Raw genomic sequence first — 58712 nt, 5'->3', positions numbered from 1 at the left:
GTGTAGTTAGCTCGAAAATGAGTGTTGAAATCACTATAAATTCAACACCCCTCACCCTTGTAAAATCACTTTCGAAAATTCTCAGGATATGCTAATGAATTGCTTCCAACCCTTTATCTTGAGAGTCACCTCCGCACTTGCTTCTTCCCTTACCCCTCTAGCTTTCTTCCACAGATGGAAGGTTGTCTGAGCTAGATCCCCTCCATTAAGAACTTCACTTCACCATCTAAATCATTGACCTTCATGAAATTTGGCAGTATTTGAAGTTACTTTTGTTTTTGGAGCAATGCTCCCTACACCTCACCAATTTCCTCTTATACCTCCCATTTTACACATTTTCCCTTTATTTATTAAATCATTTATTAAAATCAAATAAAAATTAATGATGAGTTAATGATTTCGTAACCACCACAACTAGGGGTGGGCAAACTGCACTATTTGCACTGCACTATAAATCCATTACAATTAACTATAAAATAGTTTAAAAAAACTGAACTGAACTAAAAAATAGTTCAAAAAAACTGAACTAAACTATTTTTTAGTTCAGTTAACTGAAATACAGTTCAGTAAACTTTTTTGTGAAAACAGTTCAAAATTAAAGCTAAATGATACTGAAAACAATTTTCAATTACAGGTAATTACAGTTCTCAATTAGAAGTATAAAACATTGTCATCCATTTGATTCTGTCATGGAGAATAAAATCACAAAGCCTTCCACCCATTCACTTTTATGTGTAAAAGCAGAGTTTCTATGGTAACAAGAAGACTAGAGACACCAAATTTGTATCCATTAAAGCTTCCATACATATCTACAATAAAGCAGCAAAAGAAGTTTTGGAATAAAGCATAACTCAGCAGAAAAAAAGGCATCATATTGATGTCATAGCTATCTCCTTTTACTGCCATATCAGCAGAAAAATATAAATATATATTTTTCCTTACACACCTTGAGAAATAGCACAGTAGACAGAGTTGCTCAGTGATGTAATCTTGTTGAACCTTCTAGGATGACTATAATCTGGTAAGAGAAACAAAAAATAAGAACACACTCTTGAAATCAAATCACATGCTCCAGAAACCAAAAGGAAAAACAACAAAATTGTTTGATGATTCTTTACACGTTCAAATTGAAGAGATACACAACATGATATATGTTGACTCAAGCCAGAAATCAAATTGAAATGAAATTCCTACTGCAAATACTAACCCTCCATATAGCTTGTTGGTATACCAGGATATAGAGCCATAGCCATTTTCTCCCATCTATTGCATATAATTAAACCAAAGAAAAAGTATTAGAGACACATTTTTAAAATAAATCATAATATTCCTGAAAAATTATCACAATATCTTATAACAATATGGCCATGAAAATGTAGCATACTGACAGTAATAGCAAATCTCTATTGAAGATGGAGTAAAGAATTAAAAACTTCATAAAACCATTGTTAGGGAAAACAACTTGTGATCCATAAATTAACAAACTCTACAAATACTAATTTTCTCTATACACAATAGTCATTAAGTTCAAGCTCAAGAATAACATCTTCAATAGCCTTACATTAAGCTCGAGGACTTACATCAATGCTTCTTTCTTGATTTTCAATCATCCAAATTAATAGCAGCACTTGAAGGTCCCACTTCATCTTGAGATGTTATCTCTACAAAAATAAAATAAAATATTTAATCATTTTTTAACACATAAAATATAAATTAAAAAATATATAAATTTGTCATATAATCTCACCTTGCTCAAATTTATCAAGTTCTTTAGGATCCTCGTCAAAAAGTATAGAGAAAGGTGTTCCTTTTAACCAATCTTGTGTACAAACAAGCACTTCCACTATTTTAGGCGTTAGGCAACTACGATAAGGACTAACCACTCTTCCTCCTGTACTGAATGTACACTCTGATGCTACGGTAGAGATAGGAATGGCTAACACCTCTCGAGCCATGTTCGCAAGGATAGGAAATCTAGTCGAGTTGACTTTCCACCAATGTAAAATATCAAGCTCAACTGACTTCATATAAGGTTCAGGATCCTCTCTCAAATATTTATCAAGCTCTGATATATAATCAAATCTACGTCCTGTAGCTCTTAGGTAGAAACTCATGCCATGAGGATCATCATCATCATCATCATCTAGTTGAGATTCTTGTTGGCTACTTTGAGAACCCTCCTCAATACCTTGATATTGTTCATAAAGTGTTTTTAAAGATGACAATAATTTTGATTTCAATTCATTGGCCATACTAGATTCAAAGAGGTAGTCAATGAAGTAATTAACAAAATTCAACTTACTCCTAGGGTCAAGCACAACAGCAATCAATAATAAGATATTAATTCCATTAGGATTTCCCTAATATTTTTCATACTTGCCCTTCATCCTCATTGCCATCAATTTTATGCTCAAATCACTACTCTCAGAATATTGTTGAATCCTTTTACCAATTCCAAACACCTCCTTCATATACATATGACTGGTGACATAAGAAGAACCAGAAATGCGTAGGGTAGAGTCATAAAACATCTTTAAAAATGGTAGAATAGACCTCGCATATTCCCAATCCTCTTCTAATGGCACACCACCATTACTTTTGGCCATTTCAACACTAAATTTCTTATCTTGCATATCTAGCAAGACAAAGGCATCTTTGTACTTCAAGCTTGCCTCTAACATTAAGTAAGTTGAATTCCACCTTGTTTCAACATCAAGACAAACAATACCTTTATAAGAAATTCCCTCTTGTTCAACACATGCCTTGAATCTAGCAAATCTAGCGGGAGAAGATTTCACATATTTAACTGCACTTCGGATTTTTGAAATTGAATCTTTGATTTCTTTTAAGCCCTCCTTCACAATTAAACTTAATATATGAGCACAACAGCGCATATGAACATATTCTCCCTTTAAGACGAGACAATTCCATGATAACATCCTTCTTTTGAGGTATTGGACCCCAACATCATTTGATGTAGCATTATCCACAGTGATGCTAAGGACTCGCTTCAACTCCCAATTATTCAAACAAGCCTCAACATGTTTAGCAATGAGCTCCCTTGAATGTCCCATTGTTTGAGAAAAATTCAAAATTTTCTTTTGAAGTTTCCAATCATTATCAATAAAGTGAGCTGTTAAACTCATGTAATTTAGGTTTTGGATTGAAGTCCATGTGTCTGTAGTTAAACAAACCCTCTCACACTGCTTTGATAGAAACATTTTCAACTTTGCTTTTTCCTCTTCATAGAGTTCCCACATTTCACGCCTCAATGTAGTGCGGGATGAGACTTCAAATCGTGGTTGAAAGGACCATACAAAGTCACGGAAGTCCTCATTTTCCACAAATCGAAAAGGAAGCTCGGACTTCACAAACATCTTCACCAACTTCATTCGAGATGCATTTTGGTCAAATTTAGAAATAGTTGGTGAAGGGCTAACACTAACTTCTGTAGTTGATGATAAAAGCTTTTGCCTTTTGAATGCTTCTTTATTAAGATTTTCTTTGCATCTCGTCAAATGATTCCTCATCCCGCTTGTTCCAGCCAAATATTTAATCAAATCACCACAATAATTGCATTTAGCCTTCTTCTCAGAATAAGGGTTTTGTTTAGTAAAATGTCCCCACACATCTGATCGACCTTTACTATTCTCAATTGACGATGAATCGATATAAGAAGGTAAATGATCCATTCTAGAAGTATTTAGTGTGAGGGTTTCTACCGTTTCTGACATTCACGTCACTACATTAATTAAGAGTTCAATCAAACAAAAGGTAAATTTATCTAAATGATGATGATGATATAGGGTCTGAAAAAAAATTCAGAAATCACATCACTACATTGATGAAAGTGTTGTGATAAACTCTGAAAACAAATTCAGAGTTTATAAATATTAAAATATATTACTACTTGATAGGTAGCCATCTATATGAAGTTTTGACCACGTGGTTGTAGCCATTGAAGAAACATATGATTTAGAGACTATGAGATTGAGAACTACAACATTCATTGAAACACATTTGAAACACATGAATAATGAATAATGAACGTAGATCATTTGCTACGGACACAATTTCAGTATAAAGACAAGAAAAGGTCTAAGAATGTTAGCAAAAGTAATTTCCAACATAAAGAATTACAAAAACAACAAAGTGATTCTAACAAATACAAGAATTACAAGTCTTGTACCATTATGGAGAAAAGGAATGAAAATTTGATAAAAACATGAGATACAACAACTGTAAAAGATTTGGCATCATTTTGCCAAAATAATGTTAGAAATAATGTTAGAAATAAAAAGAAATAGAGTAGATCAGCAGACTGCACATCAGCAATCATAGGATGATGATAATAGTTTATAAGCTTTGGATATGTTTTTAATTTATAGACTTCTAATGTATTCACTGATGGTTTATTTTGGGTAGGCATCACTTGTTTATGAGGTATACTCAGTAGGTCCTCTCCACTCCACTAAGTTGCGTAAATCATGCTCAATTTACAAAATACTGAAAGAGACAGAATGCTAATGTATACTTATTAATTACTTCCAAAAATGTTTTCTATCTACTGAGAATATCTGCAAACATAGACATCATAGTCGTGGAGTTAAAATGTTTAAGTCAGTTATTGAATCATGTCCAAGATAATCTTTTGAATAAAAATAAATAAATCTGTTGAAACTTATAATTCAAAATCAAAGATACCCTCAAATGAAAGTTAAGCGTACATGATGCAGAACACAGAAAAAGCAACCCTGAGAGGCTCAGGAAATTGTCAAAGGCTACTTGGAATAGCAGTTGTCAGCTACTTAAGCGTGGTCACTACCATTTTGAACCTACCAGCAGATAAGGACAGAAGGTCACGCTTAGTAGTTTGATTATAACAAATACATAATACTGGACTATATATAAAAATACTATATTTTGAAGCTAATTATAACAAATACAAAATACACACATTTCTATTCACCTGAATAAATTCCATTCTCTCTCAAAATTGTTACAGCTGGTTAGACAGATTTAATGCTCAATACCATTTTTCTATTTCCCATCACTGCTTCCTGTACTTTCATTCCAGCCACTACAATTTCCACACTCTGGCCCCTCAATCTATGCTTCAATATAAGGCCACGCACACGAGTGTGCCACCATATGTTAGACAGAATTAAAGTACGTATATGAAATTGATTCATGCATCAGAGTGTTGTTGATAGGAAAAGCTAAATATTTTCCATGAAGTAAAGTCTCCTAAGGCCTATAATTGATGAATATGAATACAGGGTACCTTGAGATGACAAGATCTTCACACGTGCTTCAGTAATGTCTAAATGTCTATATCAACCTATACTTGACCCACATTCCTTGGTTTTGGTTTGAAACCTGGAACTGTGGATAACACTTCTACTCCAATTTGACCTGAGGTACACCTTAGATTTGGAGGGGATATAGGCCACGTGCTGTGGAAGTAATAGCACATGCAAGGCTGAAAAAAACATGTACTTCTTAACACAATGAGTGAAATTTGTTTGAAATTGTAAATTTGTTGGAGGTATAACTTCATTATTAAGTTTCATTCATGTTCTTACAAAATCTAATGTAAGGATTTGGTTTGTTTATCTATCAATTCTTGGTAAATACTGATGAGAAAAGTAACTGTATATAATTTCAAGATTTTATTAAAAAATAAAAACACGTATATTTCGGTACATGTATGATTTATTATATATAGATATGCAATATTGACATATAATTCCTTTTCAACAGGTTAAGGTTTGTTATTTTATCTTTAAAAATAAATGGCCCTCTTTAGAAGATCATGATTAAAAGAATCCTATTTGAATGACAATGAATTTGGTGGGCCATATTAACTGGTAGTTATACTCGTGATAAGGAAACAATAATGAATGGAAGTTGCAGTCTTTATTGAGTTACATATAATTTACTCAATCAAAGTTCTTACTGTGCAGGTTTTTATGAAACCAAAGGTTGAAACAATAGTCTGACTAAACTTCGGAAGAACACAATGAAATGAGTTAAAAATGGTTTATAAAAGAAGTTACATGTTATCAGAACACCATATTCAGTAACATTATACCATTAGATATTCCTACATGGATTATTCCAAGGACCACAACAAGAAGCAAATTTTTACACTTCGTTAGTTAACTTTCTTGGATCTTCAATGAGGACAACTAAGACACACACTTCAGATTTCACAACCGATGAACATTCTTTAGCTGCATTAGAATAATGTTGACTTTTCTGTATGTTTCCTAGCACCACTCAATGTTCAGCTTTGGCTGGCTACTGCCATCACTGTTGCGTCCACCCTCATTGTACACTCCATATACAAATTGACAAAAGGCTGCCCGACTGAAGGAAATTTCTCAAATCCTGGACCCTAACATTTATGCAACCAACCATGTATAATCTCCTTGTCAATTTCCTAATCTCTTTTCACCAACTTGCAATTAATCACATACCTTAAATCTTACCCTATCTCACCTTCAAATTATCACATGCTTTCCGACTACAATACTATCCCACTACCCCACTCACCCACCACACATCCCTGAATTCAAGAACCACTGAACCTAGCAGCAAAGGTTAAAGACACAAAGCCTTTAGCCTATAATTAAAAGAATAAAACACAAGCCCCAAATCAGATAAAAGAATTTTGAATCAAATTGCAGCAACGAGAAATTCACCTTCATCGTCATGGAAAGCCAAATCATGAACTAGAAAACCTCACTCACATCACTGTCATACGCAATCATGTTAAAAAATGGAACACGTCTTTCACTCACGGGTCACGTGGATACCATGTTATTAACGATTTAGATGCTCTCAAGGAAAATGACTAAATTGAACAAAAATTACAAAAATTGTGACAACTTTAAATTCTCGAAAAAGTCAAAGATCACTTTAAACAAAATAGGCGAAAATAGGGACCAAAATAGGTATTAAGCCTTAAATTTTTTTATAAAATATTTATAAAAAAATGTTGAATATATTAAAAAGTCAAACACGACTAACATGACACGTGTAATTTTAAAAAATATTTTTTTATTTTCCTTTTCTTTTACATGTTTTTCTTTTTTTTACTTTCGTTCTTTCATATTCTTCCTAGCTAGCACTAAGGATCACCTCCTTTGTCCAATCAACCCACTACCAATAATGCTAATCGTATTTGGAACACTCATTGGTGTCACCGGTACGAATCTCTCCTTTTTCTTCTTCACCACCTACGAGAGATCCAATCATCCATTGATTTTCCAAACTCCTTCCACAATATTAAAATAAAAACTTAACATATCTCATGTGTATTAAGTTTCAACTTCCTTCAAAAGCATCATTTTTTGTGTTTATTTGCAATACAATGTCTCGACACAACAATTGATGAGTCATAAAATTACCATTTTGCGACATAATGATATCATATGTGAAGGACAAGTTACACATAATAAATTCATAAAGTAATCACATAATTGTTATTCAATGTAAGTTTCCAATTCTTCATAAATGAAAGTAGTCTCAAAGCTAAATAACAATAACTATGATTCTTAGGGGTGGACAAAATTAACTTAATTGTAGTGAATTATCCATTAATTGTACTATATTGAATTAAAAAAATTGAACTATTTACAATACAAATTGAATTACACTATTTTATAGTTCAGTTTTAGAAAATGGAACCTCTAAAGTTATAATTCAATTAATTTCTCAATAAATTAAAACTAATTCATTTTATACTTTTTACTTGTTTGAGAGTCTCTAAATTTACACTTTTGTTTAACTATTGTCGATTAGACCAAACCTTGGTAATTAAAACTGACTTTTTGAATTTAGGTAATTTTAGGTAAGGGTTGACTTAGTCGAATTTCGGTTGGGACTAACTTAACCGAGTTTTAGCTATGCTCGACTTGGCCAAATTCAAACAATTTTTTGTTAAAGCTGACTCAGTTAAATTCGATCGATTTTTGATCAGGATCGTCTCGACCATTCATGACCATCCCAGATGAATTCTGTTGATTTTCACCAACGCCGACTCAGTTAAATTTTGTCAATTTCGATTGGGACCAACTCGACTAAGTTTTACGATACTGTCAACATAATTCGACCAATTAAAATTTCGGTTGAAAATTTAATTTTACAAATTTTAAAAAAATATAAATGACTAAATTTTTATATTTTTATATTGATTCTATACATCTTATATGAAGTTTGAAATACATATAATAAATTTGACTTATTATAATGATTTTTTACATATATGTTGTGACATCCGGGCACTGACGAGGGCGGGGAGTGACGCTGGTGCAAGAGGCATGGTGTAGGGGGCACAGACAAGGAGCGGCTCCTGGCAGCTTCGAGTGGAAGGGGTACATGGACGAATCGAACATACACCGGAATGAGAGGGATCTGGAGATTGTATAGGTATGGGACTATACAGTTGAAGGATAGCTTAAAGGGATTGATTTGACTACTCATATCACCAAATGCATTTGCTTTTCGGTGACCCATAAAAACTCCTTGGTTAGGCGTGCTTAGCCTGCAATTATAAAAAAAATTTATAGAACCGTTATAAAATATCTTATCTACATTAATGCGTCTAAAGTAAATTTTAAATCTATTTTATTTATAGTAATTAATTAGACTAATTTAATTAATAAGTCAATAATTAAATTTAAAAAATTTATCACGAATATATATATATATATATATATATATATATATATATATATATATATATATATATATATATATATATATATGTGTGTGTGTGAAATGGTTAAATCATTTTATTTTATATCTATCTTATTTCCATTTAATTTACATTCCGAAATCTATTAATAACCCACTATTTATTATCTAACTACAATTACCATTTTATTTATTTATTATTTAATCATTGTTATCAATTGTTATTATTTATTTATTTCATTTGAATATACAGTCACACGACATATCTTTTCATACATACGTCGGAGAATTTGGATAGATGTTTAAATAAAGAATTTTTAAAGAATACTTTTGTTTATATATACAAAAAAATTGGAAATTTGTTTTAATAAAGAATAATTTAGTTTATATGCCAGAATTTGGAATTTTCTTTTTTACAAAGAATTTTAAAAGAATAATTTACTCTCTACTACCTTTAAAATGTTAACTTAGAAATTCTTATAATTTAGAAACATTTTGAGTTATAGAATTTAAATTAACATAGCAACAATTTAGATTTAACTGTACTCAGTTTTTAGATTAAAAGTACATATAAGTTGAACTATTTTTTTTTTGAGAAAATAATAATTGAGTTATTTTTTTAAGGGTTAAATATGATTTTAGTCCTCAAGCGAATTTGGTTTTAATTCCTCTTTCAAAGTAAGGTACATTTTAGTCCTCTTCCTTTAGGAAACCATAATTTTCCGTTCTCCAAATCCAACGGCGTTAAAAAAAAAAACTGAGCTGGCTAACGGTGTAATGCCACGTCATTTTTTTTTCTGAGTCAATCTCCCTCCCACACTGGTGCCGTCTCGACTCCGTCTCCAAGCAGTTCCTCCTCTCCAACTTGGCCCTCCACGGCAAGACCCGTCTGGACTCCTTCGCGGTCTTCGCCGCCCCCTACGGCCACTGCCGGCAATTCTTCCAAGAACTCCACGACGCCTCCGATATCTAATTCCTGATCACCTCCCACGCCAACCCTCACTTCACCTCTCTCCCCCTTCCTCTCCCACCGCGTTCTCGTTTTGCTCGATGACTTCGCCGTCAAATCCTCACACTCTCTCTTCTTCAACTCCCTCAAATCTCGAGGCTTTGATCTCCATTTCCACCTTGCCGATGACCCCCAATTTCAGATTTTGTTGATTCGGGTCATGATTTTGTTGATCCAAAACGTAATTAAGAAGAAATTTTCTGAGTTTTTGGGTTTGATTTGGGGTTTTTTGGGCTGTTGTGTTTTGAGGGTTTTGTCTTGCAGGTGAGGAGGAGCTTCGCCGTTTGGATGTTCGACGGTGTTGCTTGGGGCGTAGGGAAAAGTCTCACGGTGTAGGTTTCCTAGAGGATTGGGGGGTTTTTCGATTCTGATGGTTATGCTGTGGAGGCTCGCGACGAGAGTGAATGGTTGCTCATGGTGGTGGTCCGATGCGAGCTTGTAGAGGACGACGAAGGAAGAGTGGTGGCAGAGATATTGAACTCGTAATGGCACTGCTCGCGTTGGGTGGAGGTGCGATGAGGTTGCTCGCGTCTGGGTGTTGATGGTGGAGGTGCGTGATGGAGGATGTCGGAGGGTTTCTGCAGCGGCAATTTCACGGCGACATGATGGTTGGCCGGCACGACATTGTGTTGGCAGTGTGGCATTGACGACGGGAAAGATTGACGTGGCAGAAAAGTTGGGAAGATTTGGTTAGGTCAGAACAAAAAAAATGGCGTGGCACTTCACCGTTAGCCAACTCAGCTTTTTTTTAACGCCGTTAGATTTGGAGGACAAAAAATTATGATTTCCTAAAAAAGAGGACTAAAATGTACCTTACTTTAAAGGACTAAAAACAAATTCGTTTGATAGATTAAAGACTAAAAACATATTTAACCATTTTCTTAATAATACTACCAACAAAGTGAAATTTTAACGGAGAAAAACTGAAAACTTAACTGTTTCCTCAGTTTTAACTACAATCAACATTCCTCATTTATTTATTTTTTCCCAATTATCTGATATTTATGTAAATATAAATTTGAATTTTAAAATCTCAATTTTTTATACATATAATTAATTCATAAGGTTAAGAATTAAATTTTATTCCAAACTTAAAAATATATTATTATTTTTTTATAAACAATATTTAAAATAAACATAATTTTAAATATGAGAACTTTCAGGTAAAATTGTTTTAGATATAAAGAAAACTAAAATCTCATCAGAAAATAATAATTGTTTTCTAAAATAATACTAAATTAAAAGCAAAAAATTAAACTGAAAATTGTTACTTCAATCACACTAAGGAAATAAGAAAATAAAGAAAAAGAAAATTAATACTGAAGTGCATATCTCATATTTATTAAACTAATTAACACTTTATCATTCTAATTTTATAATCTATAATTATAACAATATTAATATTCATATAATTAATCTGAAGTTAAGAACAAAAATCATGATCAGTATTTTTATTTTTTATTTAATGATTTTTTTAATTTTTTAATTTTTGAAATATAGAATAACAGTATATTTTTACTTGACTAGTTACATCAAATGATAGTACGATGATATATTTATAAATCTCCAGAAAATTTAAACTGTTTTACTTCAATTTAAGAAAATACAAGTGAAGAATTTCAACCGAATGAGTGGCTTATCAGAAAATTTAAACTGAATAAGTTGAGGATGAGTTCTGGTAGACTCTTACTCTATAAATACAGCATGGAAGCACCAACACAAGCCATTTGGAACGAAGAATCAGAGAAAAAATGACTATGAAGATCTTTCTTATTTTCTTGAGCTGCTTCACACTATGCTGTTTTGCAAAGCAAAGGTCAACTTTGCACATAAATGTCACGGAAGGAGCTGGGAGAAAAATTCCAGATACCTTCTTCGGAGCATTTTTTGAGGAAATAAACCATGCAGGAGCTGGGGGATTGTGGGCCGAGCTTGTTCGAAACCGAGGTTTCGAAGAAGGAGGCTCAAGTGTTCCCTCAAATATATTTCCATGGGCAATGGTGGGAGATGATTCAACCATACAGATCTCAACCGATCGTAGCTCTTGCTTCGATCGAAACAAAGTTGCATTGCGTATGGATGTTCTCTGTGATGGACCCAAATCTTGCCCACCTGATGGTGTTGGCATCTCCAATCCTGGTTTCTGGGGCATGGTCAGTGCCTTCTCATCTCTCACAACTCTTTTTTTTTTTAAAATGTTTCTCATATCTATAATTAATGTCTCTCATGTTCCATCAGAATATTGAGAAAACACACAAGTATAAAGTAGTGTTCTTTGCCAAAGCAAGTGGTGTGGTTGATCTTCGCGTCTCGTTTGTTGGATCCGATAATACTGAGTTGGCATCAAACAGCATTACGTCTGTAGGTCACAATGTTACAGAGTGGACGAGGATGGAGACCGTACTGGAAGCGAAGGCCACTAACCACAATGCAAGTCTCCAAATAACGACAAGCAAGAAAGGAGTTTTATGGTTAGATCAAGTTTCAGCTATGCCACTAGACACGTTCAAGGTAAGTATGCATCTCATGCTCAGGAATGCAATGCAATGCAATACTTTTGTTGTGAGTTTTTGTTAACATTGTGTTCCCACAGGGTCATGGATTCCGAAAGGACCTTGCTCAGAGGGTGGCCGCTTTGAAGCCCAAATTTTTCAGATTCCCTGGTACGTAGGTTGAGCTCAAAGTTAATGATAAGAAAGTGTTGTATTGAGAAATATGTAATAACAGTATTGGTGGGTTGCATTAGGTGGATGTTACGTTGAAGGAGGTTATATGAGAAACGCATTCAGATGGAAAGACAGCGTGGGAGCATGGGAGGAGAGACCTGGTCACTTCGGAGACGTTTGGAGTTATTGGACCGACGATGGTTTTGGCTATTTTGAGGGCCTCCAAGTACCTTCTTTCTTCTCCTTTTCCTTTTTCTTTTTCCTTTACCTTTTGATAATTCAAAATCTTATCTTTCTCTTTCCTTTCTCCATCAGTTTTCAGAGGATATCGGTGCCTTGCCTGTCTGGGTTTTTAACGATGGTATATATACGTAAAAACATTATTTGTGATAAAAAATATCATTGAATTTTTCATTCTGATCCATTATTTGGTTCATATATATAGGTCTCAGCCTCAATGACGAAGTGGATACCTCTATGATCGGACCTTTTATTCAAGTGAGAGTTTCTTCATTTTGTTAACTTTTTAGAAATTCTAAATTTAGAATTGTAGTTTAAAGAATGTGAATTGTGTAACAGGAAGCTCTGGATGGACTTGAGTTTGCAAAGGGTTCGGCAAAGTCAAAATGGGGATCTCTAAGAGCTTCCATGGGACATCCCGACCCATTCGATCTCAGAATCGTTGCCATTGGAAACGAAGAGTGCGCCATGTCTAAGTATCGAAGAAACTACCTCAAATTTTATGACGCCATCAAGCAAGCTTATCCAGATATTGAGATTATCTCTAACTGCGATGCTTCTCAAAAACCCTTGGATCATCCAGCTGATTTCTACGATTTTCATGTAAAAGCTTTTCTTCGATTTTTATCATGTCATAATAATTATCTATACAACTCTTTCTTAATGTATACATTTTTCAGATTTATACAAATGCCAACGACATGTTTTCGAAGCATACGAAATTCGATGACGCACCACGATACGGTCCAAAGGTTTGAGTTCTTTTTAGGTATATTTATATGATTATGATATGAATGATTATGAAGAGGGAAGATGAAGTTTGATTGTGTTGGCAGGCGTTTGTGAGTGAGTATGCCGTTTGGCAATCGGACGCCGGTAATGGAACTCTTCTTGCTGCCGTGGCTGAAGCTGCATTCCTTATTGGATTGGAAAAGAATAGGTTCTGTCTCCTTTTCTTCATTAATTCTATCTCTCATTCTTTCTTATTTCTAAATTGTTTTTGTTCTTCAAACAGTGACGTCGTCCACATGGTTAGCTATGCACCGCTTTTCGTAAACAAAAACGACAGAAGGTAATTTTGTTATGCTTTTTGATTTGAGCAGTGTTATTTTTGTGGAATGATGGTATTTAATTTGAAATGGTTTGTAGGTGGACACCCGATGCAATTGTATTTGACTCTCACCAGAGCTATGGAACTCCCAGCTATTGGATTCAACATCTTTTTAGCACTTCAAGTGGAGCCACTTTGCTAGATTCAACTCTTGAAAGCACTTCCGATTACATAGTTGCATCAGCAATCGAATACAGAAATCCTTCAGAGAAGAAAATGTATTTGAGAATAAAGGTTGTAAACTTTGACAGTGATCCCCACAGGTTTAGGTTTTCTATCAGTGGAGTCGATTCGAAGGTTAAAGCATATGGAGCAACGAGAACAGTGATCACAGGGCCTAACGTCAAAGAAGAAAATTCTTTTTCTGAACCTAACAGGATTGTCCCACAACACAGTTCTCTGAAGAATGCTTCTTCAGACATGACTCTCATGCTTCCTCCTTACTCCCTTACTTCCTTGGATCTCTTCATATAGACTCTCAACACCACTTCATTCTTTTCTTTTTCTTTTCTTTTCTTTTCTTTTTTTTAATAAATAGGATCCTACCATGTATTTTTTCATTAATTTTATACACATTTTTTCTTCTCATTTATATTAATTTCTTTTTCTTCTCATTTTTTCTTTTTCTTTTTCTCATTTATAAAATATGCACAAATACTAAAACATCAATAAATTTTAATAAGGTTATGAGTCTCATTAAATTTCTTCTAAGATTTCAAATTAAATATTTAAATGTGATACATTCCTTCTTAATTGTCATTTATGCTTCATAAAATTTGTATTAAAAAAATTTTCCCAAGTAATTGCTTACTTACTGTGTCACTAATTTTTGTAAGAATTACATATAGAAATTTTTTGAACAAGATTGAGTCTCACTAAAATTCTTTTAAGGTTTAATAAGTTTTTAGTTTCATAAATTTAAAAACACTAATTAAAAAATGACATATTACATAAGTTATTGACATATTATATTAGTTTCAAAATTAATGTTGTCTCAAACGACATAATAAGTTTGACACATATCACATCGGTTGATCAACCGGTATAAAACAAGATCATATCACATCAGTTGTAACCATAATCAATTTAGAATTGAAATATTAATTAGTGTTGAACAAATCATATTACATCAGTTGCTGATATAATATGCCCTTACTCTTTTGAAAAAAAAAACATATCACATTAGTTAAGTTAAGAATCGATGTAATATACCACACATTTGTAACTTAATTGATGTGATATATACTGTTTTTTTTAAAGAACAAAATGTTGCTAGCTACAACACCATATCATGTTGTAATCAAATTTACATAGATTCCATATTGTTGAGAATGACAATATTTGATGTTTTGATGTAATAAATCCTAAAGTTTTACTTAAACATCAAGACTTCTCATCAACTACAATAACATACTTTAAATGTCCAAATAAAACATTATGCTAAAGAGAATGAGTACTAATATTTATGCCACAAGAAATATCTTGTTCATTCATTGCAAATTTCTTCAAAAATGTTCGTAGCCAATGATTTATTATTGTAAAAAACCTGTAGTAGATATAATACACACACACACACATATATATATATATATATGTGTGTGTGTGTGTGTGTGTTAGGAACAAGAAAAAAAAGGAAAGAAAGAAATAAAGGAGACAAGAATTTAACGTGGTTCAACATACAAATGCCTACGTCCACGACTACATTAGGAAATATATTTATATTTTGGTGTATCTCTTAATTTTTACTGAGGGTCGCTTATATAGCTAAATAGAGAAAAACATCTCATAGTATTAAGAGATGTGTGACTAAATTAAGCTCCACAATACTAACAATTCTCCCACTTGGAGCTTGATTTACATTATCACTTAGTGTAGTTGCTTTCATCATCAATTATTCTTGAAGGCCAGTTGAGGCAATACAAAACCTCAGCTTATTTGTTGTGATAGTCTTGGTCAACATATCAGCAGGATTATTTTCATGTGGAATCTTTGATAAAGACAAGTCTCCATCATTTATCAGATTTCTGATAAAATAATACTTCTATTCAATGTACTTGCATCTAGAATGAAGAACTAGATTTTTAGCAAGATATATAGCACTTTGACTATCAGTGAATAGTGGAGGGTCATATTGATATTTCCCTAATTATATTAAAAGGTTCTTCAACCGTATTACCACCTTCATTGCTTCTGAGCTAGCTACATACTCAACTTTAATGGTTGAGAAGGAGACTCTTCCTTGAAGTTTATACTTCCAACTAATAATTGTACCACCCAACGTAAAATGTAATATGTTGTGCTCTTTCTACCATCCAAATCTCCTTTCAAGTCTGCATCAGAGAACCCTTGTAAAGTTTATAGATGCATGACACTTTAGACATGTAAGATTCTTCTTTTTTTGTATGAGAAGATTGTCTTTTTGAAAACATTAAGTGAGTTCCCAAAGGTGTATTTATGGTTTTATCATTTTCAACATTGAATCTGTTGAGCAATTTCTATACATTTCTCATGAGATTAGTTCAAAATAACTTCAGATCTATCCATGAAGATTCTCATACCAAGAATTTGTTTGTTTGGGCTAAGATCCTTCATTTCAAAATTTTCTAACAATTGTTTCTTCAACTTGTTAATTTCTGCCATATTAGCTCCTACAATCAACATGTCATCAACATATAAAGCAAGAATGATATAACCATCAACATATTTTGCTGTCAGAATTTCTCCCTGGGTGCCCCTCCAGGGGCGCTGAGCCCCATTTGCTTCGGAAATCTCGCGCCCGGGCGCACTTCCAGGGTCGCTGAGCGTGACCTTTGCTGATGTGTCAATTTGAGTCTATTTAAACCTAATTTTTTTTTCTGCTCAATGTTGTCCTAAAGAATGTAATTTATGTTCAATTTAGTTCTTTTTGCAGATAACGTTTAAATCGTTAACGACGTACTGTCTAGCTATGCAATAAATGATACATCACCCTTGACACATTATCATCATCTCCTACCTCCAGAAACCTAATTTCCCCTACACAGAAACCCTAGCCACCACCTAACCCTAACCGCTGCTGCCACGGTCACGACCAACCACCATATTTGCACCTCCATCATCTTCTCCGTCCAGCAACCACCCAAAAACACCACCCATGGCCACCTACCAGTACCTTCATTGGCGCCACCCGTGCATCCAACAACAACCACCATGAAACCCATTATCGCGAATCAAATAAACCCAACATGAAAAAAGAAATTCATGGAAAAACGGAGAAGAACCCTCATCCCCAACAGAGAAGAACCCTCATTTTAAGTTTAGAAACCCTAACATTCCCAATCTGAACCCTCATCCCCCACTTTGCAAAACCTAAAACCCAGACCTACAAGGACGAACAGAATCCCTAACCACTCACAAAACAGAGAAGAACCAAGAATTCCTCAAATCAATTTTGAAACAAAAATCATATATTCCAATTTACAAAAACCAGATAACACAACAAAAACCCCCAAATCGAAACCCTCAATCGCGAGTCCTATTGCTGCGAAACTTCCTGAGAACGGTGGGCTTCTCGCATCGCAACTACATCGGAGATTGAACCTTCGTGGAGGCGATGCCGCTTTAACCCTCACCGTATCGCGAGAAAGGAGTTCGCTCTCGTTTCTGCGAAATTCTGGCAGACCCACTATGGTCAATTGGATCATCGCAAGCTTCAGTTTTCCTCTGGCGACGCGCAGGCGTAAGGAAGCCTTTCCTCCTTGCATTCAAAAGTTCTAATTTTTTGGGTGGGGAAGGGGCTGCCACGTGGCAAGACAGGTCAAGAGTTAAATGACATGACATTCACTTATACTTATTGCAAAACTGGACATTGTACCGTTAACGATTTAAACGTCGTCTGCAAAAAAGACTAAAACATAAGTTACATTCTTTAGGACAACATTGAACAAAAAAAAAATTAGAACTATTTCAAATAAAACTGACAAAAATTGGTATTAAGCCTTTTATTTAACTGTTTTTTAATTTAATATTTTTAAATTAAAATAATTATTTATAATAAATTCTTAAAATTAATTATATTTTCTTTTATAATTGTAATTATAATAATTTTATTATAATAAAAAATAAACATGCACTAGTCTATATATGTAAGGTTTCTTACCTAAAAGATATATAATTACCAATTATCTACTGATCAAGTTTATAAAAAAAAAACAATTTTACTAATTATTATACTTAAATATAATGTTAATTTGTATATCTTTCAAAGATTTGATGATAGTTTTATACTTCAATTTGTTTAATTTTTATTAAAATAAAGCACAAGTCATGCAGTAAAATTTAGTCATTTTTATTAAAATAAAGTACGAATTGTGTAGTAAAATTTAGTCATGAAAGTATATAACTTGTTTATAGATATAAAAGTAAGTTGGAATTATTATAAGAGATTTTCTTTTACACATTGTTTTCTAATTTTATCTTTTAAATATTTTTAAAATAAAAATAACTATTTTATCAATTTAATTTTTTAAATAATTATTTCTTTAAATTTAAATTATTTATTCAAATTCAATCATTTTGTTAATTTGATTGTTTTTTTAAATTTAACTATTGTTTATCATAAAATACCAATAAATTATAAAAATTATTTATATCTAATTTATAATAATAATAATAATTTTATTACTTTTTATTATCCTAAAACGAACGTGTTTCACTAATAAATATAGTAATAATATAATTTAAAATATTGCAGCAATAAAAACTATAAGAACTAATTCAAATCGAATTATAAAATAACAATTTGGTTGAATTTAAATTTTATATTAAATTTATCAAAGTTAAATCCAACAACATTTAATTTTCATATCCAATTACAATAACTAATTATTAAAAAATAAAACTAAATCCTAATTTAAATAATGTGGAATGGGGTAAAATTGTACTGCAATAAATTTATATGCAAAAATCAGCTTATTAATATAAGATTATTGTAGTTCCTTGCTACCAACAATCTATTTTTACTCCCTAAATTATCCTTAAGTTATATAATTTTTTTAATTTGGTAGTAAAGTACATATTTAAATAAGTATAGCAGGTCTCAGTATTGTTTAGATATTTATCTATAAAATTATTTAAGTTAAAAAAAAAAGAGATGATAAGATTTTAAAAAACACAGGAAACCGAACCTTGTATCCAATTTGCTATCAATTCCAGTATCCGACACTGCAACAGCAATAAGTTTGGGTTAAAAATAAATAAAAACTATCCAAAGGAAAAATAAAACCCCAACATCCAAACCTCTTTCATCTAGGCGGCGGAGGCGGCGGTCGTGCACGGCGGTGCTTCACCTTCTAGATTTCTTTCATCTGTAAGTATTTCGGATCTATCGAGGCCTTGAAGAACTCCGCTTCTCACTGTTCATTGTGAGCAGCTTCTCTTAATTTATTTATCGCATGCTAGGTTTCGAGTTCTTGAAACAAATTGAATCGACAAAGTTTCTCCGTGTGTACTGGCGCTTTTCTTCAATCAAGTTTCATATGTCTTGATTTTGACCAAACCGTTTTCTTTCCCCCATTTTCTTGGCTATCGACATTATGATAGAGCCGAGACCGAATGAGTCTTATAGCTTCCATATGGAGAAATATGGGTCCTTTTTGGTCGGTCTTATGTTATGTTATATGCGATGCATTCACATACCCTTTAAGGATGTTGCACTGTCTTCTGATTCTTAATGCGATACAAGTGGTGTTTCTATCACTTGCTGTTCTCAATTATTTTATTCGATTTAAAAATTATTACAATTTATTGACTATTTTACCGCTTTAGTTGGTGCGGATGTGCTATGTTGGCTGGTTTGTAGTTGTAGTAAATAGGTCTTTACTAGAGCGTGGGAGTGAGATTGGAAGAGGTTGTGGCATCTTGCTTTTGCAGTGTGTTGGTGACAATCTTATTTCTGGAAGAGTCAACTGTGTTGTACTAAAATTTTGAATATCCTTTTCCCTCTTCATTAATTTCATGTAGACCTTCCTAATATTCTTTTCCTCGTATTTTTAGCTGTGTGCCATGTTCCTTCTTACTTATTTTGAAGTTCCTGGTGGTAATTCCTTGACCTTGAGCTGTGTTAAGTGCCATGATCCTGGACCAAACAACAAATGATTTTGAAGCACGAATGATTGGAATGTTTTTTAATTAATGAATTGATATATTTTTTCACAGAAGGTTGATGTATTAATCTTGGTGATGTGTGCTCATCCTGAAATCTTCTTTATGTTGTGGCTCTTTGGCCAGGTTGCTTAGAGGCTATAGGAGATAATGAGTAAATTTTAGATCTAATTGGTTTTGTCTATCGACATGATTGACAGTAGAACATTATAGTGTTATTTGATTGATATTTCCAATTTCACCCAGTAGGAAAAAGGCTTAATTGTTGTTACTGTTGTTGAAGTGGGAGAAAGTGAAGATTCATCTGTTTATTGAAAAGATTGATTTGAGTGGTAAATGTTCCTGGGTTATTCTTTGGAAGCAATTCAGTACATGCTACCAACTTACTAAGGGAAAGTCTGGTACAACTTCACATATGTTGGAAATGGGTCTAATAAGTCACATGATTGTCCAGATTCATGTGGCTATTAGAAATATGTATTTAGTGCCCTTTACTACTATTAAATGTAAAAACTCTTGAATCCATATAAATATAAGGTTGCTGGGCTATTTTTACTGTAGCAATTCACTACGTATTATTGTTAAACTTTGTATTAGAGTGGGTTTGATCTTTCTCTTTCTGTCTGCTCTTGCGGTGAAGTTTCTTGTCCAGTCTGCTGTTGTTTGCTGCTGCTGCTGCTCGTGGCTGGTCGCACTGTTCATGACACTGCTAATTACAGTTGCTCACTGTTTATGTTCATTCATGATGGTTCACATCACTTTTTGTAGTTATTGGTTGTTCTTTTCTTTACATTCCCGACTTGTCTTATGTCAAAAAAGTTACAAGGGAGAACCAAAAGAAATTGAAAAATAATTAGTCTATAATATTTAGGCTATACAAGAAGTGATATTCTCTTACACGTTAAACTCATGGGTCCAATTGTACCAAATTGAAACTGTTGAAGTTAATGCTACTAGTGGAAGAGTTCACACGTGGCATGAGCCATGGAACAATAGTCAACTTTTTTACTGAATTTGACAATATTTTTCCTATTACTCTTTGGTGATACAAGGTTCGCACCAAAGTAAACACAATAACCTACAGTGGACCCCCTATTACTCGTATCAGTTGCCAAATTTGTGTTTGAGTACCTAATGATGTTAGTGTCTTTTATCAGTGTAACCAAGTCTTTTTTCCGGTGACCCTTTAATGTATCAAAGGATGCAAACAGTTGTACCAGGACGTAGTTTTCATGAGTATAGTTGAGTAATGAATTGACTAACCATGCTGATATGAAAATGTGTATCTGGTCGCATATAGCAAAGTCCTTGCCTGCAGTAGAAGAATTAAAGATATTTTTTTGTGACTGATTCATTAGAGGATATCATAGAAAAACTTTTTAAGTTTTACATGGTCTTAATTTTGAGAAGTCTACACTCATGTTTTTATCATGTGATCAAATTTTAGCTGGTGATCAATTCCTTTAATGAACTACTTCGTCACCAACCTTCTTTGGGAGCCTACCTTGTTAAAAGGTGAAAATTCAATTGAAGTTATGGAGCATCAAAATGGTAGCACACGAGGAAGAGGAAGAGGTCATAGCTATTGAGGAGGATGTGGTGGTTAGGTGGATGTCCTTAATGCACATATTGCAAGAGAATGGGTCATACCCAAGAAAGTTGCTACTCCTTGCATGGTTTTGCAGACAAGGCAGACCACGTGTCTAAGTCTAATAAAGGAGAGTTCAAGTTCATTGATGAGGAGTAATAAGTGTACAAGATTTAAAATTTGAAAAATTCAAGCATCAAGGTTAATCTTCTTTGGTGCTAAGAGTTTCTACAACTTGTATTTCTCAATTTGTGGAAGGTCAAGATCCATGATACTTGACACAGGGTCCTTAGATTACATTTATAGTAATAGCTCTTCATTTCGTTTATATTTTCTTTAGAAATTCTTCACCTTGTTACTCTAGTCAATGGATCTAAAGTTGTATCTAAAGGAATTGGTCTAGTTCTCTTATCCCCTTTAAATCTTTCTGCCTTTTACAATCCTCACTGTCTTTATAATTTAGGCTCTCTAAGCCAATTAACATTCTCTTTAAATTGTTCTATAATCTTTGGTGTTAATTCCTTTGTCATATAAGAATATGGTAGTCTAGTTGGCAAAGGACATGAATCACAAGGATTTTATTATTTGAAAAACAGCCCTCCTTTGTCCGGTTTTTCTACCTTAAGTTTGAAGCTTTTTGCATGATTGTCTGTGTCTGCCAAGTCTAGCCAATTTGGAGATAATAGCTCCTAATCTTAAGCAACTTCAAGTGTTAGAATGTGAATAATTTCGACTAGGAAAGCATGTTAGGTCATTATTTCCAAATCAAAATAAAAAAGATATAGCTTAGTTTAATTTTGATTTTTTTTTTGTTTTTTTCTTTTCAATATATACATAATGTTCTGTCTGTTATTGATATCCCACTCATGTAAATTATAGGTAAATCTCCAAGATATGTGAAACTTTTCAAAAGGCAGTATGAGTGACGACATATTTGATGGACAGTTGCTTGCTGAGAAGTTGTCGAAAGTCAGCAATACACCACAAAGCATTCAACGTATCCTTCATTGATCCCTATTTTTTTATTGTTTTTGTTTTTAATGACAATTTTCTGTTTGGTTGTATATGCATTATCAGGTTGCCAACACATTATTCATGCTATAACTTTGAATGTCATGATTTATTCATTCCATGAAGTACAATTGCAACAACACCTCAATTTGGCATTTTTGGATTTAGAAAAATAGATGTAAAGAAATGTGACCTATATCATCTTGATGTAAAATCAGTTTTTCTTTTATTTGCTGCTCGAGTTGAAATGTTGCCTACATAGAGTAACATTTGTTTTTGAATTAGGATATGTCTAAATTTGGGCAGACAATGGATGTGATGTTACTATGATATAACTTTGACTTGTAGTACCTATAGATTTTTTTTTTTTTGTATTTTATGTTAAAATGCCCATTACACTTTGGTCCTGCTTCGACAAATTTCTCCACATGCACCCTAAGAGAATTTTTCTTTCTTTCTTAAATTAGCTAATACACAATTTTTTTTTTTAGAGAAACTGTATGGAAGAGTTCTACAAATTAACTTATGCATAAACTAATTTTAGCTTATGGAGAATTTTATTTAACTGTTTTCTTTTTATTTTAATTTCTTTGAATTGTTACGGAGAAATTTATCCGATTATATTTTTTTCATTTACCTTTTTACTTAAGTACCATGAGAAATATTTCTTTTTCAGTTGTGTTTATTGTTGGGAAGCTGGTATTTTGGGTCTTAAATACCCTGACCCTTATCAGACCATATGAGGGATTGTTGCATCTTATATTATTCGTCTGTTAAGCATCCTGCTTGTGTTCATAGTGAGGGAAAATTGTTGCTGCTATTGAAGCTTTCTTTATTGACGCATTTACAGGAAATCTGTGATAGATTTTGGTAAATATTTTCTTTATATGATGGTACTGTTTGTTTCATTTGAAATAAAAACAGGTGAATATCAGTCTTTTACACCTCTGACATGTTTTTAACCCTTACCAAGTACTATATTTGACCCTTTGTATAAGCAACAAATTCGTGCATTTTTTGTTTCTCATTATACGGAAAAAATTACCCATTTTTCAAATATATCAGTTTCTAATATCTTTTTATACCCTTCATGTATTGTGAAGTCTATGAATGAAACGCCCAATACTCCCAATACGTGCAAGGGCATGCATTCATTGGCAGAAAAATATATTCATTGGATTATATTAGTGTCATTAAATATAACTACCCTTAATTCACTTAGTTCTATGGGTTATTAAATAAAATTTAAATTTATCACATGATTAGTTAAAATTGACTATTTTAATTGAACTTGATGAATTAATTACTTGTTATATATGATTGGAGGTAGTAAAAAACAAGAAACTTTATAAGGAAATCACCTGCAGCAAAGAAGTAAAGACTGAAGAAGCAATGTAACTAAGAAAAGCATTGTCGGTACAGACAATAATGGTATTTGGTCAACTGAAACTTAATTGAAGAGTGTGGAGGGGACTAGATGAAAGAATTCTGAATGTTATAGTCATATCTTTTCATGCTGCCGAAATCATCCCCAGCCTGAACGTGTAAAGAATGTTCTTCATAACACTATAGATATTCTGTATAGTATGCTAATTTTTTATTGAATATTTATTGAATTATTGGGTGGAGGGGTGAAAATTTGTGGGTGTCCTCTCGTGTTGGATCTTTTCATGGTAACATGTTTATGAAGATTTTTTAGTATTTGCTATTTATGCAGTTATATGGTGAATTTTAGATGGGAGTAATTTATTTTTGAAAATGTCTCTTTGCTCTTCCTTTTATTCATTATGGTGGGACGTAAGTATCTTTTTGGCCTCTATTAATTACTCGGCTGAAGTTTTGTTTATGGGTCTTGTGATGGACTTGCTAATACTGTTATGAAATTGGGCTGTAGTTTTTTTGCCCTGTAGTTCATTATTTTTTCTTGTGTAGAAGTTTCGGCCCCTTTCCAGTGTGTTTTTTCACCGTTGCATTATTTAGTTATTTCAATAACTCACAATAACATATTCATTTCTGTCGTACAATCTCTTAAATTTTAGCTATCATTTTGATGATTATAACGAGTTTTTAGTCAGAGAAAGAAGTGTGTATGAATCATCAAGGGGACAATGAATACTGTAAAACGAAATAAAGCCGCAAAACAAAGGAACTAACAAAAGATTATTTGTCCCTTTACAAATCCTTAAGAGAGGCCCCTCCCACATCCATCCCAAGAGACAGCGAACATATGGTATAGGGAAGCTAAAGATAACTTGTTTAAAAGTTTGTTTGAGATGTATTTGTGCCTGTCAGTAACAGAGTTATGAATAAGCTAGTAGCATTTTTCCTGTTGGTAAATGATAGTAGCATTTTTCTCATTTTACTTCAGTTGTTCAATCTATTTTCCTTCACATTATTCCTCCTTCCTCTTTCTGGTTATCTATTAGTGAGATTTGTATTGCTATCTGTATTTCTTAAGCAATAATTCAGCCTTGTCTCGATGGTGTATTTCTCACCAGAAGAGAGCAAAAGAAATAGTTGAAACTTGGGTTAAATTATTCAATGCTTCCCAGAAAGATCAGCGTATCGCTTATCTACACTTGGCTAATGACATATTGCAAAATAGTAGACGGAAGGGTAGTGAGTTTGTCAATGAATTCTGGAAAGTTCTTCCAGAAGCTCTAAGGCGTGTATGTGAAAGTAATGATGACTCTGGCAAGAAAGCAGTAGCCAGACTAGTAAGTCTCATTTTTACTCTTTACAAATTTTCCAAGTTAATTGTATAAGACCACAGTATGATTATTCTCTTCAATCTTTTATACTTTGCTTATATTGTAACGGTGTAGAATTGTAGGAGCCTGGTTTGGGTGATATCTTGTCCCTTTCTATTTTTCTGGGAATTTTCCCTTTTTATTAGAATGAGTACACTGAATTGTAAGGTATATTGTTCAGAATGTTAAAACTGTTCAGGTTACAGTATCTAACTTGTCTATATTGTGCTGTAGTTTTGAATTCAATGTTGTAATTGGTATATATTTCTCCTGCATCATATATCAAACATTTATCCCTCCAGGTGTGGGTTTCTTTTCTGGGAATTCATTTATGCCAAGTATAATCCACTAAAGTATCATATTCTATCTAATTTTAAAGCATGTGTTCCCATGGGATGCTTTGAAAACCCAGATCATTCCTTGATTTGGAAGGGGATGATGGTTCAAGGTTTTAACTTACAATTTATGTACAATTGATTAAATAGAATAATCCTCTTTTCAAAATTCTTCTCTATGCAAGTTGGTATCAGAGCCCTCAATTATGTGGCCTTTGTTTTTTTTGTTGTTGCCAGCCACTGTTGCAGTGACAAGTGCTAATACTAGATCAATGCATTCTTAAGCAGTGCAGTTTGCAACTTGCAGTCGTTGCCAAACATGGTTTTTGTCAATCGTGCAAGTAAGCCACATGTGACCCTATGGTGGTGCTTCATCCACTGTGGATAACTCCCCTTTTGTAGCCTCAGGGTTCAGTTTCATCTTACCTTTTATTCTTTGGTGACTCTTTGAAAAGCATTCTCTTTTTCTTTGAACAGAATGCCATTGACTCTCATTTCTTGCTATGGAAGAAAAATGAATGAAATGTATGTTGTTGACTGAATTCTATGTTAACACCTCTATGTTAACAGCCAATGGTAAAACAGTTGTAACTTACTGACCATGACAGTTGTACCAGACAACTACTTACTAAATTAGTTACATCAAACTGATAACTAACTACTATACTAACAACGGCAGTTTTATTTTGTACAATGGAGTATACACTCACGTCACCCTGCAAACTCAAGGTGACTGAGTTTGTGCTTAAGAAAAGAAAATCTAGTGACAAAGGCTTAGTAAACAGGTCAGCCCACTGATCTTGATCAGGAGTGTGCTGCGCCACCAGTTGCTTATGCTAATGAGATTTTTTGTTCTCCGGGCAGCACATAACAAATTATGAAGAACAAGTTGGATATTAGGATTATAGGCTTACTGAAACCTAGATGTACTACAGCTAGAAATGGTCAAACCTGGCCCATTACCGATGAAGATCAGGTCCTTCCAGTAGTGAGGGTTTCTGTATATTTGGTGAATTATTTGTTACATGATAAGAATCAGGAAACCATGTAGAAGCTGTGGCAGGAGCAATGTTAGCAAATTGACTTAAGAATGCTGGGGGAATTGAATTGCTGTGAGGATCACGACTGTATCACCAGGAAAATTAAAGTGGCAGAGTTAGCATAAGGTGGTTGTGGAGAGTTGCACTGATTTGAAGCTGGATGACACCACTGCCAAGACTCGTTCGAAGCACCATTGATCAATGGAGACAGCCTCAAACTTAGGATTAAATGATATAGCAACTTAGTGCGCTATGACCACAGTGAAAATTGCACTGATTTGAAGCTGGTTGATACCAGTGCCATGACTAGTTTGAAGCACCGTTGGTCAATGAAAACAGCCTCATTATGACGATTGAATATGTCCATAGTGAAAATAGACTTATCATGTGTTGGGCTTTTGCCACCACGACCACATGCATGACCAAAATTGCCTTTGGGAGCACCACGCCTGTTAGAACCTATGAAATTGGATTATGAATTGGGATTTGTAATGTTAGGGTTTATTTAGATGCAATATTGGTACTAACATGATTTTCACCATCAAAAGTGAGGGTTAGATTTGTAGTATCAACATGAATGAAATTGATAGGTGTGTAATGACATTGGAAGCTGAATTTGGGAGTTTGTAGTATTACTTGAACTTTGTAAGGAAATAAAGAATTCTTTCATTGATAACAACCGCACAAATTACATTCTAATAATCTCTTATTGTAATAATTAAATTCTTCAAAACGAGGAAATAGTATTTTAAAATGAATAGGAAGATTCTAAAGATATATTTCCTAATCACTATGGAGTTGTTGAAAATATTTTTGTCCTAATGTTGAAAATAGTGAAATTTAGGTATACCATTAATTCATTTGTGTATAAAAGACACATGGTTTAATATATTTATAATAATAATAAAGGAAAATATGGGCTAAACCCATATACACATAATATTGTAACTAACATAAGATATTGTAACTATTAATATCTTAATAATATCTAACACTTCTCCTCTAGCTGGTGCATATAAATCATATGTACCAAGCTTGTTACAAATATAATCAATTCTAGGTTTATGTAAAGACTTAATGAAAATATATGTTAATTGATCACTTGAGTTTACAAAATCAGTCTGGATCTCTATATACAATCTTTTCTCGAATAAAATGACAATCAATCTCAATGTATTGGGTCCTTTGATGAAAGACATAATTAGAGTTAATGTGAAGAGCAACTTGATATTCACATATAAGTGTCATTTGAGTAACATCTCTAAGTTGCAATTCTTTAATTAATTGTTTAAGCTAAACAAGTTGAAAAGTAGTTGAGGCCATAGCTTTATATTAATCTTTTTCTCTAGATCTTGCCACAACACTTTGTTTCTTGCTTTTCCAAGAATTCAAGTTATCTCCAATGGAAACATAGTATCGAGAATAGACATTCCATTAGAAGATCCTGCCCAATCAACATATGAATAATAGACATCTTTAATATGGTTATTGTGACCATATAGCAAACCTTTTCCATGAGATTCTTTATTATACTTTAATATACGAATGACTACATTCTAACATTCTAATGATCTGCAAATGGGGAATTAAGAAATTGACTCAATCACACTGATTGCAAAGGAAATGTCAGGACAAGTAACAGTAAGATAGTTCGATTTTCCAACTAATCTTTTGTACTTCTCAAGATCTAAAAAAAGACCCCTTTGATTAGGTAGGAGTTTGGTATTGGGATTTATGGGTCTGTCAACAAATTTTGAGTTCATCAACTTCCTCCAAAATATCTAATGGATACTTCCTTTGAGATATAACAATATCATTGTTAGATTGTGATACCTCAATCACCAATAAATATATAAGTTCGCCAAGATTTTTGGTCTGAAAATGGTGACAAATGTGTTGTTTCATCCGAGAGATGTCATGGTGATCATTGCATGTAAGAACAATATCATCAACATATACTATTATATAAATGCACCCCACTCTTGAGTTATAATAAAAGACTGAATGATCTACCTCACTGGCACAACTCACGGCAAATTAGATAAATTGGACAAATTGGGAACAAGCTACTACATTTTTCCAAGACTAGGATGACCCAACAGAGTGAGATGGAGAATCCATAATCATGCCAACATGTATAGAAGGTCGTAGATGATAAAGACCTTGAAACTCACATCGGGTGCCAATCATCTGTCTTGAAATTTGTTCTTATAAAGAAAAAGGATCTTTGGTAAAAGAAATAACACAATCAAGGGAGTCTGTGAGATGAATGATGGATAATAAAGTTAAATGGAGACTCAGGAACATAAAGAGCACTATCAATGGACAAAGAAGGAAAAAGGTTAACCACTAACACCATGGGATAAGACCTTAGATCCATCAACCACGGTAACAAAAGGTAAATAACACCTATTAAGGATAGAGAAGAAAACAAAGATTTATTACCTATAATATGATCGATGCCACCTGAGTCAAGAACCCAAGGTCCATGGGAACTAGAGTGATTTAGGCCAACAAAAGATGTACCTGAGTGTGCAACAACGATAGTGGTACTAGGTTTTTGATGATCCTCATACCATTTGAGAAATTCAGTGAGTATAGCAAATTGTCCTATGGTATCAGATGAAGTAGGATCCACATTAGATGGTTGTGAGAGAGGATTAGTTTGGACCACTGCAACATATCGAGGATGACTACCATGTAAGGCATAACACCTGTCAATCTTATGATTGAGCTTGTGACAATGTTCACACTTGTGATGCCCTTTGCTCGACTTGTGAGAGCGATTATGCTCACCACGTTGAGATACCAAAGTAGAGGAATCATCATCAATGAAAGTAGGTATAACATCAATCGATTTACTTGGTCACCCAAAAGGGTGGATCAAGTATAAGAAAAATTAAGGACAACAAGGGACACCAAAATCTAATCACGAGCATGGGAATAATCATCAAAAAGCCCAAGTAAAGCCAATAACTTAAAGAACTTTGACTGTTGCTTTAGTTCTTGAGAAGGAGTACAAATAGGAGGTAATAACTCATTAAAGTCATGAAGGAGACAATGAATTTTACACAGATATTCAGCCATTGGAGCCATGACGTTTCAGAGTAATAACATCAATAAGATTGTGACAAACACCATATGGATGTTGAATGTCATTGTTGTATAACAATTTTGCCTATTCTTAAAATTCTGAACATGTTTCATAGGTACGAAATAATTGTTTTTTAAGATGAGTAAATAGTGGATTTGAGAACCATACATAGCTTAGCATAAATTTTCAACCCACGGGAAAATTCATTGTCATTAATAGAAGCACATGCTGAGTGAGATGATCAACATACTCCTTACTCTTAAGCCAAAGTTTAATACCTGATGCCTAAGTCTTACAATTAGTTCCTTTTAATTTTTCAATGGTTAGATGCTCACAAACATAATTAGTGTAGATTGACAGATCAAACAAATTGGTAGCATTAGGGGAAAAGCAGAGGTTGAAGTTGACGAGGCCATAGATGAAGAGGAGAGAGAAAAACCCTAAAATCCCATGTTTTCCAATCAAGGCAACAAGCACTGATCCAAAAAGAGGAGGAGATGATCTCAACATAGGTGATCGCTGTCGGAGAGGAGGGGTAACACATCACTGCACACGGTAGTAGTAAAGAACAAGTGTGCGACTTTGAGTGACGTGAGAGAGCGCGTGGCTGCTCCAATGATGACAATCTTTTTGGTGTGGTGGTCGCCTAACCTAGACGATTCGATTGATGGGGTCATCGATCTGAGCGATGGCTTTGGCGGCGTCTCTAATGGTGATGGTGGCTGCTTCAACTTTTGTGGAAAATACACATAGGGTAATATATTTATAATGAAGAATAATAAAGAAAAATTTGGGCTAAACCCAAATACACATAATATTGTAACTAACATAAGATATTATAACTAACAATATCTTAACAATAACAATATGTTATTTACAACACTCTCCATTATGTTGGTAAATGAATATCGTTCCTTCCCAACTTACCTACAAGATTCTACTCTGAGAAGGCCCTTTAATGTCTATTATTTGAAGTCTTGTCGAGACATGGTTTGTAACCAGAAGACTGTTGTAAAGAATATCTTTGATGAAGTGTCTACCAATTTCCTTATGTTTGGTCTTACCATGCTGGGTGTTCTCAAGGATGAGTTGTTATCCTAGTAAAATTGCATAAGGATGTTAGCCTTTATTTATTTTAAGCTCATGAAGTATGATGTTTCTCAAATATTAGGGTAATGGAATAATTTTTTTGCTAAGATTACATCATACAAACACACAAGCATAAACAAAAGTGGAAAAGTAATTTTGAAATATAATAACAACATTTAATCTACTCAGATTTGTATGATTTAGGGATACAATCAGATTGCTATTATTCACGGGTATAATCAAATCCCTATTATTCTGGATATAATTAGATCCTTAGATTTAGGGATATTTACATTATACAGTTTAATTATAATATGCTAAATATGGAATAATAAAATATAATTGTTGACATTTTCCTTCAAGCTGGTGAATATACATTTTCCGTTCCTAGCTTGCAAACAATCCTTTCAAAGTTGTTGCTATTCGAACCCTTTGTTAGGAGGTCTGCATTTGGAAGGAGACATACGGAATGCAGATTTGACCACTATCTAATTTTTCTTTGATAAAATGTGGATTAATTTCAATGTGTTTGGTTATATCATATTGCACTGGGATATGGCTATGCTAATAGAAAATTTATTATCATGTTAAAGTCTCATTGGTTCATCCCACTTCATTCTTAAGTCTTCCAAGATGATTTTCAGCCATGGTAGCTCACAGATCCCCTGTGCCATAACACTGAATCTTACTACCACATTTTGTTTTTCACTCTTCCAAGTACAAGATTCCCACCAAGGAAAGTACAATATCTAGTAGTTGATCTCCTATCCACAAATGATCTAACATAGTTAGCATCTGTATATACTTTGAGATTTACGTTCCCATTTTATTTGAACAAAATTCTCTTGCCAGGAGTCTCTATTAGATATTGCACAATTCTTAGTGTAGCCTGTAAGTGAATCTCCTTTGGTTGGTTCATGAACTGGTTGATTAGACTCACTGCAAATGCAACATCGGTTCTAGTGTGAGACAAATATGATTCAATACTTACAAATATATGGGATCATAAGTTTCCCTGTTCTCTTCTCTACTCTTTTGTCTCATCTCAAGTTGAAGATTGTACATCACATGCACGAGCATTTAATCTCTGTTGTTCCACTCTACTTATTCTCTTAGTATACACTTGGTCAAATGTGCTCCAATTTCTTTCACACTTTGTTGCACTACATGTGAGACTCAACTTTCATGGCTACCATTTGTAATTCTTTACCTTCTCCTCCATGATTGTCCCACCAAAGAACTATGAAAACAAAGAAGTACTGAATTATAATGTAATTAAAAATTTATAAATCATATAAGAATGGTAATGAGAGTAATTTAATTACCTGGTTGTTTCTTATTTCTAGTATGATTTGATATGTCCATTCCAAAAAGCCTCTTAGCTCCCTTGAACTTTTCAAGTTGTTGATCAATTGCAACTCTTGTTCTTGCATCCAAAACAATTCTTTGAAATATTTTATATAAACCAACCAACACTTCACTATCCAGATTGAAACTTTTGTCATAGTGATTTTATTTGCATTGCCAATGGTATTGTAAAATACTGGAAGCTCTCCAGTACCCTCTAGAACTAGACAAGACAGTGTGAGCTGCACAAGGGGACCAAAATAATTTGGTTCTCTTTTCTATTAACATTCTCCCAGTTGCCACTAGGTTAGATGCTCCATCTGTAACTACTTGGACAATGTGCTCCCCACCAATTTCATTCACTATGCTGTCCAACAACTTGTACATTTTTTTCCATCTTTTATCACATCACTAGTATCGATAGATTTAAAAAAAACAGTCCACGTGGATTTTAATAAGAAAATTAGTGAGTGATCTTCCTTACCCATTTGTCCAACCATCACACATCAATGTGCATCCCCAATTTTCCCAATCAGTCCTATAATTTTCTGGACATTGTTGTACATTATCCACAACTTTTTTCAAATAGGAAACCTTACCTCATGATAAGAAGGAGGCTTTACACCTTGCCATACTCTTCAAGAGCCTTTAACATTTGGATAAAAAGCGGACTGCTTACAAGATTAAATGTTAATGCATTTCCATAATACAATTGCAAACTTCTTGAATTACATCTTCTCTATTTTTATAAGATGCATTGATTGTCATTTGTTGGAGATCATTCTTCCCTTTTGCTACTTCTCTTGTAACTTCTGCACAATTAAAGTTGTTATTCTCTTTCATTTTTTCTTTACTTTTCAGCACCTTCACAAATATTTCCTTCACCTCATTTGGGACACTACAACAAGGAATACCATCTTTCTTTGTTCTGGCAAGATCATGCATCATCCTTGCTGTGCCACCCTAACAAGAATGAGAGCAAAATTTACATTTTACTTGTTGTCTATTTGTAGGAAGACTTTCACAATAGTTCAAAGTAATATCAAACTTTCCTTTTGATTTACCCATTTTTGAAAAGCAACCCCTTTCCTGGGCTTGACTTCTAGTATTGAAGAATGTTGTGAACTACTTTCTATCTTTCTCTTACATCATGCACACGCAGGCTTACCACACTAGTTGCATAAGCAATATTTTGGTCTTGTGTGCGATTGATAAATAAAGTTTTCCTACCAATCTCTGATATTGGGTCTTTTCTACTTGGGTGTCTTTTGCTGTTCCAATTTTATGATTCTATTCAATTGGGACTCTTGAAGTTCTACACCTTAGCTTACTGGTCTCTTTGAGGAGATCAAGTACATATTTTCTTTGGAAAATGAAGATTCCCTTAGTTGAATATAGTGAAAATTATATATTAGATTAATCTCTCTTGTGTTAAATACACACATAGGGTTCTCTATTTATAATAGAAGAAATATGGGTTAAGCCCAAAATACAAATGAGAAATAATAACAAACTAACTAAAAGATAAAAGATATAATATATCTAACACTCCCCCTCAAGCTGGAGCATACAAATTGTATGAACTAAGCTTGAAATAGATGAACTCAGTGTTGAATTAAATGATTTGTCTTCAAGAGTGTGAGGCAAACATAGATGGATTAACAGCAGCTTGTGAAACTTCAACTTCAAAAGTGGATGAAGGAGAGCAGTGGTGGACAATGACAAACTGCAAGGACTGATTCCCAATCAATGATGGATGAGTGACGGGATCAACAGTAGTAGCTGAAAGCTAAGAGCTACAAAACTGTAGGGACTACACTAAATCCTCATCAATGATGGATGGGTGACGGGATCAACAGTAGTAGCTGAAATCTACAAAACTGCAGGGACTACACCCATATTTATGTGACTTGCAGTGTTGTCTTGGAACGATACTCCCCCTCACTGCAGGGACTAAATTGCGATCACTGACTGATGGAGCCTGTAGGGACTAAATTGCCATCACTGACTGATGGAGCCTGTAGGGACTAAATTGCCATCACTGACTGATGGGGCCTGTAGTGGCTGGAAGCGACAAAACTACAGGGACTGCCATCACTAACTGACGAGGTGATGAGGGCCTACAGTGGTTGGAAGCATACTCCCCCTCACGACAAACAACGAAAATGATGAAGCCGCCGATGACAAATCGTGAAGATCTGAATAGGCAACGACTAGGGATGAGTCGCACTCCTCGAGACGCACAAAACCCCTAACTTCACCAGAGATAATGTGACAATGGCGGAGACGAACGTCGGACAAATGTGGCGCACATGGCGGCGCCAGGATGAGAACTAGTCCTCTCGCTCAAGGAGGCGATCCAGATCACTAGTCGTTGGACTAAACTGTGGCAGCAGACGGCAACGAATGACAATAGACGGTGGTTGGCAGCGGACGGTGGTCTGCAGCGGACAGCTGCGGGCAATGACGAACGATGTCGGGAACAGAAGTTGATGGTGACAAACTTCTACAACTCCTCACAGTGGCAAAACAGTGTTAGATGGACAACGACAAATGGCACCAGACAACGACAAACGTCGCCTGGACAGTGGCAAACGGTGCCTGGACAGCGGCAAACGACGCCTGGACAGCGGCAAACTGCGCCTGGACAGCGGCAAACAGCGCCTGGACAGCGGCAAACAGCGCCTGGACAGCCAAATTTTGAGTCGATCTTGCTCAAGATCACATTCTCAAACCTAGACTTTTCATCTCTAGCCAAATCTTTCTCCATAACACCCACTGCTAGAATGTCCCCTTTCCATTTCGTCACATCAACATCCTTAGCAGTGAAACAGATTTCCAGTAGAAGAAGCCATTTTAAACTTAGAGAAGAAAAGAGACTTAGGGTTCCAAAAACGTGAGGGAGAAAACCCTAGGTATGAGCCCAAGCCAACAAAATGGAGAAACAAGAACCAAAACACACTCAGGAAGCTCCGGCAAGACGATCTGCAGTGACGCGGTGAAACTCTGACAGCGGGAAGGTGGCGCGTGCAGAACACGCGGCCGAGACTGGCCGAGAAGAAGCGGCGCGTGACAGCTGGTGCGGAGGCTTCGGAGGACGGGACCACTAGGGTTGGGTTGCGCTTCGGCGGCGGCGGCGGCGGCGGCGGCGACTGCGGACTGGCCGGAAAGAAGCGCTGCGTGGCGGCGCGTGACTGAGAAGTGGATCTCGAAACCGGCATGGTTGGCAGTCGCTCGAAGAGACGGTCCAGATCCCGGTTGGCAGTCGCTCGAAGAGACGGTCCAGATCCCGGTCGTCTAAAACTGCGGTGGTTGCCGGCGGCGGCGGCGGCTGTGGCTGGCCGCGGACAGTGGCTGGCGATGGTCGACGGTAGAGGTGACTAGCTGGTACTGACTATGGCACAGATTTAAGAAGAAGAGAAAGAGCTGCCCACTGAAATTTTAGGGGTTGCCGGCGACCATGGCGGCCGGCCGCCGGCAGACAGCAGAGGCCACAAGAAGAGATCAGAGAACTTGCTCTGATACCAAGTTGAATATAGTGAAAATTATATATTAGATTAATCTCCCTTGTGTTAAATACACATAGGGTTCTCTATTTATAATAGAAGAAATATGGGCTAAGCTCAAAATACAAATGAGAAATAATAACAAACTAACTAAAAGATAAAAGATATAATATATCTAACACCCTTTTTTGAATAAAAAACCTCTATTCTAGGGAAAGGCTTGAGTTTTCCAAAGCTATTCATTTGAGTTTCGGCTGCCAATTTTTCCTTTAAAGCCAATTTCTCTATTTCATCATCTACTTAAATAATCATATCATCCACATGGGAATGAAGTATTATGAGTTATGCTTGTATTGTAAGGAAATCATTGGTTTTGCAAATCTTCCATATCATACTCTTGGAGATTGCTTAAGAGTGTATAGAGTCTTCTTTAAGAGATATACCTTATTTCTTTAGGAGACACACCTTATTTCTTCACATCCAACTGGTGTAAAATGAGCTGCTAGAGTAACAATGACTTAAATTGTATTCATCTTTGCTAGAGGAGAAAATGTCTCCTCATGGTCAATCATTAAGTTTGAGTGTATCCATTTGGTAGTCAATCTGACTTTATATCTATTTGTTGTCTCATTTGCCTCATATTTCATTGTAACTATTCGTTTCCTTTTTCGTTGCTTGAGTCAAATGTTCACTTTTCATTGCTTTGCTGTTTATTAGAAAGATTGTCAGCATAAATATATTGAGAAATAAGATATTTAACATATGGTCTGTTTAATCAATAGATAAATTCTCAAAAACACTTAACTTCTCACCTGAGACAGACGACTCTTGCTTTGAAATAAAAGTGGGTTGTTTTCTTCTTTATGTTTTTGCCAAATAATTTGTTGTCTTCCTTGTAGTGTTACCATTGTTGTTGTTTCAATATTTTTGGCTGAATTTTCATCCTTTAACAAGGTAGTTAGCCAAGGAAGCCTAGAGACTAAGTTGATCATTGAAGGAATCTAATGAACGGCTAAATTTTGGTCACATACATGATCAAAAATTGAGTGTAGCGAATCATGTATCAAAATCCTTTTCCGTTGTTCTACTGCAGCCCAAATCTTTTCTGCATGTAAGATTATATCATGATTGATCTATGTGTGAGAGACTACTCTTTTTGTTGCATCAAAGAGACATCGAATGTCATTAGAAAAAATATCTTTGCCTTTTTTTCCAAAAGGAAGAACATTTCTTAATCAATATGAGAATTTCTAGATCATCTTATTCAATTGTCTGCCATAAAACAACACATTATTGGAAGTCCAATTTCTACCATTAAGATTTTTCTTCATTCAAAACAATAGTGATACCCCTCTTCGAATGGTCATGGTATCCTTGAACAAAGAATTGTAACTACGGATGTGGACCAAGATAAATAGTTTTTCCAATTGAGTTTTGTTGTGGTAATAATAAGAGTAGCAGCAAAAGTAGAGGCCACTCCAATGACAAAGATGACAAACAAATTTGAGAGAGGGAAAAATCCTAGCTGTGAAGGGAAGAAACCCTAGTCATGAGCTACATGCAACGAACCAGGAAAATGATGGTAAAAACGTGCCAAGGCACCGACAAGATGAATGAGGGCAATTCAAAGTGATTTTGGCACCAGTAAGGCAGCTTGTTGGACACACTCCTGGTGACGGGTTAGCAGTGACATGTGTTGGCATGTCGAAGAGCTTTTGAACAAGGACCACTGGGGCTGGCTCATGCTCTTCAAGGCCTAGTGGTGGATGGTGACGCACAACAGTGGTGGATGGTGACAATGACTGCCAAAGATAGTGGACTAAAGGCCAACAACAACTAGGGCTGTTGATACCAACTTGAAAAACCATGGGATGTATATTCTCACCTAGTGTGTATATATGGCCAAGTTCAAGCACACCTCAAAGAAGATGGTTACCTTACAGCGTATATTTTTTAACCTAAAGCTAGGTACTCTCAATAAAACAGCTTAATGTAAGGTGTGCAATACTATAACAATAATATTTTTAACAGAAATATGAGAAAGTGCAACCACAGCTAATATCTTAGCAAATCTCAGCCAACCAATCAGATGAAGATTGTACCCTAAACCACTTTATGAAAAAAGCATTTATTATCACAATTAGTGTAAAAGAAATACATCCCTAATTTGAAAATAATACATTTTGACATAAGAATCACATCAAGTATTGGCTGTATTGTATTGTTTTGTGTGTCAAATGAGTATCAATGATAGATATTGCATGAGCACTTTGAATACTTTCAATTGCATCTTCCTAATTTTTATACTTTTATTTTTTTAGACTTCTATACCAATACTGATTATATTACCACAATGATTTGATACCATTTGTTTTATGTTTATAATAACTCCTAGTCATTTTTAAAACATGAATTCTATTGTGAATTAAATTTTTTATTTTAACTCTTCTAGTTTTATATATTATATCCATTTTTAAAATTTGCCATATTCCTGGGTCCGTGTTTTGTTATACTATCTATATCATGATGTATTTGTGTTTCTTAAGGTGTCATAGTAACAAAAAAAGTCTTGTTCGGTCAAATTGTTTTTTTTTTTTTGTGTTCTTGATCTTCGAATCAATTAAACTCTTTATATAGCACAATATATCCATTTTTTAAATTTGTCTTATTTTTGTGCCTGTATTATTTCATATCATATCTACAGATTTGATGATGTGTATTGTATTTGTGCTTCTTGAGTTGGCATACGTAGTAATGGAAAATAAGGGTGTGGGGTTTGGTCATGAAAGGGGTTTGTGTACGTATTATTAATCCTTAAATCAACTTAAGTGAAATATGCCCTCTTTATTTGCTACTCCAAAGAACATGTATTTGAGAATCCACCTTTTTTATGAACTGATCAGTATCGGTTCCACGATCAAATTGAGTAGAAGTAGATAGTTTAATGGGCAGCTCATCTAGTCCTGGAGTATAGTCTAATCCTTGATTAGACTGTCAAAGGGGTCATCTTCTCTATCAAACATGTTAGTACAGATAGGATTAGTTGACTCAGTCGTCTCCAAACGCATTCAATTGAAACTTCACTAAATTAACATTTAGAATGTATGTAGAAAGCACAAAATTATGAAAATAACATTAAAATGTGGGTTTGCTATATACGATGTAAAAATAGAACAATTATATGAAGACAAATTGATGTGAGTTATATTTTGAATGAGTGCAAGGTGTTTGTGTTAATGTTGCTTAAGAAGGCTCCTAGAAGATTCTTACTGACATTAAGATAACGAAATTATCTAGATGTGAAAGTGCATTTCACATGAGCTCAAAGGAGAAAAGAGATGGATTCAATTAAGAGAACAAAAAGAACACAAGATGGTAAAACAACATTAAAGGGGCAGAAGCAATAATGTACATAAGAACATAAGAACTTGAAATAAAGAAGCAAAGATGGAAAAAGAGAGGGAATGGAAGAGGATAGGGAGGGTGCCATGCCAGTTGGTGGATGGATGGTGGTTGCCACCCTTGAACCAAAATTTAAGATTAGACTAGGGATAAGCTCACTCTAGAAAAGAGAGGCACTCACAAATGCACACAAAGGTGTCTTAAATTCAACATGAATCAACCCTTTACAAGTGGTGGAGAGACTTTCTTATATGGGCATGGGTAGGTACCTCTTAGCAAAATTACAACGTATCCTTTTAGAAGGTAGGGCTACCTAGACACCTTATGACCGGCCCTTGCTCTCCAAGCAACAAAACCACAAGGTCTTGACCTTCTAGTTGGTCAACCGAGGCCTCCACTCCCTCCATGTGCTGCCCAAGTGCTTGGCCCTAAGTCTTCCTCTCCTCCAAACATAAGGGTGCCTTCTTCAAACAAAGGGATGGAAAAAGCACTCCAAGCCTTGGACTATGCGCCCTATTACTCTACCCTTCAAAGGGTGTTTTTGTCCAACCAAGGAGGTGCTTAAAGCAAACCTACAAAACACAAAACACAACCATGAGTCTAGATTTATTTAAGACAACTAAACAAACTAACAGGAGAAAGGTGAGGAGACCTCCCTTCTAATCATGCTTATTTTCCCTAAAGTACTTTCTTCCATCTTTGGTGTGGGTTAGGGGCTTATCACAAATTGATTCTCTAGATCATTCATAGGGTTATTCTTGATCAACTATCATATGATTATCATTCATTTAGTTTCCAAATAGATACGAATTAACCAAAACAAGTGTCAATTAATTCATTGAGTTTCTGTTAGGAAGTTAAAAGTATATGAGAGGAGGAATAAAAGTGAGAAGAGAGTATAGATTAGGTTATTTTCATAAAGTAACCTAACAGTTTCTCACCTGTTCCATGTGTAGACTTTTTGAGGATTTATTCTTATACCTTTTGAATTAAGCAAACAAGAGGCTATTAGATTTAAGCAAACTAATAAGAATTCTAATAAGAGAATATAATTGAATATGAACAAGCGATCAAAATTCAAAAAGAATAAATAGATTAGACTCTATTTTACAAAAGTTGAAGAACAATACTTTAATTGCACATACCTTTAAAATCCACTATGAATACACAAGAGAGTCGACCTAGAAAGGTTTAACCTTCCATGATGAAGACATTCAAAATCATTACCAAATAAGATAGAATTTGATGTGATGAGTGATTGAGTGGTGACTCCTTCTCATTGAATACTGTTAAGAAGTGAACTTTAAAACTAACTCAATTCCACAAAACCGGTTTATAAGATGAGGTTTGTACCCACTTATATATTCTAAATTGACCTTATCTCTAGTCGATGTAGGACTTACAACACTCTCCCTTATGTCGAGGTATATACATCTCTAGTGTGAGACTAGACATTAATGGGTAGTCTGTTAGTGGGTGGAACATTAAACCCAACAAACATTAAATTTCGCTAGGATAGACTCTAATCCATGGCTTTGATAACATGTTAAAAAGTAGACTTTAAGCCTAACTCAACCCCACAAAATTGACTTGTAAAGTGAGATTTGCACCCACTTACATATCTCAATTGGTCTTATCTCTAGCTGATGTAGGACTTCCAACAAACGTTCATGGACATCTATTTACAGTAGTCTTTCATGAACTGAATCTGTTTCTCCGAAACAATCTTTGGGCTTTGATTCTTTCTATCCAAAGTAAACTATTCTGTTGCAGAGGATTTAGAAAGGTAGACAATAGATAAGATATTTTTGTGCAGAAAATCCAACACAAAAAATACTCCAGGGTAACAAATTCTGTTGCATAAGGTCCAATGTGCTTGATGGACCTCCAAAGCATCAGGTGAGTATTAGTTGAGTCTAGACGAGCTAGTAGTACATACATTAGATGAGTCTCGTGATATACACATTGGTTGAGTCTAGTGCATTTGACTTGCCATGAATTAACTCATCTTTTGAACCTTTAAAACATTTTATTTCTAGCTTCTCATAATCATATGAAAATCACCAAATCAATCTACTAACATCATCCATAGGTCCATTAGACCATATATCACTATATCATCTATATATGACTTTTGAGTTTGCTTACACTTTAGTTGCACAAAACATGAGGTAGAATGTTGAAGAAGCGTTTATGCACTCAGCTCGTGGATGGTCCATCATATTGTCTGATGATGTATTTAGGGATGAAAATGGGTTGGGTATGCGTAGTGATTATCCATTACTTGCCTCATGAAAAAACCCATCCCATTACTATCCATGAAAAAAATACTTGTGGATTTTTTTCATTCCCACGAGTATTTATATATATATATATATATATGTATGTGTATGTGTATACACATATATGTATTTGAAATTTTAGATAAAATTATTTAATGATAATTCTTTAAAATATAAACTTAGATAAAAAGAAAATTAATTTAAGTACAATTTAAATCAAATTACTCAATAAAATGCTAATGCAAATAAATTTGGTCTTTTTAAAAGGAAAATTTAAATAAGTTGTGCCAAAATATAAATTTTAAAAAATTAATATTTTACAAAAATAACTTCAATCTCATAGGTCTAAATAAAAAAAATAGAAATATATGAAGTCAAAATTTAAATGATTCTTTCATGATTAATATTTTTTTCACTAATAGTTTTATTTTGATCACTTGGATTTTAAAAAAGTACTCAAATAAAATTCATTAATAACTATTAGTGGGTCGTGGAAATCTACAGGTTGGATTCCATGACACCTTTCCTGGCTTATCTAAAAACAAGTAATTAAATATCCATACCCATTACCTGCAGGTAACCATTAAGGATATGAATTTCGTATCCCTCACATATACCATTAAGGATATCAATTTAGTATCCCTCACATATTTTACCTGTGGGTATGAATTATTTTGTCATTTGTAGGTATATTAAAGGTCGTCTACCTAGAACATCTAGCATTTACCATGGCTTTAAAAACAGATTTTAATCAATGGTTTTTGTTATACCTCAATTAATCCTAATTGGACAAATTCTAGTTAAACTATTGGATTTACACTCAATTATAATTCAAGAAATCTAAAATTAAGTGTTTTTAATGTGATTGAAAGTGTACTCATCCTGAACATCCATTAGTGGGTCTGGGCTTGGTAGTAATCCATTAATACTTGATTGAGTTACTAACCTTTATTTTCTAATTTTTTTTTATGTCATTCATCTTATCAATTAGTATTTTCTAATTTGACCTTTCATTCTTTTATATTTTCGTTTGGTTTGAATCTTTTTTGATGTTGGTGTGTTGGATTGTATTGTTAATAGGTTCAAGTATGGGAGGAAAGGAAGGTTTTTGGTTCACGACTTCAAGGTCTTAAGGATGAAATAATAATAATGGGTAAGGTTCCCCCTCCATCTACAAGCAATGGAAAGATTTCAAATTCTATCAAGATAGCGAAGAGGGATGGCCACGCGAGAATAGTAAGCAAGTTGCAATAGCACGTCTGAGTTTGATCTGTTGCCTTTTGATGCTGTGATATTTCTGATTTTGAGATGGTCAATGCTATCTTCAATGCAGAAACTGGCTGTTGGGTGTTTGCCAGAGAAAATACTTTCTGCCTTTCAGCCTGTTCTTGATGAACATCTTAATGAGGAAGCTACTTTAAAAAACTGCAATGCTGCTGTTCATGGTGTGGGTAAAGTTGTGGAAGATGTTGAAAATACATTGTCTCAAGGTAAGAATATTTCTAGAGGGACTCAATCTGTTCTGCCTGCTACTCTAGCTTGACTGATGGAAACATTTCTGTTAAATGGATGAAATTTTTCTAAATTACTTGCATCTATGAAATGATGATGAATCTTTTTATTTATATTTTGGAGGAATAATTATTATAACTGAAATACCAATTTTAAAATGTAAAAATATTATGTAGAAAATTTGAATTCTTAGGTTGTACTTGGTTGTGACTGGAGGGCAATTGTTCCTCAACATGTGGCTGATGTGCTGACAAAAGTAACTGACTACTTCAGACTTCCATAATGTCATAACTAAGCTGGGAATGCAGGACATTTATTCCTCAGCTTGAGAGGCAGTGTTGAAATATGGGTGTAAATATTGCATATTTAATGTACATTAAATATAGATTGATTGGATAATAAATATAGATTTATTTGTAAGAGCTACCTAAAATTAAGGATTGTCATTAGGAGTTTATTTGGTGGATTTGCTTCAGATTTAGAGTCTTTATGTCTGGAGTTTTATTTCCTTCTATTAGGATTTCATTTTTCCTTTAAATATCAATGTATTGTTTCCTTTTTAGATCAAGAAAAGTAATTCCATAATTATTGCTTACTGCCTACACATTTTTTCAAAATTATTGCCATACAAAGGACTTTGTGCTGGTATATTGCACTTACCTGATTTTTAGAGCATGTGAAGGCTTGTGGCCAATTCTACTTAACGATTCTTCTATATTTCAAGCAGAGCAGTATAGCTTTTATATGGTTTCTATTGCTATAGCCTACCAATACTTTATTAAAATTAGTTAGGCTGACTATTGGTTGGATATCACATCAGGAAACCAGCTAGGATCCACTTTGGTGAACGACTTGCTCAATGACTTACAAGAGCAGGAAAAAAAGCTTAAGCAGTACATGGAGAAACTAGAAAAGGCTGAGGCGGCAAGGGATTCATTGCTTTCTCAGCTTAAACACGCACTTCAGGAACAAGTACAGTTGTTTCTACAAGTATGCTTATTTTAAAAGACTGAAATTGATGTTGTTTACTAATCTAAACTGCTTTTTCAGGAATCAAGGCAAGAGCTTGTTCACTCCCAGTTGCTTGTAAGAACAGCATGTCTTTAATCTGTGTATTTACTTTCTTGGTCTCTATCAGTATTACTCTTCCTAATTATAATATAATTTTAAATGTTTGTTGGCACTTAATGACGTTCATTTCAAGCATTCTTAAGATTTCTGTCTTCTTTGGCTTGTATGTTACACTGACTAAGAAAGGTGAACATTTTTTCAATTTGGAACTGAAGTCATATGTAGATTTCGTCAATATGGTCAATTGGTCACTGACATAACACAACTAATTTATTACGAAGAGATGATGAAAAATATATAGGTTTACATATGTTTTTTGTCCTCATAAAATTTTCTTTACTTTTCATTTCTCAAAAAGTTGAAATCTGGTTTTTGGTTCCTACTATTATGTAATAGTTTTATTATATGTTTGGATCATGATATGTTAACAACTTTTTGACAATAATCTGTGTCACTATTTTATTGGTTCGTATATTTGAAACAGACCAATCACAAGCTACCACATAACTGGTTGTAAAGAAGTTGTTAAAATATATGTTTATGTGTTTGATGAAAGTAAGGTGATTATCCAACTTACGCGAGTTAGTGTTTTTGACATGATGTCAAAATGTAATACTTTAAGTTTAAGTTTTTTTATAGATCCCTAAAATAAAAATAAATTTTACGGATCAAAAGTAATTTCATATTTTGGGATGACAAAAATCAAAGAAAAATATACATAGACCAAAACAAAATTTTAGTCATTTTATAGGAAAATGAAAACAAATTTTCTAAATTCTATAAGGAAGATAAACATTTTTTTCTATGGAGCAAAACAAAATTTTAGTCATTTTATAGGAAAATGAAAACAAAATTTCTAAATTTTATAAGGAAGATAAACATTTGTTTCTATGGACCAACATAAAAAAATACTTTTTATAGACACTACTGTCAGTGGGTTGATTGAGCCTATGTATTTAAATTCTGTTAGGAAATCTGAGCAAGATAAATATCAGTGAGATATTTACTAATGGGACATGAGTTAACTTAGTGAGTCTAACTTGTAGGTTGTTCAACTTGCCTAGTTTTATAACATTTTGGACTTTTTGTCTAGTGGCACTTTTTAGGACCAGACTGTATAAGTGTGCACTTTTAGGGACTAAATTAACAAATTGCCACTTTAAGAGACCAAATTGTGTATTAACTGTTACAGAAAATGTTTGTCTGAAGGAATCTGAACTTTTGTTGTGAGCTTATTATTATTTGAACAAGGGACTCATGAAATTAGTTTTTGCTTGCCAGTAGGAAAAACAAAAAACACAATTGATAAGCTAATCTTCCTTTTTAAATATATTTTACCTACCACAATTGTTTGAGGTTCTATGTTCTGCTTGTTTAGAAACTTTTTCTGTTCAGTTATTGGGTTGGTTTGATTGTAGATAAATCAATCAAAATATAACTGCAGCTGGTTAACATATGATAGGCGCAGTTTAAATTTTCTCTTTACATCCATGAGATATAACTTCTTAGTAACATTTTCCAAACTCGGGTGATATTTAAAAAATGCAATTTGACAGGAAATACTTCGAAGGAAAAATTGGCACATATAAAATAGACACGCATAATTAATTTAAGTAGAATCTAGATAGTATATATTAAAAGATGTTAAAGATTATTAAAAAAGATGTGTATAATATATAACTAATTCATTAGATTTTGTGTCTAAAATGTGAAGAAACTTAGTATGTCATTCTCTAAGATAGAGTATAAGATCAATTACTTATCAAAAGGGTGTATTGGATGGTTAAATGTGTAAAAAATTTTACTATTTATAAACTGATTCGCGTGTATTTTATTCATATAAATTGATGGTTTTAATATTCTGAAGGTTGCACGAGGGCAGATCGAGAAAGCAGTTGGTATTAAGAAACGGCTTAACCAAGCAGCAGAAGCTGCAGATCCATCTCAGGCTGCATTCGCTCAATCAATACCATTTGCACCTTTCCAAACTACTGAAGATGATAACAAGAAAGCGAAGGAAGCAGCAGCTGCTGTTGCTGCTAAGCTTGCTGCCTCTGCATCCTCTGCCCAGATGCTTACATCTGTTTTTTGTTCTTTTGTAGCTGAAGAAGCTGCCTCCTTGAATGGCAGCTTAAATTCTACAGGATTTTCATCAGGATTACCTATTTTCAACCCAGAGAAAAGACCCAAACTTGAAAAACCAACGCCTGTTCTTGATGTTAACAGTTCTGATATGACCAGCTCTTCCTTTTATGCTGCCCCTATACAACAGCCATCACTGGCAAGTGTACCACTTGCACCGTCAGTTGGCATGCAAACTGGGTCTCAAGCCAATCAGTTACAAGCTGCATTTGCTTCAGCACCCCCTCCCCCGCCTCATTCTTCAGCAAATCAACCATCAAACCAATATGTCCAATCAACTGGTTTGATGGCTGGGGGAATTCCTTATGGATATGGACCAAATGGCCTACCACCTCCACCTCCTTTGCCTCCACATGTGGCAATGGGGTTGTCAATGCCTGGTAATCAATCGGCACAGCAGCAACAACAGTCTTCTCCCGGGGGATATTACAGGCCACCTGGCATAGGGTTTTATGGGCAAAGTCACCCCTCAACACCACCCCCGGTACCTAGGCAGTGAGCATGATTTGAAGATCATTGGCCAACATTGTTGCAAAACCTTGTAGCAAGATCATCCCATGGAAATTGCTGTGTAATAATGTAAATTGTTAGAATTAGATGTGGCCAGAATTAATCTGTAGTCTCTTTTACCTACCGCCTTTTTCCGCCTACTGTCTAATGTCTGAGTAGTAGTAGGCTTTTGATAGCACTAGTTGAGATCTTACCTAAGCAGTTTTAACTGTTAAGAGAAAGAACCTCTTGGGGCCTTAAAGTATTTATGTGAAACATCACGGAGGCCCTTGTTACGGTGCATGTGGACATCTTGTTTGTATGAAGCCTGCATATGGGGATAAACATTGACAGATGGTGTTATTCACCTCTAGATGATTTTCAGAGCTTCACCTTTCTAACGCCTTGGAGGTTGGAATGTGTTAATGTAGATTAATACCAATTGACAAATGTTGATATTGTTATTGTCTGCAGTGTCTGGTTGATGTGTTAGGATATCTTTATTTATGCTTAGAGAAAATTTATTGACAGTACCTAATATTCCCTTCCTGATTCCCTCACTCCTCTTAGCAGAAATTTACGTTAGACTAATTATGAGTAATTTTTACTTGGTGCACGCTAAACAAAGACCTTTATCATTTCTAATTCAAAATCTCAAAATCTATGTTAAGAAATTATTTACTTGAGATTTGCATTTGATTGTTTCAGAACTTTTCAATGTTAGTAGGATATCGTTTTCTCATACGTGTTTATTCAATTTTTTTCATCACAACATGATATATACTTGCTTTTAAGGCATATGAAAGGGCACTGAAATAAAACCATTTTCTCAATTAGGAAAAATAAAGATTAATGTATCCAAGAATAATTTTGAATCGTGAGCAGGTTGCTCAGCCTTATTTTAATTTTATAGGTCGTATACTACAGTAAAATTAAGCACTTTATACAAACATTCACTCCAATGTTAAAGTTGTTGAAGTGAATGATTAATCTTATGTTACAAGTCTTGCTATTAACTCTATTAATACCTATTTTGTTATTAGTTTATCTTATTCATAATATAATTTATCTTGGAAATGGTTACTTGTACAAGTAACACTAAGACATTTACTCTAATGGTAAAACATGGTAAACAAAATTGCTTAACTTTAATCAATCAAACCCTACAAACTTATTCATCTCTATTGCCTCATTAAAAATCATATTGAGACTTTATGCAAAAATATAAAAAGAGGTCACCTTAGACTATTAATTTCTTCTAAAAGGCATATATTGACCAAACAAACATAATAACATATGAGATAAACTATTTATGTTTCCTCCTTTTTTGAATGAAACCCCCATACATCATGAAATTTAGGAAACCCAACCTATTAAGTCAGAGAGACCTTTTCAAAGTCAATCTTGTAGGACACTACCTTTGTTCCACACTTTATGTCATTAACTTTTTCTATATGGTGTTTTCTTTCACCAACTCCTCCACATTCTCTATCGTTATTCCTTCCATGATTAATCTGTCTTCTGGTAAATAACAATTCTTTATAATAGGAACATGTCCCACCCAAGACAACCATAAACACGGACACCTCCAATAAGATTTTATTTTTAAACAAAAATTTGATAGACTTTTTGAAGAAAAATCCTATTGGTGTGTATCTAGTAGGAATTAAATCTATGAATTCCCCAATTATAAGTTGAGTGCTTTAATCATTCAACCATTAGTAATCCTCCTATTGAATAACCAAATTTCAATGTAAAATGTAATTAGAAGGTATTTAATGAAAGACAACTTTTTTTTTCCAGCATTTCCATAAATTTAATCTGTACTTTACACAAATTTTATATTTTACATTTTACATTTTATATTTTATATTTTATATATTGTAATTTATATTTTATGAAATTTGTAATATAAATTTTATATTTTAGATTGTATAATCGAGAATATACATTTCATTTCGAATATTAGAATGTAAAGTTCAAAATATAACTTTTTATATTTCAAAATACATAATTCAAAATATAAAAACGGTATTCTAAATAGAATTCAAAATGTATTTTTATTTTATATTTCAGAATATACAATTTAAAGCCAGAAAAAAAAAAAATTATATTTTGGGTTCTTCTGTGTATATTTGGAACTCCATTTTTTATTTGTCTTTTTTCTTAACCACAGTGAGATAATAGTTGCTGTCTTGACTTTTTTAAGGGTTTTCTTCTATTTCATGTATTTAGAAACTGAGAAACTAGTCAGTGTTACAATTTTTAATTCCATCTTCTTACTAAAACAATGTATAATCGAACTATATACGGATATACAAGTTTTTAAAAATAAGAAAATCAAATTATATGACAAATTACATTAAAACTTAGTTTTCGTTGAAGTGACAAATCAAATTACTCTCCATATATTTTACACGAATTTTGAATCTAATTCATTGTTTAAAGAATTTGAGAATAAATTATACATATATAAATTAACGAAATGCTGTAGACAAGAGTCCGTTATTCAAACCTTTTTAACTATTTTTTTAATTTGTTTCGTTTAACTTTTCAAAATAATCTTAACAAAAAAAAATCTCATTATAATTATAAGTTATTTAAAACCATATATCAAAAAATCAGTTTTTCTAAATAAATAATTTTTCCTAGTGTCAACAACATGAACAGCTTCATTCTTTTTAATTCTCTCTCTCTATATATATTATGTATTTATATCAAGGAATATTTCATTTAATGTATAAAAATTATTTTTCTATTTTACTTTTAATAGTATCTTAAATTCTGAAGTATATTGCAATCAATATTAAATGATGATATTTATTACATATTATAAAAATAGTATATTGGTGGAGTATCATTGGATATTATTGTTGTAAATATAATAAATAAAATATAAAAATGAAAACTAAGATAAATATTAAATTATTAAAATGAAATAGAAAGATAGAAAACAGGAAAAGAAAATGGACACTGCTTTTGTTTTACAGGAATTGATTAGTGTTACAGAACATTTGGCAAACAATATGTTTTTTGAGGAAGTGAGGCACCAGATAAATGACAGACTAAAATAGAGCATTGATGGAAATTGATAGAGTATAAATTGGTTTTGATGGAAGAAAAAATTGGGAGTTTCGTTTCATTTGATAGATGTATCGTATCTCTCCCCTTTCCTCAATGCTCTTCCTAAAATTGAATAATTCTTAAGTGAAGAGTTAGCACACCCAGAACGCTACTGTTGATTTGGTAACACACCATAACACACAATCTCTCTCTCTCTCTATTCATTTCTTTATTCTTCTGTTTCCTTATCAACCACGAAAACCAATACCAAAACAATTAAGCAAACCCCTTTTCTTTTTAATTCATTTCTCTTACTCATCATCACAATTTTATTATTTTCATTTCGTTCCAAGATTCCTCCCCTCTTTCAAATTCAGGTATTTAAGATCGCCACAATTTTTTGTGTTTTACATTGCAGCTTATTCTTCTCGGTTTCAATTGAGAAGAAAAGAGTTTATTTTACTTTTTAATTATTATCCGTAAATTAGACACTTTTAGGGTTTATGAAATTTCTGTTGGTATTCCTTTCTGAAGGTACTCTGTTATTGAAATTCAGTTTTTTTGTGGCTCTTGTAACTCGGGTTAGGGAAATCAGGGGAATTAGCCCTTGCGTTTGTGTTTATCAGCATCTGAAAAGACGTAATGCTTGTGATGTGGGTTATGGAAACAATAGGGAGCTCTAGCTGGTGTGATGCATGGAAATTGAAATTCATGGAGTTTTATTGTGAACATTGATGATGATAATATTCTTTAACTTGATTGTTGTGTGCTCTGATAAAGGGTCCTTTTTTGACTTGTAGGCTTGAACTATATAGTAAAGAGGCATACTAATGTCTTCAAGATCGTTGAGGAGAAGACTCCATCACGGGGATGTCGATGGCAAAAGGAAGGAGCATTTTGATTCTTCCGGATTAGATTCTTTGAGTGAGCCCTTGCTGGCAGATGATGATTATACTGAGAATAAGAAGGTGAGGGAACTATTTGGGGGGCGGGGATATTTTGAATTCATTTTTACATGTATATACATTTTGTCATGCTTTTCCTTCGTCTTACAGATATGTACTCTTGAAGATCTATGGGATGACGAGAGGAAGAGGGCGCAGTTTCATTGGACTTTCATATTCTCAAACATCATTGCGCAATGGGCTCAGTGGTTAGGTATGTGGTGGATGACTGTTTTGGACCTTTCAGATACAATTAAGCTTGATTTTGTTTTCATTAGCTGCAACTAGCCTAATGATGTTATGTTCATTTTTTCCTTTGCGGAAGTTGTCTTCTAGTGCATACGTTGACTGACCCATGTTTACCAAACATTCTCAGAGGGGAGCTCTGCATTTAATGTTAAACATGATTCTTGTGGTATAGTTTACACATTTTGTGCGAAGTGTTAGTTTACATTTTTCTAACCAGTGGTAATTATGGGGAACCAATGCTTTTGGCATTGTTCAAGTGAAGAATTCAATGATCTTTTTCCCTTGAGGTCTTTCATTTATATTGGTAACTAAAGGATCAGTCATTGAGCTGTGAACTTTTCGTACTGAAGCATTTTTGAAGGATCTTCTAAGTATTAGTTAATTGAAGTGATGGAGATAGATGATTGATACCAGGTTAGTTATTGAGTTTTGGGGCAGAATCACATGGTGATGGGATCACTACATGTGAGGTTTGAAATGTAAAGCCTAGTTATAATGGGAAACAATGCTTGGGATATTTCGTTTTTTGAAATACACGAACTTTCTATCAGAGGACTGCTTATATTTATTCATTTCATGTATTTTTTTTACGCTTTTGAAAAAATATGAACCTATGCTGGAAGTAGTAAACATTTGGATTTCATGTATTATTATCTGTATGCTTTCCTCATATCTGACTGGTGAACAAATGGGAATACAAGATATGCAGCATGTCATGATTTTAACAGCGATTTTTTTGTGACCTTTAAGCTTATTTGATTCATATTGTCTTTGCAGCAAATGTTGTACTAGGATCTGGATCTATTATTGGACGTCTTTTGTCTTTTCCTTATTCTGCCTTAAATTTGCCAAACAATAGGATTCTTCCTCCATCACTAAGTCCTCTGCAGGTATGTCTAATGAAATCTCATCTGTAATTCTTCTGTTCTTGCTTATGCCAAATCAAGTACCAAATTCTAATTTAAGTCTTTGGCAAATGAATTCATACAAATAATTTTAAAATTTGTATTTCCTATAATATAAATGTCCTGAAATACAGTTGATCTAAATTATGAATTTTGATCAATCAAATCAAATCTCCTGAATCTACCACCCCTCTTTTATGAATGAAATGATGCCAGATAAATTCTGATAATGTAATCAAGAATGCGATTGTATATTTATGCGGGATTTAGTTTAATATTACTGCATGGTTTCTTGAATGTTTTCTGTAAGGCATAAGTGGGAAGTCAATATTTCTTCAAAATTTGATATTTATTTCGTTGAATTATAAATGCTAACTTTGAAATTTGAAGACGTGTCCTCCTCCTATTGTAAATGTGTTTACTCAAACATCTGATATGTGGAGATATTTTGTTTTGTTTTGTGGAGCTTCTGTAGCCCTTTTAACTGATATGATTGTAGTTGAGGTATTTGTTTGTTTGCTGCTGTTTTTGAGAATATTATTATATGCTATATATTGGTAGTTATTGTTTATAGCTTCTGGCTGCCTTCTTTTCTTGTTTATAGCTATTCATAGTTATTATTTAACATGTATTTCTTTTTCAGGAAGAAAGAGTGAGACACCTACGCCAACGGCTTGAAGTTCCTTTTGATGGTTCTAAGGCTGAGCACCAAGTATTTAAATAATTCATTTTCTGTTTAAATTTTCATATCACTTTACTGACATTTGCTACTATATCCTACATCACATCTGTTTTATTTTTAAATTGTTTTTTATTCTGTTGTTATCTTCTTGTGTATCTTTTGATATAATGAAGCTGATTTTCTATTTTGTTCTGCAATCTGCATGCATGCTTGATACGTGATCTTATTGTGTTTGAACTGGAATGTGAGCATGGCAATTTCTTTCATGCTTGCACATGAAGATAGATAAAATTTAAAATTAAATTGCCTCACATGAATGAGCTGAAATGTGTACAAGCACAATGACTATTTGTTGCATGTCTGTTGTATAGTATAGGTATCTAATCTACCCATAGGATTTTCTAAGAATGTACAATATAAGTAGTCAATAGAATATGTAATATACTTTTTCTTATACTGACAGTAGGATGCCATTTCAATCTTTTTTGGTTGCAGGATGCACTTAAACAACTGTGGAAATTAGCTTACCCTAACAGGGAGCTTCCTTCACTTAAATCAGAACTTTGGAAGGAAATGGGATGGCAAGGTTCAGACCCTTCAACGGATTTTAGGTGTGTGATAAAAAACAACGCCTTATACTTTTAAGGAGAGGGGTTGGGAACTTGGGTATGGATAGGGTTTTATTAAGCAACAAGTCAGACTCAAAATATTATCTCAGATTGTCAATGCTTTACTGGTTTACAACAGTAAATGAGTGGTGACATTTTGACCCTCTCATCCACTCTGCTGATTTCTGTAATAATCAGGGGCTAACACTCCTTTTAGGTTTTGTACTTCTAAATGTTTGATAGTTCGATTTCGGATTTTGAGGGGTAGTTTATTGTGTACCTCTGGGATTAACGTGTTCTTATGGTATGAGTAAGGTTTTTTTTTTTTCAGAAAAATATATCCTGAAAGACAATTTTTTGACAAGATATTTCTCAACCATAATCTTGATCTTCCAACAACAGTTTCTTTGAAGTATCTGATCTTTAGACAATCGATTGCATATTCTTTGTATTTTGGGGAATTATGATTAGTTAATATTGAACTTGGAATCATGGTCTGCACTGCAGGGGCGGAGGATTTATTTCATTAGAGAATCTCATCTTCTTCGCAAAGACGTATCCAGTAAGTTTCTTAAATTGCATTTGCATTCATGCATACATAGCCCGTGCTTAATGAGTTGGTAAATATTTGTTACTGAATTTTCATTATATTATATTCAAAGTTATAATTTGCTTACTGATTTTTCTCTCAAGGCCAAATTCTATCCCTATCCTTGTAAAGAGAATGCTTTACTTTATATAACCTTGGTTGTACTCTTCTATCTACTTGTGCACGATAGAAATTGGCCCATAATTTATCAACTTTGATTCAGAAATTACCAGATTGCTAAATAATGTCCCATTGTGATTTAGAAAGCAAGTTATTATATGTATATAGAAAGCCTTTTTTTTGCCTAGGGAGGAGGGAGCTTTAAAATCCTGCAGATCCATATACATTGCTTCTGTTTTCAAGCTTAGATATTTTCTTTTTCTGAGAAAATATTTTGTAAAAAGAGGTGTGAAAATTTCAGGGGGGATGATAAGATATCCCTGTGAAAGGAGAAACTAAAAGAAAATAGAAAAATACTAGATGAGATTGGCTTTCACAATGAGTTGTTTCCTTAGTTGCTGGTTTGTCTGCAGTCAATACTCTTTACTGGCTAAAATTGGAACAAAATAAGCTATCAGAAAATAAGAGCCTAGTAATTTAAAAAAAAAAATTAAGTCCAGCATAGCTATCGAATCTCTCTCTGGTGTCTCTGGTGTGTGTGTGTGTATATATATATATATATATATAAAATCAGAGTGATGTTTCCTTAAAAAAAATCTCTCTAGAAGAAGACCAAAGACAGGCCACCCATACATAAACACAAATCTAAGCATGTGCTAGTTATTTTCTATGAAAAAAAAAAAAACAGAGACATATACGTGCATTGCTTTTAACAATTATTTTTCCAGATGTTCGTGAAAGAATAATGAAAAAGTCACTGTAGTTTAAAGTAGGGGTGACAAAACAATCTATTTATCTAGATTTATTTAATTTTATGGATGGTTAATGATGTGTTTTTTTTTTCAAAATCCAATAAATTCTCCCATCAATACTTAAATGCGTTAAAATTAATTCAACGAAGTTTTCTCATTCTTAAATCACTTCAAAAAAAGTTTTGCAAAATCTTTCTGAAATTTGTTCACAAATATTATTTTTGAGAATTTTTTCAAAAGTATATTTTTAATTTTTAGAATAAAATGTATTATTTTATGGAGCCATGAAAATAATTTCTTAATGGATTAAATTTTTATCAAATGGATCAGATTTTTAAATTAAATTTTTAATGGATTAATTATTTTTTCATCCGCTCAATTATAATTCAAAATAAAATTTATCCGAAACTATTGACCAAGAAATGAATATGTCATTTTACTGTGAAAGTAGCCGCCTTCTGAAAATGCAAAAATGGAAATTGGTACCTTGTTCTTCTGAATTAAGCCTCATACTTTTTTGTGTTTTGTTAAATTATTAGTCTACCCCTCTTAACACTTCCCTTTTTCACCCCACTTTATCTTCTACTTACTTTCCTGGACTTTTTCTTCTACAAGCATTACTCTTTTTTGTCCTCCACACTCCAGGCACTCCCTCATTCTCCTTTTCTCTTCTATAAGCATTGCTCTTCCACATTTTACTCCTTTTTTTCATCAAAGCCAATGCTAGTAAAATTATATACATGTTGCTGTTTCTGAATTAGAGTAACAAATTACTCCCGTACTTGTAAACATTCGAATTTTTTTATTTTAGAAATTCCTAACTGACATATAAGAAATATTTATGTAAATTTATTCTTGATGACTACACTGCTACCGGTGTACCAACTTTTCCTTGTGTTTCTGGTTTGGAATTTCTTGCAATTATATAAATTTTCAATATACTATTGATAAAGTCGTTTTTTCCCCACTGCATTTCTGCTTTCATGGCTTTATACGAAGCAGAAGTTGATTATATATTCATTGTGCACAATTATGTATGTTTTCTGCATTACAACAATGGTTTGAAAGCGGCACGTATACACAATGTGTTGCATACTTCAATGAGTAGAATGGTTTTGGTTAATTAAGCTCGCTTCTACCTGTCGCTGTCATAGGATTCATTCCAGCGATTATTGAATAAACAAGATGGAATCAGAGCAGACTGGGAATATCCGTTTGCAGTAGCTGGAATCAACATTTCTTTCATGTTGGCTAAAATGCTGGATCTTCAAGCAGGTAACATATTCTCTTAAGAAGAAATTCGGTGTTCGGTTGTAATTTGACACATTTAATATTTATTTTAGGGGTTTCCTTGTTTGCACTTAGTGTTGATTTTTGTTTCTTACTCAGTCAGATACATCATATATGTAAACTCTTCTGATTCAACTATTTTCCTTGCAGGGAATCCATCTTCTTTGTCCGGAATCTGTTTTCTCAAATTGCTTGAAGAGGATGAAATGGCATTTGATAACCTTTTTTGTGTTGCTTTTCAAATGATGGATGCTCAGTGGCTAGCGAAGCGGGCGACATATATGGAATTTAATGTAATGTAGCATTGAATTTTATCTGTTCATTTCTTAATTATTTTTATTACTCTCTGATAATCTTGATTCATTTATAATTTTTTTTTTCACTAGGATGTTTTGAAGTTCACCAGAGCGCAATTAGAGCGCGAGCTTGCTTTAGAAGACATCTCCAGCGTTAAAGATTTACCTGCTTACAGCATGTTGAGATGATTGATAATTGTGATTTAGTTCCAACATTTCTCTGTTTTTCTTTTAAGATGAAATGTGTCTAAAGCATTTGCCACTTTATCTGTATACAGAAACGTGAAAATGAAGTATTGCAAATATCAGATAAATCTTTTTTTATCGATTTCCGCCATGCTTGTATTTAAGCATATGTATTAGCATGTAGGAAGTTCTTCATAAAATTTCTGCTCCCAATAATTACCATAATTCAACTGTATGAGTGCCGGAATATATATTTTTAAAAATACATTGAAGTCTGAATTATGTTAGGGATCGAGTAAAGTGATATATTGAGAGATAAAAGAATTTTAAACTTAGATCTAATTCTATCATCTTTATAATCTTCTAAATATTTTTATGTGGAGATTGGCTTTGTTTGGATTAAAGGAGAGTGGAACAGAGAAAGAAGAAAAATGGTGTTAAATTAATAAAAATTGTGAAGAAATGAGGGAGTATAATATATAATATAAACCTTTGATTTAGTTAATCATTGCTCTCTTATTTATTTTACAATAATTTGTCATTTGTTGCTCTCTTATCTTTTTATAATAATTATTTTCATTTGATATTATATATATATATATATATATATATATATATATATATATATATATATTCCAGGTGTTCTTTGGAATTAAAGTTTGATAATGAAGTTGAGGTGAATTTTGTTTCAATTGATAGTGAAAAAAAATGTGTCAAACCCATGTATGTATTCTAACTGATATTTAAACTGTTTAAGAAGAAAACATATGTATGATGTATTATTCTCATACCTTTTCTATAGATATATTGTTCATATACTTGGTATTCTTGAAACTTAAAAATTCCTTAATATTGCATCTCTAATTTTTATAAAACTTGTTTTACAACCTTGATTGATTTGATATACTGGTGAAATAAATAACACAAAATATAGATAAAACTTTGAAACTGAGTGATTCATATACCTGTTCATTCCAATTAGTTCTGCTGGTTATGCCAAATGACATTCCAATTCGAATACGCTACATAACAACAAAACTTCTCCAATGAATGAAATTGGAATCAAATGCAATTTGAAAATAGGAAAGACTATTATAAAGTTTGCCTTGACTTGCAAATGAATAATGACTGCAACATTAGAATGGGAAAGGAAGTCTTTGCCTTACTGCAGCCATTAAACCAAATAATATCATCATTTCCCATTTGCTGATGTTAATACTGTGAATAGTAAGAATTAATCTTAAAAATGCCAAAAGAGAAGAACCTACTACAACCTAAAATGGAAATTCAACATAGATATGCTACCGTGCAAAAGAGCATCAATCTGAAGAATCAATATTCTGTGGTAGCAGATCTCAAGACTGTAAAGTATGCAACAACTTCCAAGCTAGGAAGCATATATATATATATATATATTTATATATCTTTCCTAGTTTCCAATATGAAGAAGATCTAAATTTTTTCAGCTATCGTGGCATTTCGAAAGAGCTTAAGTTGATAGAGAAGAAAGCTCACCAGAACATGACACCAGAGGAAATGGAAGAATGCTAAATACGAGAAACCTCTCCATGTTTCAGAGCACCAACCACATGTAATGAATATCAGTTGACACAGAAGACATGGTTCCTACCACTTGTGCTGGAGTCTCATCTTGGCCTAATAGCGTCAAAATTGAGCTTGCAATGATGAAGAGTGGAAGAAGACAGAGTGCAGTGAAGAACAAAACTATTCATGATCTTTGAAGATACACTTCCATTATGTTATATTCCTTTGCACCGCCATTCCTAACTACAAATTTCAGTCAACTTACACAAATAATCACTAGTGGTACTGAATAAATTGTAATATTAGCCAATAGCCATATGTTGGTACAGTATAAAGACATAATATGACAAAAGCTATATTCATCAATGATATTGGTGCTCAGGTTGCTATTCTAATTCATCTTCTTTACCATTAGTGACATTGTTCCTTCCTTGTAGATATATTGATTCGTTTATATATTAGTGTTTCTGTTATTGTTTGTAATGTGCTATTCCTTTCTGGGCTTATCAAGAATAAGATTAATTGGTCATAAATGACAGAAATAATTTGTTATTGTTCATTATGTAGTTACAAATGATATGCTATTTTAAGGGATATATTATTTCCTGTATTTTAGCACTTTCAGTTTTATGTTGTAGATCCTTTCCGTTATTTCAAAGGTCTATATAGTGATCAATATATGGATAATAAGGTGGATTGCATATTCAAAAACAACTTTTATGGTATAAGAATCAGAGGATTCTACGTCAATGTTTTTTTATGATATCTTCCACAAATTTGTCTCTCAAAATTGCAGATCCAATTAATTCACTCATTTAATCTTTATCCCTATTATCACCTTGGTGTCACCATTGTCTTATTACGAGGGCAACCCTATATGAAAATTGGTTAATGCGTAACGCAAAGTCAAGAACGAACTTGGTTTTGTTAAATAAACTTAAATTAGGATGATTTG

The 58712-nt window shown here is 33.5% G+C and overlaps 3 protein-coding genes and 1 long non-coding RNA gene across 8 annotated transcripts; 3 read left to right on the top strand and 1 right to left on the bottom strand.

Annotated features, from left to right (window-relative positions):
• Positions 1-1162: 1162 nt before the first annotated feature.
• On the bottom strand, positions 1163-1867 carry LOC128195214 (uncharacterized). Its single transcript, XR_008246778.1, has 3 exons — positions 1748-1867; positions 1581-1661; positions 1163-1263 (listed from the first exon to the last, which is right to left on the bottom strand). It is a non-coding gene; the product is annotated as an uncharacterized LOC128195214 (long non-coding RNA).
• A 9596-nt stretch (positions 1868-11463) lies between these two features.
• LOC108318672 (alpha-L-arabinofuranosidase 1) lies at positions 11464-14203 on the top strand. Its single transcript, XM_052872609.1, has 11 exons — positions 11464-11865; positions 11951-12223; positions 12306-12375; positions 12459-12604; positions 12694-12739; positions 12824-12876; positions 12958-13221; positions 13299-13370; positions 13455-13558; positions 13634-13690; positions 13768-14203. Exons 1-11 carry the CDS (start codon positions 11464-11466, stop codon positions 14201-14203), a joined length of 1923 nt encoding a protein of 640 aa, XP_052728569.1.
• Positions 14204-18885: 4682 nt separating this feature from the next.
• LOC108328925 (uncharacterized) lies at positions 18886-47066 on the top strand. 4 transcript variants are annotated; one of them, XM_017562834.2, is made up of 8 exons: positions 18886-19076; positions 22338-22455; positions 24939-25186; positions 42395-42550; positions 42648-42804; positions 43647-43798; positions 43877-43912; positions 45765-47066. In XM_017562834.2, the coding sequence occupies exons 2-8, from the start codon at positions 22377-22379 to the stop codon at positions 46536-46538; spliced, it is 1602 nt and encodes a 533-aa protein (XP_017418323.1). In that variant the 5' UTR covers positions 18886-19076; positions 22338-22376; the 3' UTR covers positions 46539-47066. The 4 variants fall into 4 exon arrangements, with proteins under 4 accessions (XP_017418323.1, XP_052729729.1, XP_052729727.1 ...); XM_052873767.1 differs by having other exon boundaries at positions 18907-19131; XM_052873769.1 differs by lacking the exon at positions 24939-25186 and having other exon boundaries at positions 18906-19131.
• Positions 47067-49603: 2537 nt separating this feature from the next.
• Positions 49604-56354, top strand: LOC108328926 (uncharacterized). 2 transcript variants are annotated; one of them, XM_017562836.2, is made up of 10 exons: positions 49604-49968; positions 50392-50559; positions 50647-50749; positions 51562-51674; positions 52333-52401; positions 52867-52982; positions 53487-53541; positions 55595-55715; positions 55881-56023; positions 56117-56354. In XM_017562836.2, exons 2-10 carry the CDS (start codon positions 50422-50424, stop codon positions 56213-56215), a joined length of 957 nt encoding a protein of 318 aa, XP_017418325.1. In that variant the 5' UTR covers positions 49604-49968; positions 50392-50421; the 3' UTR covers positions 56216-56354. The 2 variants fall into 2 exon arrangements, with proteins under 2 accessions (XP_017418325.1, XP_017418324.1); XM_017562835.2 differs by having other exon boundaries at positions 49607-49774.
• The last annotated feature ends 2358 nt before the right edge of the window (positions 56355-58712 follow it).

This window comes from Vigna angularis, chromosome 2, assembly GCF_016808095.1.
Source record: "Vigna angularis cultivar LongXiaoDou No.4 chromosome 2, ASM1680809v1, whole genome shotgun sequence".
Taxonomy (NCBI): Eukaryota; Viridiplantae; Streptophyta; class Magnoliopsida; order Fabales; family Fabaceae; genus Vigna; species Vigna angularis.
The sequence above is the reverse complement of the archived record's forward strand: the minus strand, read 5'-3'. Positions and strand labels throughout refer to the sequence as shown.

Coding starts and splice junctions, on each gene's coding strand:
- LOC108328926 (XM_017562836.2), top strand. CDS start 50,422: ATGTCTTCAAGATCGTTGAGGAGAAGACTCCATCACGGGGATGTCGAT. Junction 50,750..51,561: donor GCAATGGGCTCAGTGGTTAG/GTATGTGGTGGA, acceptor TTGTCTTTGCAG/CAAATGTTGTACTAGGATCT. Junction 56,024..56,116: donor CGACATATATGGAATTTAAT/GTAATGTAGCAT, acceptor TTTTTTCACTAG/GATGTTTTGAAGTTCACCAG.
- LOC108328925 (XM_017562834.2), top strand. CDS start 22,377: ATGAGTGACGACATATTTGATGGACAGTTGCTTGCTGAGAAGTTGTCG. Junction 42,551..42,647: donor GGGATGGCCACGCGAGAATA/GTAAGCAAGTTG, acceptor TCTTCAATGCAG/AAACTGGCTGTTGGGTGTTT. Junction 43,799..43,876: donor AACACGCACTTCAGGAACAA/GTACAGTTGTTT, acceptor CTGCTTTTTCAG/GAATCAAGGCAAGAGCTTGT.
- LOC108318672 (XM_052872609.1), top strand. CDS start 11,464: ATGACTATGAAGATCTTTCTTATTTTCTTGAGCTGCTTCACACTATGC. Junction 12,376..12,458: donor CAAATTTTTCAGATTCCCTG/GTACGTAGGTTG, acceptor GGGTTGCATTAG/GTGGATGTTACGTTGAAGGA. Junction 13,691..13,767: donor GTAAACAAAAACGACAGAAG/GTAATTTTGTTA, acceptor AATGGTTTGTAG/GTGGACACCCGATGCAATTG.